The 72089-nt window shown below is 41.1% G+C and overlaps 1 protein-coding gene across 2 annotated transcripts; it reads left to right on the forward strand.

The window, feature by feature from the left end:
* Positions 1 to 5253: 5253 nt before the first annotated feature.
* On the forward strand, positions 5254 to 43082 carry moxd1.S (monooxygenase, DBH-like 1 S homeolog). Of its 2 annotated transcripts, XM_018241460.2 has the most exons (8): positions 5254 to 5900; positions 6453 to 6555; positions 9579 to 9745; positions 10837 to 11028; positions 14580 to 14639; positions 16048 to 16190; positions 17477 to 17645; positions 42631 to 43082. In XM_018241460.2, the coding sequence occupies exons 1-8, from the start codon at positions 5841 to 5843 to the stop codon at positions 42772 to 42774; spliced, it is 1038 nt and encodes a 345-aa protein (XP_018096949.1). In that variant the 5' UTR covers positions 5254 to 5840; the 3' UTR covers positions 42775 to 43082. The 2 variants fall into 2 exon arrangements, with proteins under 2 accessions (XP_018096949.1, XP_041420556.1); XM_041564622.1 differs by lacking the exon at positions 9579 to 9745 and having other exon boundaries at positions 10904 to 11028.
* Positions 43083 to 72089: the final 29007 nt, after the last annotated feature.

Consider the following 72089-nt stretch of genomic DNA (forward strand, 5'->3'; position numbering starts at 1 on the left):
GCTGAGGTAACTTCAACAGAAAGCCGCAACAGAAACAACGTGCTTCCAAGCATCAGCAAGCAGCCTCTCCTCTCCCACTTAACCAGTAAGGACAAATTTCGGGGGGAAACAGGTATTATATGCCGATTCTGGACCCCAACTAGCTGGAGCTCTAACTCTGCATCTCCATCCCTGCAGGCACCAAACTGGAAGCCGCCAGTTCTCTATAAAGGTTTCTGGGTGTTGGCCTTCCGATTTCTCTGGTAGACCCACGATACGCACATTGTTTCTGCGCAGCCTATTCTCTAGGTCAGTGCTGTCCAACTTCTATGGTACAGAGGGACGGAATTTTTGTAATCTACATGGTGGAGGGCCGATAATGGAAGCCACTGTTAGCCACTCCCTGTTTTTAGACCACAGTTTTTTTAATTTTTTTCAATCATTTATTTAATAATTTGTTTCAGTATTCATGGTCACTCAGTCGGGTGGAATCCCCCTCGTTCACCTTATCCCTCTTGTCAGCAAGTAATAGCTCCTTCTGTGCGGTGCGGCAGTGCGTATACGCATCAATGATGTCACTGATGAGGTTGGGTGGCAGAGAGCTGGCGGCCTGCTTGGTGTGGTTCGCGCTTGCTGCTCTCAGCCTTGCACAGTTGCACTGAACTGAAGACATTCTTTCTATTACTGTGAAAGTGTGAAGCTTCCTGCTGGCCCAGCCGGGTACAGATTTGGGCCGGGGGCCATATGTTTGCTGTTGCTGCTGGGCTTGGCGCTGGCACAGGTACATAAATACTTGGGGGCAATATGATTTGATCAGATTTATTTTTGGCTGCTGCTGGCACAGGTAAAGATTGGGGGCAATATGATGGCTGCTGGAGGGCTGTTTGATGGATGGCTGCTGAGCTTGCTGGTACAGGTATGGGGGGCAGTATAATGGATGGCTAGTGGCACAGGTACAGGGGGGCTGTATTATGGATGGCTGCTGGGCTTGCTGGTACAGGTACAGGGGCAGTAATATAAATGAAAAAGTGTTATACATTTTCTTGCTTTATTTAAAAACCATCATGGTAAGGAGGTAAATGGTAATGCAGGACAGTGGGGGCACTGATTGAACCTCTTGCCTGGGGTGCTGAACTACCTTGGCCCGGCACTGGCAGGGATGCCACTCATATGTGAAAAAAGTTAAGTCATATTAAGACCTACCCTTAAATCCACATGCCTCCTCCTCCCCTGTGTATAATACAGTACCCCAGCACATGATTAAACACCTTGGGGACCCCTAACAATAATTTTCAAATGCTAACAAACCCCCAGAACAAATACAGTGCTGGTGCCCCATGAGCATTTTGTATAAAGTGTGAACGGATTAAAAATGAGGGCAGTTTCAGTCTGGTTCTCAGGTGTGAACAGTACAGGGCTTTAGGGGTGTGAACAATAGAGGTGTTACAAGTGTGAACAATGCAGGGGGGATTACATGTGTGAACAATATAGGGGATTACAGTCTGAATTTTAGGTTTAAACAATGCAGGGGCCAGTTAATATCAGTACTGATACCTTTTAAAGTTTACATATGGTAAGAAGACACAGCAGGCAGACTTTGATATGGAGGGCCACACAACGGTCGCGGACCGCCAGTTGGACAGCCCTGCTCTAGGTCATCTGACTTGTCTAAAGCTGTTTTGAGCTGTTGCTTGATTGCGGCAATGTCATTTGGGAGTGTGGTTACGGTGTCCTCCAGGGTGGAGACTCTGGTCTCTATTTCAGTAGTGCACTCACAGATATTTTGGAGATCATGTCGAAGCAGTGAAAGATCTACCTTTATCTCCTCCAGTTGTGTATTGGTTGCTATACAACTCTCCACTATTGCGGCAAGCAGTTCTGAGGGTGCAGATTATCCAAGTCCAAGTCTAGCTGGGGGGAGTTTGGAGATATTGGAGGCAAATTACTGTCAGAGTCCAGCGGGGGGCCTTGAGTTGCGGTTCGTGCAAAGTGTTCCAGTTTGGTTGCAGCATCCGAATTCTGCTTTTGTGAGTGCTTCCCCATAACTATAGCCTAACAGTCCAGGGAGTTTGCCGCCAAGGATTTTATCTTAAAGGGAGGAATTTTCAGCTGACAAGATTGGATACAGGATGACTGATGGTGCATGGGGTAACTGCATATATTGTCAGCTTAGTGTATCGTCCAAATCCACAGTAATTACTAAAGGTGGCACTCATATCCAGCCAAAGCAAATGGCATGCGCTGCAGCCCTTTAGCTACTTTGCGAATTCTGTCAACCAGGAGCAGCAGAGGGTGTCCTGAAACAAGCTTTTATCCTTCAGCCAATGCTCACTGTTGGTTAGTATATTTCAAACCCAGTGCACAAGGGGGGGCACTGCTCCAGTTATTGTGAGGGCCAATGCAGAAGTGCCAATAGATGTGTGACAGGGTATAGGCCAGTCCAGCTATGTGACCAATTAATGGCACCCCCTGGGTTCCAGTGGCAGTGCTCCTCCCTGCCCAGAGGTATTTCCTGCTGCTCCTTGGGTCCCCTCTTTATCGGGAAAAGCTGGGATGAGCAGGTGGTGTACCACAGCAGAGGGTCAGACTGTGCTGGTGTAAAGCTGTCTTAAAGCACCTGTGCTGCCACTAAATGAGGATTGGGGAGCACCCCCGGGGTCCCCAGGAACTTCCACCCCCAGCCGTACCTTCATGTGCAGTCAGTTCGCAGTTCACAGTCACGCAAGTCCCAAGCTTTGGAGCGCAGCTAGGTCGCAGTTGGAACTTCTACGTGAATGCGGCTGGAGGGCTCATTTTTGCCCAGAATTGCAGCGGAGCCAGTTCCTCACTGCCCTGTGCATAATGGTAGGTGCGGGGTCCACTATTTTAGATGGATATGGGGAGATTTCGCTAGGGCCCTGGGAGTGCCTGAGATGTGCGTCTGCTCTCGTGTCCAGTCGGCCACGCCCTCCAACTTTTCTTTTTCAAATGTTTTCATGGTCACTGTATCATACCTCCCAACTCACCCGTTTTTAGAGGGACAGTCCCTCTTTTTACAGCTCAACCCGCAGTCCCTCATTTGTACTGGAGAGTCCAGTTTTTCTCTGCACTGAACAGCCACAAAAAGAAACAAAGTTTCTAACTTAATTGAGCCCAGAGCAGCCAGAGCAGCAGATACGATAAGTTTGTAACAATTTCAAGATAAGCAAATAAGTAATTGTAACAATATAAGATAACAGGTCCCTTGGAAAAGGTTATACCCACAACTTAAGGGGCAATTAACCTTCATTAGCAAAACTAAAAAACACAGAAATATGTTCAAACTTTTATAACCTGCCAAATTTTGTAAAATGAACATGGTAATTATGGGGTGGCCACAAAAGTGGGCATGGTCTAAACATTTTTGACACGCTACGCGAGCCAACTTTTTTGTTGGGAGGTATGCTGTATTAACACCCATGCAGAAAACCATGATGCAGCCTAGTTGATTCATGTCACTGGGGCTACATAATGCCAAAAATTGCTGTCATGGCTAAGCAGCTGCTCGTTCTCATCACATATTTCTCACTGAAACTTCTGAGAAATGTTTAAAACTCTTTAAACAGAAAAATCAGTCTTTATCATTTTCCCCACAATGAAATGTCTACTGTATGTTTGTACATCTGTTGGATGTTATTGTACAGTTATTGCCTACCACCGTGTGGACAACCTACTGAACCAACTCACACCCTACCCAGCGATTCTGCTGCTAATGTACTTTAATAGAATGCAAAAGGAAGCGCACACATAGAGTAGTATTGTCTCAATTAAGATAAGCAATTAAGCCCCTAGAGCCACAGAGTGTTTAAAAATGGTGCCTGGAGAGCTATATTGCAGAAGATCCACCAGTGTGATATTCTTCAAGGTTCCCCCTTTCGGGTATATACTCACAAGGTTTCTTGGATTTTTGATGCATGTAGTAATGTTCCTTCTTCACCTTATAAGTTTTCTCCAGTCATCCACCAAGTAATATAATGAAGATATAAGCAAAATATAGTATAATATTGCTTTAATAAATATTAAAAATCACCATAAAACAAACGATTTTCTACTCACAAGGATCACCAGATCAAATCAAATAATTTTGTCTGGTTTAGACCATACCAATTAAAAATGCTAATTTATGCATATTTATTAAATTAAAATATGTAGTACTAGAACAAATAAGCCACAAACATAAGGGTGGTGATAGACTTATCAAGCTGCGACAGAGGGAGACATATTGGATTTACAGGTTGAATTCTCTAATTTCAAGAGGTCTTAACATAGACTTGGATTTAGCAGCTTTTTAATTCAACAAGTTTACTCAGACTTATCTTAATTTATTGTTACTAACTATTTATGAGAGTTTTTAGCCCATCAGTCTCAAGAGAACACATTTGAATAAATATGCATAAATTAGCATTTTTAATTGGTATGGTCTAAACCAGACAAAATTATTTGATTAATTGTCATAATCACAATACACTGTGAATTTCTTGGAATATGTTTATATGTTTATTGGGTATTTGCTGCTAATGTTAAAATTTGAACATCAAGTTGCGGGTAATTATGTCACAATAAATATAAACGGGTAAGTCTGCAACAGGGAGGAAGCAGCACCGACATGATTAACAAGGACTTGTGTGATCATCACACCTTCCCTGAGGAAGCGGTCAAGAGAGACTGCGAAACGCGTTGGATATTGGAGCAGTTTGATTTATTCATTGATCACGGATATTGGAGCAGTTTGATTTATTCATCGATCACAGACGCAACAGGAGAAACCTTCCTGGACCCAGAGAACTCTGGACTTTTATTTTGCTTTGGGTACTACGTGCTTTATGATCTGGTGATCCTTGTGAGTAGAAAATCGTTTGTTTTATGGTGATTTTTAATATTTATTAAAGCAATATTATACTATATTTTGCTTATATCTTCATTATATTACTTGGTGGATGACTGGAGAAAACTTATAAGGTGAAGAAGGAACATTACTACATGCATCAAAAATCCAAGAAATCTTGTGAGTATATACCCGAAAGGGGAAACCTTGAAGAATATCACACTGGTGGATCTTCTGCAATATAGCTCTCCAGGCACCATTTTTAAACACTCTGTGGCTCTAGGGGCTTAATTGCTTATCTTAATTGAGACAATACTACTCTATGTGTGCGCTTCCTTTTGCATTCTATTTCAGATTTCCTGTGTCGTTTTAACCTGGTGTGAACGGTGATATTCAAGGAAGCAGCCCCCCCCTTTTTTGTCAATAGTGCAGTGGCGCGGTATTGGTATAAATTAATTATACCTCTTTCTAGCTAATGTACTTTAGTCTGGTAAACAGGAAATGTTTGTTTTTTTCTGCACATATCCTGCTGGAATTAACCGAATCAAATCTGGAATGTGTACATTTATGTTACATTTTTTATAATATATAATGTAAAAGCCGCAAGGAAGAAATCTTTTAACAAATGTTTCTTCTTATAAATTGAAAAAAAAACCTACAAAATAAAATGAATGTGGTAACGATTACCTTCTGGGGACTAAAATCAGATCATGCGATCATTAATCGGTTTCTGATATAATTTTGTGAAAGGTTCTCGTGTCAAACAAATTGCTTACTTAAAACAGAAGACAATATGGAAATGCAGGCCATGAGGATGCCTTAACCATTTGTTTGTGTAGTAAAGTACAAATATCATGTGTATTTTCAACTGTGCTAATCAATGGAATTATATTGACAGATTGAACCATTCATTCAAAAAGGTAATGAAAACTTGGTCCATCATATTTTACTATATGAATGTGACAGAAATGTCAATGACAGTGTGTTGGATCTTGGCCATGAATGCTACCATCCTAACATGCCGGATGTTTTTCATACATGTGAAACAGTTGTCTTTGCCTGGGCCATTGGTGGAGAGGTAGGTGCCAGGTTATTTATTTTTATTCTTACCAAGCATAATAGTAGGGCAAAGGAACCTAGCCTTTTGTCTCTGTCGCTCCTTGCATAGCGCTGCTTCTCATTTTGATCATAGTTGGCTTATGATGCACTGCATTATTGTAATGATATACATGCCACTGTTGGGACGAAAATTGTAATAATTTTTACTTAAAGGGACAACATAATCCATTATTCAGCATGAGTTTAATGGCTAAGGCTTGTGGTGAACATACTTTATGCTTAAATTGCCAAAACCTATGGTATATTTTTATGAAAATGGTTTATTTAGACAAGACATTGTTCTGGGATAAGGTTTTCCTTTAAGATAATGCTCATATTAAGTACACAGAGGCTCAAACAGGCCTAATAAATAGTGACTGTCTATGGCAGCCCCTCTGGAACTTGCCAGAACAAAGAGATTGTCAGTCTGGGACTGGGTGTAACTGTTTGCATACAACACCTTATATAATTATAGATGCACTCAAGGTAGGTTCGGAGTGTCTCTAATAACATTTATGCATTTGTGTTACAGGGCTTCACGTTCCCACCACACGTTGGTTTATCAATTGGAATGCCAACAGATCCTAAATATGTTCTTATGGAAATACATTATGATAATCCATCACAACAAGAAGGTTCGTAATTTTCACAGGGTATGGTAACAAGTGACTTTTACTTCTCATAAATACAATATAGGGATTATTTCTAAATAGTGAATTATCTGTAATATTCCAGTCATGACCCTGCTAAATCGAAGATTATGTTTTATTCCATAATAAGATCAATCAGTGGCTAAAGCTAGTAGGTTTGTAAATATGCTGAATGACAACTTTTTATTTCAGCTTGTTCAAGAACCTACTAGGAATAACTCTCTTTTGGACCTTTTAATAACTAACAATACTGAACTCATCTCTAACATTTGTGTGGGTGAGCATTTAGGGAATAGTGATCATAACATGGTCTCCTTTGAGATTCTGTTGCAGAAGCAATTCTATAAGGGAGTAACTAAAACACTAAATTTCATGCAAACTTAAGGGCATCTCTGCAACATATTGAGTGGGAAATGCTTTTCACAGGGTTAAACACAGAACAAAAATGGGAAGTCTTTAAAATGCTGCTTAATAAATATACTTGTCAGTATATTCCACTTGTAAGCAAGGAGCATCGTTGCAAAGCAAAACATTTTTTGGTTCAAGCGTTTTTTGGTTCAAGCGTTTGTGTTGAGGTGGGTAAGAAAAGACGTGCTTTTAAGGCTTTCAAGTTAGCTGGTACAGCCAAAACATTTATAAGGTACAAGGAGGCCAATAAATCATGCAAAGAAGCTATAAGGCAAGCTAAAATTGATATAGAAAAGGATATAGCAGCAAGCAGTAAAAAAAAATCCAAAATTATTTTTTAAACATGTTAATAGTAAAAAAAATGAAGCAGGAAGGGGTGGGACCCATACTATCAGAGGGGGGTCAGCTGGTTGATGAAAACAAAATAAAAGCGAAGATTCTGAACTCATATTTTTCATCTGTCTACACAAATGAGGAACCGGTAAGTGAAGGTTTCCTTCTTAATAGTACCAATTCTAGTAATACACCTAATGATGCATCGTTCACACATGAAGAAATTCAAAAGAGACTAGAACAAGTTAAGATTAACAAAGGTCCGGGGCCAGATGGTATTCATCCCAGGGTAATTAGCGAGCTTAGCTCTGTGATTGCCAAACCTCTTTACTTAATTTTTCAGGATTCATTGAGATCTGGCATAGTGCTGAGAGACTGGCGAATTGCTAATGTGGTGCCTCTATTCAAAAAAGGATCCCGTTCTCAGACTCAAAACTATAGGCCAGTTAGTCTGACTTCAGTGGTAGGAAAGCTTTTCGAAGAGTTAATAAAGGATAAGATACTGGACTTCATAGCAAATCATAATACTATGAGTTTGTGCCAGCATGGTTTTATGCGTAATAGATCTTGCCAGACTAACTTAATTTCTTTTTATGAGATGTGATTTACTTAGACTTTGCTAAAGCATTTGATACAATGCCACACAAAAGGTTACTGGTTAAATTAAGGAATGTTGGCCTGGAACATAGTATTTGTGCCTGGATAGAGAACTGGCTAAATGATAGACTACAAAGAGTGGTTGTAAATGGAACATTTTCTAATTGGACCAGTGTTGTTAGTGGAGTACCGCAGGGCTCTGTACTAGGTCCCTTGCTTTTCAACTTGTTTATTAATGACCTGGAGGTGGGCATTGAAAGTACTGTTTCTATTTTTGCAGATGATACTAAATTGTGCAGAACTATAGGTTCCATGCAGGATGCTGCCACTTTGCAGAGTAATTTGTCTAAATTGGAAAACTTGGCAGCAAACTGGAAAATGAGGTTCAATGTTGATAAATGCAAGGTTATGCACTTTGGCAAAAATAATATAAATGCAAGTTATACACTAAATGGCAGTGTGTTGGGAGTTTCCTTAAATGAGAAGGATCTATGGGTCTTTGTAGATAACATGTTGTCTAATTCTGGGCAGTGTCATTCTGTGTCTACTAAAGCAAATAAAGTACTGTCGCATAAAAAAGGGCATTAACTCAAGGGATGAAAACATAATTATGCCTCTTTATAGGTCCCTGGTAAGGCCTCATCTGGAGTATGCAGTGCAGTTTTGGACTCCAGTCCTTAAGAGGGATATAAATGAGCTGGAGAGAGTACAGAGATGTGCAACTAAATTGGTTAGAGGGATGGAAGACTTAAATTATGAGGGTAGACTGTCAAGGTTGGGGTTGTTTTCTCTGGAAAAAAGGTGCTTGTGAGGAGACATGATTACACTTTACAAGTACATTAGAGGACATTATAGACAAATAGCAGGGGACCTTTTTACCCATAAAGTGGATCACCGTACCAGAGGCCACCCCTTTAGACTAGAAGAAAAGAACTTTCATTTGAAGCAACGTAGGGGGTTCTTCACAGTCAGGATAGTGAGGTTGTGGAATACACTGCCAGGAGATGTTGTGATGGCTGATTCAGTTAATGCCTTTAAGAATGGCTTGGATGATTTTTTGGACAGACATAATATCAAAGGCTATTGTGATACTACGCTAAATAGTTAGTATAGGTATGGGTATATAGAATTTAATTAAAAGTAGGGAGGGGTGTGTGTGTGGATGCTGGATTTTCATTTGGAGGGGTTGAACTTGATGGACTTTGTCTTTTTTCAACCCAATTTAACTATGTAACTATGTAACTATGTAAACAAACTTAAGGTGGCCATACACTGAGAGATCCGCTCGTTTGGCGATGTCGCCAAACGAGCGGATCTCTCCCTGATATGCCCACCTTGAGGTGGGCCATATCGTGCTGATCCGATCGTGCTCCCGAGGGCCCAACGATCGGATCCTAACGTATGGGAAACGGGGGTTGGATCGCGGGACCGCATCAACGAACAGATGCGGCCGCGATCCGACGGGATTTTTCGTCCCATCCGATCAAGATCTGGCCGACTTTCGGCCAGATCTCGATCGGTGAAGCCCGTCGGGGGCCCCATACATGGGCCAAAAAGCTGCCGACACGGTCTGTCGGCAGCTTTTATTGGCCCGTGTATGGCCACCTTTAGAGGATATCAGGTCAATACCGAGTTACCAAAAAGTTTAAATAAGTTTGCTTATTTTTCAGGATTAACAGATAATTCTGGCATTCGTCTGTACTACACTCACCATGTAAGAAAATATGATGCTGGTGTTTTAGAGACCGGCATTTGGGTCAGTCTATATCACATGATACCACCAGGTATGGGTCAATTCACCTCAGAAGGACACTGCACTATGGAATGCTTGGAAGAGGTGTGTCAATCCTTTGCCATTTAATACAGTGCAAATAATACATATGATTGTTGTTCATTTTATTATCAGCCAAATTACCATTGCAGTAGAGTAAAGTGTGCTCTAAGGGCGAAACTGTTTACAAAGGACTGAAACATATTTTATTACTTTCCAGCAATACTGAAAATGTTATGCATGTCATAAAAAGTGTAGGAGTTTTTAAACACTGGGCAAGTTTGCACTTTGGCAGTAACCAAAAAAACCAACCAGTGATTAGCTTTCTTGAAGACAATCAAAGGAAACAACTGCCCAGGTACAAATGTGTGTTTCTAAATGACCTCGGTTGCAGTTGTGTTCACCAACGAGAATGTAGTGTGGCATAGTTCCCCAGGCAAATCCCACAAGGGATTCCAGTGTGTAACATGTCTTTGAGGAATGCTGGTATTCCGGGGGCAGACATCTGGTAGTGTGAGTAATACCCATTTGAAACAACTGTGATCCTATGATCCGCCATGAATATATCTACTAAGTGAAGTACTCGCTTTAATTACTTGTCATTTAATTAATCTAAAGTTCCTTTTTTAAATTGCTCTAAGCAAGTTTTTTACAGTGTGCATATTAGTTATAGTTCTATTAGAAGGCTTTTTACCTCAACAATTTTGAGAGGGTCTAGCTGAGAGAGAAGGGGGGAGGAGGAGAGAGAAATAGAAAGAGTGCTACACCTGGATAGCAATAGAAGTTAAAATACACCCTTGTCCATAGTGTTGCAATTCTTGATGTGGTTTAGACAGTGGTACAACCTTGTAATTTATTGTTTTAAACAGTGGCACAACTAGATGTTAATGGGCCCCACAGCAAATTCAATTTGGTAAATTGACCTATTCTACCAAAATATATTGAAATTGCTCCTTAATTATTGCCTTACTGGGCCCTCTACACTCCTGGGCCTGCATCCTCTGTAATTACATACCTAGTTTTAAAATTGTAACCCAATGTATATGTGCAGTTTGCATTTTCATAAACGAAACATTGAGCTTTCAGTCATGAATGTGAGACAGAATCATGATAACATAATCGACAGTAGTAACACTTCAGTATTTTCACATCCACAGGCTCTAAGTGCAGAAAATCCAGAAGGGATTAATGTGTTTGCTGTTCTTCTACATTCACACTTGGCAGGCAAAGCCATCTGGGCCAGACATTACAGAAAAGGAGAAGAACTGAAGCCGCTTGCCTATGACACAGAATTTGATTTCAACTTTCAGGAGTATAAATACTTAGAAGAAGAAAGGACCATTGTACCAGTAGGACTCTAAACTATCTTCTCCTTTTGGGCTAACATAAATCAGGCATGATGCCAGCTAATCTTTCTGCTACAGTTAGCAAGACAAAACAAGAACTATTATTGGTTGTTTCATAGTTACGGGACACTTTTAATTTTGATTATACATTGTATTTCTTTTACTAATTACTGTTACTTTTATCTGTCTTTACTTTAACCCAATCTAACTTACAAATATGTATTAATAGATTCTGCATTCAGATTGTGAGAGTTACTCACCCTGGTGGTCTAGTGGGCCGGCGGGGACGTCCAACGCGCTCTCTGCGGGGACGCCCGCCACGCTGGTCTTTCTCCCCTCAGGCGTCAGTTCCTTAGGGCGCGCGACGCGTCTCTGTGTGATTTAAAGGTGCAGTCATCACGCCAATGCACATTGGTGCAAAATTCAAGCAGTATTTAAGGGCATCCCTGTGTGTTAATCCTTGCCCGTTATAGGATCTTGTTCCTGGTGCTGTTTAGCTGTTTGTTTCTGATTGTGACCCCTGCCCGTTTTTAACTATCCCGACTTCTGGAATCCTGACCCTGCCTGGTAATTGACTCTCCTGTATCCATAACCCCTCTGATTGATCTCCTGGTTTGACCCTTGTCTGCCTGACTCCGTTTGTACTCTGCCTACCCCGACCAAGCCTGATCTGACTATTCTTTCTGTCTACGCCTTGTACCGAGACCTTCTGCCCATAAGACTTTGCATTACCGTTGTGCCCCTGTGCTTGTTCAGAACCCCTCGCTTTGCACCTCTCTTAATAAGACCTGGCAGCATTCGATTAGCCGAGGGCTCCTCCTGAGGTGAAAGGTGGCTGTTAAAGGCGGAAGCAAGAGCCGAGAACAGGGTGCTAAGCATTGGTTCTGAATTTAGGGTGCCAACTGTGACATTATAACGTTCCCCAATGGAAGACGAAGGTCACGCTGCCACTGCTCCTTCTACTACCAAAGCGCTTCTCACTACTCTGCTACAGCGCATGGAGGATCAAGAGCGGAAACAAGACTATTTGATGCAAGGCTTTCATAACCTGACTCACAGACTGGACACTCCGCAACAGACGCCAAGTCCAGTAGTTTCACCTCTAGTTTCACCTCCTGTTGCCGTCCAAGTGGGTTCTCATGCCGTGATAGGTAATGTTCATAAACCCCATGAACCCAAAATTTCTTTCCCCCAAAAATTTAGTGGGGATAGAACCAAATTTTTTGTCTTCCAGGAGGCATGCAAATTACACCTTAGCTTTTTTCCTCAATCCTTCGCTCCTGGAGAGGAAAAAGTGAGGTTTGTAATGACCCTGTTACAGGGTGACCACCAAATTTGGGCTCTAAGATTACCCTCCACTGATCCTGCCCGTTTTTTCCCTTGAAACCTTCTTTAGCAACCTTCTTTGGCGATACTTTACGATGACCCGGATTGTGCATCATCTGCCGATACTGCGATTCGTAAATTACTCCAGGGAAAACGGGATGCTGAGGTGTATTGCACTGAGTTCCACTGGTGGGCTGTAGAAACTGGTTGGAACGACATGGCTCTTCGTAGCCAGTTCCGGATAGGGCTCTCTGATTCTGTCAAAGACAGCCTAGTAAACTACCCTCTATCTACTAATTTGGATGATCTAATGTCTCTTGCCATCCAAGTAGATAGAAGACGGTGAGAAGGGTACTTCCTTTCCTACTGGGTTTATTAATGTTAAGTCATCTACCCCCTCTGTTCCTCTTCCTCAGGAGGAACCCATGCAATTGGGAATTACTCATCTAACTCCTGAGGAAAATGCCCGCAGGCGGACACAGGGTCTATGTATTTACTGTGGGGAAAAGGGTAATTTTCTTAATTAGTGTCCTAAGAGGCCGGGAGACTTCAAAGCCTAAATGGAGAAGGGGAGCTCCATTTGGGTCGAGAAGTTTCCTCTCCCCAATTTTACTCTAGGATCAAGGTACCTGTTAAGTTAACCTGCCCTACGGGCTCTGTTAAGGTTTTCGCCTTTGTGGATTCTGGGGTGGCAGGGAATTTTTTGGATGCTGCCTTCGCAGCAAGGTTTAATATTCCTCTAACTCTTTTAAGTCCTCCCATGAGAATCTTAGCCGTTGGACAAAAAACCTTTGGGGTCAGGTTTGGTAACCAAAAAGACTGCGGTCTTGTCCATGTGCACTAACAACTTGCACTCTGAGGAGTTATCCTTCTATGTTATCGAGGGTTCTTCTTCTTATCCTCTCATTTTAGGTTTACCTTGGTTACGGGTACATAACCCACATATTGATTGGGTAACTGGGAAGATTCTTCACTGGGGTCAAAAATGTAAGGGCTCTTGCAAACATGCTATAATGGTCTTTACTGACCACAAGAATCTGTTATACATCGAGTCTGCCAAATGGTTGAATCCTAGGCAGGCTAGATGGGCTTTATTTTTTACCCGGTTTAATTTCTCTCTCACTTACAGGCCTGGTTCCAAAAACACTAAGGCCGATGCACTCTCTGGGAGTTTTGAGTCAGCAGTATTTAAGGGCATCCTTGTGTGTTAATCCTTGCCCATTATAGGATCTTGTTCCTGGTGCTTCTGTGATTCTGATTATGTGTTGTGACACCTGCCCGTTTTTGACTATTCTGACTTCTGGAATCCTGACTCTCCTGTATCCATAACCCCTCTAATTGATCTCCTGGTTTGACCCTTGCCTGCCTGACTCCATTTGTACTCTGCCTGCCCCGACCCGGGCTAATCTGACTATTCTTTCTGTCTACGCCTTGTACTGCGACCTTCTGCCCATAAGACTTTGCATTACCGTTGTGCTTGTTCAGAACCCCTCGCTTTGCACCTCTATTAATAAGACCTGGCGGCATCTGATTAGCCAAGGGCTCCTCCCGAGGTTGAGGCTGTTAAAGGTCGGAAGCAAGAGCCGAGAACAGGGTGCTGAGCATTGGTTCTGAATTTAGGGTGCCAAACATGACACAGATGCTTTAAGTGCAAAGTTTTTAAGAAGTGCAAATTGATGTGTGTTCCCAGTCAACTATAGTAGAGGAACAGAAAATATAGGGCTAGTGATTGTCTCAGAGGCGGGCCAAACAGGCCGGGCGCCCTAGGCAGCCCAGCCCGCCTGCTCGCCCCTTCCTTTCTCCCGTTCCCGGCACGCAAGCGCAGTAAGCAGGTTCCCGGCGCGCATGCGCAGTAAGCACGTTCCTGGCGCATGCGCAGTAAAGGCGGCCCGGCGCGCATGCGCAGTAAATGCATTCACGTTCGCTTCAGCGTGCGGCGCTTACTGCAAACAGATTTCCAGGTGGGTTCATTCTAGGGGTAGGCAGAAGAAGTAGCTGCCCAGCGCCCCCCAATCATTGTGCCCTAGGCAGCTGCCTCTTCTGCCTACCCCTAGTTCCAGCCCTGTTACCCATGTAGCTGAGCCCCAGCAGTCTAAAATTCAGCTTCAGCCTAAACTAGTAGCAATCCAAAATAGACAAATATTGTAGTTAGACAGTGGCATGTACACTATGCAGACTATATAAAGTACATAATATTTTCAATGCTCTTGTATTTTTTTTCTTCTTAGGGAGACAATATAGTTACTCAGTGTCAATACAACACAAAAGGCCGAACAACAATGACTTGGGTAAGAGACAGACAACATGCACATAATCCAAATTAAGATGCATAATGAGACTATTTGTTTGGGGTTATTTACTTATCCCAGGGTGTTCACTAAAGAAACACTTGTACACTGGGGATAGTTATGCTCTGATTAGTGCTCACTAAAGAAGCATTTGAGCCCTGGGTTGAGCTGAGCTTTGTTTTTAAGCAAAAGGCGTGAGGAGCAAAGTGCAGCTTCAGAAGGTAAAGCTACTCCTGTCCAATGCAGTTGTGCACCCTGAGCTCCCTAACTTCCCTAGGGTCAGGTGGGGGGTGCCTATGTGTCTCCTCCAGGTTTTTGCTTAAAAGGAGTTCAGAGACCCATGGCCTTTCTTCAAATGCCATCAAGTGCACATAAATGTCTCCCTGCAGCCCTTTGCATACTACATGGAAATTTTACATGACCCCTATTATGATTGTTAGGTAAAGTATATGGGGCAAATTCACTAACCTCTGAAAATTCGCCAGCGACAGCTTCAGTCACAGAGCAACACTTTGCCAGGCGTAGATTCGCCAGGACAGCGCTAATTCACTAAAATCCAAAGTTGCGTCCAGGGCGCTGAACACTGGCAAAGTTGCGCTAGTGTTGCTGCACCAAGCGAAACAAAGTTGTGCTACTGTTGCTTAAAGTTCAATGGACGTATATGTTGCAGCAACACTACACAAGCCCGGGAAACCTTAATAAAAGAAAATAGAGTTGTTATATTGCCCTACACATGAGCCCAGTGTATGTGCCATATGTTAGGAAATGTAGGGGGAAGCCGTTACCCCAAAAAAATTCGCTCTTTTGCAGCCTATCACCCTGAAAAAAAGAAAAGACGCTAGGGTTTTTTTGGGACTTAGAACATTTTTCAACAATTTTTTTAGGAACTCCAATCGACTCTATTGCACTTCGCCTGGTCTGAGGTGGCGAAGGTCTGGCTCAAGAGGTAACATTCAGTAAAATCCGCATCTTAGTGAATTTGCGTAGTTATGTCCATTCGCCAGAGTGCAAATTTGCCCGGCGTTAGGGAGTTCCGCAAATCAGTGAAGTTCCGAAATGACGTCACGCTGGCGAATTTTCGCCAGCTTTAGTAAATTTGCCCCTACATGTTTCCATGACTGAATATTAAGTATTTTTTTTAAAAACTATGTACAATTGGAATGCAAAAAAAAATATTCTTCTTACTGCGCACAACATTTCCACTGATAATTTTACAAATGGAGCAAATGGAGCTGTCCTCAACGATCGATAATCAGTCAGTCTTGACATTTATTTATATAGTGAGGAAAATGGTAAACCTACCATAGGTATGTAAGATGCTTCCATTAGTCATCTCCATAATTCAGAAGTTAAATACTTTGAATGTGAGCTCAAAACTAACTTATTTCAATATAACTGTATCTAACAGGGTGGGCTGAGCACCAGAGATGAAATGTGCCTATCTTTCTTGCTTTATTACCCCAAAGTTGACCTTGCCCGATGTGAAAGCATTCCAGAGATTAAACAGCAGCTAGAGTTTATTGGGGTGAAGGAGATATACCTGCCTGTAAAGTGAGTAATTACAGGACTGTGTGGATATTAGAAAATTACAATTGAGACCTTGCAGTGATTATTCAAAATAGTTACTGTTAAATCCGGTTATTTCCTGAGGACTTTTGAGCCTAGCTAGAACAGCATTATTTTTACTATATTTTTGTGAGCTGCTGCCAAGAAAGCTTGTTTATAAAAAGCGAAGTGCTAAAGGAAAGTATCTCTGAAATATAAGGATAAGTGCATGTTGCCTCCACATGTGTCATTTGAAAAAATAACAATTGGACACAGAATGTGTGCAACATAGTCTACAGTGGTTTAACTGACAGTTTTCATTACCATGTGAATGCAAAATCACCAGAAAAGTCAACAAACAAAAAACTTGCAGCAAAAATAATGATGACAAATGATTTCACAAGGTGTGTGTTTTGCAAGTCACTGTTTTTTTAAATTTATTTGGCACATGTAATGAATTGTCATGTTGCTTTACTGCTTTTCTAGAATAGGACTGAATTCACACTTGCCAACATCACCATTATAAAGTTACTATAGGGAAACACTTAATAGTAAACAAACTGCAGGTCAACACCGGTCTTGCTAATATCTTTAGGAACACTTATGTACAGTCAATTCATTAATGGCTTCACCATATCTCCCTGATGTTCACCCAGCCTTAGCATTATGGTTACTACAGGGGATAGTTACACAGTACGCAAAGCATTCCTGCAGCTTGTTGCCCTGAGATGCTTATTACATCAGAGGCCTTTTGTGCCTTATCGTGGTTGCCTAGATATGGCACAAGTTTATAGGAAACTTACTAGCCTTGACCCTGTCCCTTGGTACTAACTGAGTGAAATGCCAATTGGGTGCTGGTTCCTCGGAGACCAAACTGCTTTTTTAGCCATCCTACTCCTAACTAAAGATAGTTTAGCTCCAAAGAACCTACCCTAACAGTTGCTCCCTTAACTAAATTCTACAGGTATCTTAACTTTCCATAATTTGAAGTACCATACCCCAAGTCTTAGCTTTGAAATTGCTTTGAAGTTCTCATGCAAAATCTTTCAGAGAATTGTTGTCTAGAAAAGTAGACTTTTCATTTCCAAATAACGGGGGGTTCCGTGCAATTTAGGGCCAGTGCCAGCCCTGAAAACTTGTGCTGATGAATTTAACCAATATGTACTACAGATTAAAATAATGATTCTGTTTTTATGCCATGATTTTTTAAATTGTTTTAATTTATTTGCACTTGAATTCAGTTCTGACTATAATTTACATCTGTGTGCTTTTTTTACTCTTTTGTCTATAAGTTCTTGGCCATTTATAATCAAGAGCCCAAAGAAGTACAATAACCTCTCATTTACGGAAGCCATGAACACATATCAATGGTCCAGAAAAAAAGGAAACTCCTTCAATCAACGGGCCCTTCAAATTCCAATAAATGTTAGATGTTCTAAACATGAAAGCAATGAATGGATGGTAAGTAACAAAATATTTTTAAAATCATTTCACTTAGCTGAATTTGGACTTGTTTTTCCTGTTAGAAATACATTACAAATACAATTTAAATTTCAAAACATCAGCATATATTGGGTAGGGATGTCGCGGACTGTTCGCCGACGAACTTGTTCGCGCGAACATCGGCTGTTCGCGCTCGCCGAATGTTCGCGAACGTCGCGCGACGTTCGCCATTTTGGGTTCGCCTTACCTGGCGCTTTTTTTTGACCTCTCACCCCAGACCAGCAGATACATGGCAGCCAATCAGGAAGCTCTCCCTCCTGGACCACCCCCACACCCCCTGGACCACTCCCCTTCCATATATAAACTGAAGCCCTGCAGCGTTTTTTCATTCTGCCTGTGTGTGCTTGGAAGAGCTAGTGTAGGGAGAGAGCTGCTAGTGATTTCACTGATTTGAGGGACAGTTGATAGTAAGTTTGCTGGCTAGTAATCTACTTGATACTGCTCTGTATTGGAGGGACAGAAGTCTGCAGGGATTTGAGGTACATTTTAGGGTAGCTTTGCTGGCTAGTAATCTACCTTCTACTGCAGTGCTCTGTATGTAGCTGCCTGCTGTGGGCACTGATCTCTTCTGATCTCATCTGCTGACTGCTGTAATAACCCAATAGTCCTTGTAAGGACTGCTTTTATTTTCTTTTTTGTTGTTTTACTTTGCTACTTTAACAGCCAAGTGCTATTAGTCTAGCTGTGTTGGGGAGTGGGACTGGTGTGCTACTGTGCTGCTCCTAGTAGTTCAGCAGCACCAACCCGAGAATATTTTTTTTTTTTAATATACATATAATTTTTTTTTTTATTTTACTTATCTTACTGTTCTTTAAGGTGTCCAGTGCTGTTTGCTGTTCTTCATAGTAGTGCACCAATAGTAGTGCACTTGCAGGCATTATTTGCCCAGTGGCCATCTAGCTGTGTGAGCTTGTTCACATTCTGTCTAAATATCAATAATAATACCGTCTCCAGAAACACCACCTGAGTGACGTTTTTCAAGCAGCAATAATATATTTCGTATCCACCACTGCTGTAGTGTATACGTTGACCTTGTAGACATTATTTGCCCAGTGTGTTCTTCTTTTTCAAACCACTGCCACTTAGCTGTGTGAGCTTGTTCACATTCTGTCTTTTTCAAACCACTGCCACTTAGCTGTGTGAGCTTGTTCACATTCTGTCTAAATATCAATAATAATACCGTCTCCAGAAACACCACCTGAGTGACGTTTTTCAAGCAGCAATAATATATTCCGTATCCACCACTGCTGTAGTGTATACGTTGACCTTGTAGGCATTATTTGCCCAGTGTGTTCTTCTTTTTCAAACCACTGCCACTTAGCTGTGTGAGCTTGTTCACATTCTGTCTAAATATCAATAATAATACCGTCTCCAGAAACACCACCTGAGTGACGTTTTTCAAGCAGCAATAATATATTCCGTATCCACCACTGCTGTAGTGTATACGTTGACCTTGTAGGCATTATTTGCCCAGTGTGTTCTTCTTTTTCAAACCACTGCCACTTCGCTGTGTGAGCTTGTTCACATTCTGTCTAAATATCAATAATAATACCGTCTCCAGAAACACCACCTGAGTGACGTTTTTCAAGCAGCAATAATATATTCCGTATCCACCACTGCTGTAGTGTATACGTTGACCTTGTAGGCATTATTTGCCCAGTGTGTTCTTCTTTTTCAAACCACTGCCACTTAGCTGTGTGAGCTTGTTCACATTCTGTCTAAATATCAATAATAATACCGTCTCCAGAAACACCACCTGAGTGACGTTTTTCAAGCAGCAATAATATATTCCGTATCCACCACTGCTGTAGTGTATACGTTGACCTTGTAGGCATTATTTGCCCAGTGTGTTCTTCTTTTTCAAACCACTGCCACTTAGCTGTGTGAGCTTGTTCACATTCTGTCTAAATATCAATAATAATACCGTCTCCAGAAACACCACCTGAGTGACGTTTTTCAAGCAGCAATAATATATTCCGTATCCACCACTGCTGTAGTGTATACGTTAACCTTGTAGGCATTATTTGCCCAGTGTGTTCTTCATTTTCAAACCACTGCCACTTAGCTGTGTGAGCTTGTTCACATTCTGTCTAAATATCAATAATAATACCGTCTCCAGAAACACCACCTGAGTGACGTTTTTCAAGCAGCAATAATATATTCCGTATCCACCACTGCTGTAGTGTATACGTTGACCTTGTAGGCATTATTTGCCCAGTGTGTTCTTCTTTTTCAAACCACTGCCACTTAGCTGTGTGAGCTTGTTCACATTCTGTCTAAATATCAATAATAATACCGTCTCCAGAAACACCACCTGAGTGACGTTTTTCAAGCAGCAATAATATATTCCGTATCCACCACTGCTGTAGTGTATACGTTGACCTTGTAGGCATTATTTGCCCAGTGTGTTCTTCATTTTCAAACCACTGCCACTTAGCTGTGTGAGCTTGTTCACATTCTGTCTAAATATCAATAATAATACCGTCTCCAGAAACACCACCTGAGTGACGTTTTTCAAGCAGCAATAATATATTCCGTATCCACCACTGCTGTAGTGTATACGTTGATCTTGTAGGCATTATTTGCCCAGTGTGTTCTTCATTTTCAAACCACTGCCATCTAGCTGTGTGAGCTTGTTCACATTCTGTCTAAATATCAATAATAATACCGTCTCCAGAAACACCACCTGAGTTGTTGTTGTTTTTGTTTTAAAAATAATGCCAGGCAAAGGCAGGCCGCCACGCAGAGGCACTAGGGGCCGTGCTGCTATGCTATCCTGTGGCCCTAGGAAATTGCTCAGTTTTAAAAAGGCAATGCCCCTGAACTCCCAAAATGCTGAAGAGGTAGTTGACTCGCTTACACAGCACACCCCATCCTCTACCGTTTCTAACTTTACCACAACATCCTCATCCTCCACTGCTATGGGCACCCCACGTAACACTTCCTCCACCACCGGCGCCCCTTCTTCACTGGAGTCAGAGGAGTTATTTTCACATGAGTTTCTTGAACTGAGTGATGCGCAACCATTATTGGCAGAAGAAGATGAAGGAGATGAGGACGTTACACCAGATTTAATTCTGGCAGAGAACACAACAGAGATGGACATAATGAGTGATGACGAGGAGGTCCCCGCTGCTGCTTCCTTCTGTGAGCTGTTATAAGAAATTGATGCATCTGAGGAGAATGATGATGAGGAGATTGATGTTTTGTGGGTGCCCAGTAGAAGAGAGCAAGAGGAGGATAGTTCAGATGGAGAGACGGAGAGTCAGAGAGGCAGGAGGAGAATAAGACTTAGAAGAAGCAGGGAGGACAGCTCGCAGGGAACAGTAGGGCAACAACATGTATCGGCACCTGTGGTCAGCCGGCCAACGCACCCGCCATTGCCACCAACGCCGCCGACTTCTACTTTTACCGCCAGATTGCCAGCCTCAAAAAGGTCAGCAGTGTGGGATTTTTTTAATGTGTGTGCCTCTGACAAAAGCGTTGTAATTTGCAATGAGTGCAGTCAGAAACTGAGTCTTGGGAAGCCCAACAGCCACATAGGTACAACTTCTATGCGAAGGCACATGAACGGCAAGCACAAAGCACTTTGGGAGCAACACCTCAAAGGCAACAGGCAAACTAAAAGCCACCCTCCTTCTGGTCCAGCATCTTACTGCTCTACCTCTGCTGTCCTTGACCCGTCTGAACCACCCTCCACTCCGCCTTCCACCTTGACCACCAGTTCCCATTCCCAGTCATCTGCCCCCAGCCAAGTTTCTGTGAGGGCCATGTTTGAGCGTAAGAAGCCAATGTCTGCGAGTCACCCCCTTGCCCGGCGTCTGACAGCTGGCTTGTCCGCACTCTTAGCCCGCCAGCTTTTACCATACCAGCTGGTGGACTCTGAGGCCTTCCGCAAATTTGTAGCAATTGGGACACCGCAGTGGAAGGTACCCAGCCGCAATTTTTTTTCAAAAAAGGGAATACCACACCTGTACCACCATGTGCAGAGCCAAGTCACCGCATCTCTGTCACTTAGTGTTGGGCCAAAGGTCCATATGACTACTGATGCATGGTCCTCCAAGCATGGTCAGGGCAGGTATGTCACCTACACTGCCCACTGGGTGAACTTGGTCATGGCTGGGAAGCAGGAAATGTGTGGCTCAACAACGACAGTGGAGTTTGTGTCACCGCCACGGATTGCACGCGGTTCTGCCACCACCTCTACTCCTCCTTCGCTCTCTACCTCGTCTTCTTCCTCTTCTTCGTCCTCTGCTGCTGGGTCCTCCTCCTCCACACCTGTGCACCCCCAGCTCCCCCTAGGCTATTCGACGTGCCAGGTACGCCGTTGTCATGCTGTCTTGGGGATGACGTGCCTGGAAAGCAAAAACCATACCGGATCTGTACTCCTGTCATCTCTGCAGTCACAGGCCGATCGGTGGCTGACCCCACACCAACTGAAGATCGGAAAAGTGGTGTGTGACAATGGAAGCAATCTGTTGGCAGCACTGAGACTGGGCAATTTAACACATGTGCCCTGCATGGCACATGTTCTGAATTTAATAGTACAACGTTTTGTCTCAAAGTACCCAGGATTCCAGGACGTTCTCAGGCAGTCCAGGAAGGTGTCGGCCCATTTCAGACGTTCCTATACAGCCATGGCACGCCTTGCTGACATTCAGCAGCGGTACAACATGCCAGTCAGGCGTTTGATTTGCGACAGCCAGACTCGCTGGAATTCAACGCTCCTCATGTTGGAACGTCTGCTGCAACAACAAAGAGCCGTCAACGAATACCTGTTTGAACTGGGTGGTAGGACCTGGATCTGCAGAGCTGGGGATTTTTTTCCCCCGTTACTGGGTGCTTATGCGCGATGCCTGCAGGCTCATGCGCCCTTTTGAAGAGGTTACAAATATGGTCAGTCGCACCGAAGGCACCATCAGCGACCTAATACCCTTTGCTTTCTTCCTGGAGCGTGCCGTGCGACGAGTGACAGATGAGGCTGTAGACCAGCGTGACGAGGAGCAGGAAGCGCACGATTTCTGGTCGGAATCACCAGAACGAACCCAGGCACCTGCTGCAACGCAGGGAGAGGTGTCAGAAGTGGAGTCAGAGGAGGAAGGTGGCTTTGTGGAGGAGGAGGACCAACAGGAGCAGGCTTCCCAGGGGGCTAGTGGTGACCTTTTGGGGACCCCTGGTCTTGTACGTGGCTGGGGGGAGGAGACCGTGGATGATGCAGTCCTTGATAACGAGGAAGCGGAGATGGATACCTCTGCATCCAACCTTGTGAGAATGGGGTCTTTCATGCTGTCATGCCTGTTGAAGGACCCCCGTATCAAGAGGCTTAAGGAGAAGGACCTGTACTGGGTCGCGACTCTACTAGACCCTCGGTACAAGCATAAAGTGGCAGAAATGTTACCAACATACCACAAGTCTGAAAGGATGCTGCATTTACAAACCAGCCTGCAAAACATGTTGTACAATGCTTTTAAGGGTGATGTCACTTCAGGAACTCATCAACATTCCAGGGGCAGAGGTGCCAGTAATCCTGCCACGAGCGCACCTGCAAGGACAAAGCACTTTGGCCACTCTGTAACATCAGACATGCAAATGTTTTTTTGTCCAAGGCAGCGGCAGAACCCTTCTGGATCCACCCTCAAAGAACGCCTCGACCGGCAGGTAGCGGACTACCTGGCATTAACTGCAGATATCGACACTCTGAGGAGCGATGAACCCCTGGACTACTGGGTGCGCAGGCTTGATCTGTGGCCAGAGCTGTCACAATTTGCCATGAACCTCTTGTCTTGCCCCGCCTCAAGTGTCCTCTCAGAAAGGACCTTCAGTGCAGCAGGAGGGATTGTAACTGAGAAGAGAACTCGCCTAGGTCACAAAAGTGTGGATTACCTGACCTTTATTAAAATGAATGAGGGGTGGATCTCGGAGGGTTACTGCACGCCGGAAGACTTGTTCTGAGTTTCTGATTCTGACTCCCCATGCAGCTGTCCTTCTCTGCACGCCTCATGACTCCACATACAGCTGTCCTTTAGCGTCCTCCTCCCTCCACCACCATTACAAACTAGGGTGCAAACCCTACTGGTTTAATTTGAATCCAGGTAAATCCTGAGTTTTTCTGGCCTCTGTGCTTCAGTGGCTGCGACCAAAAAAAACTGAATATTTTCAGCATTTATATGGCATATTTTTTCTGGCCTCTGTGCTTCAGTGGCTGTGACAAAAAAAATGAATATTTTCAGCATTTATATGGCATATTGTTTCGGCCTCTGTGCTTCAGTGGCTGTGACAAAAAAATGAATATTTTCAGCATTTATATGGCATATTTTTTCTGGCCTCTGTGCTTCAGTGGCTGCGACCAAAAAAAACAGAATATTTTCAGCATTTATATGGCATATTTTTCCTGGCCTCTGTGCTTCAGTGGCTGCGACAAAAATAAATGAATATTTTCAGCATTTATATGGCATATTTTTTCTGGCCTCTGTGCTTCAGTGGCTGTGACAAAAAAATGAATATTTTCAGCATTTATATGGCATATTTTTTCTGGCCTCTGTGCTTCAGTGGCTGCGACCAAAAAAAACAGAATATTTTCAGCATTTATATGGCATATTTTTCCTGGCCTCTGTGCTTCAGTGGCTGCGACCAAAAAAATTTAATATTTTCAGCATTTATATGGCATATTTTTTCTGGCCTCTGTGCTTCAGTGGCTGCGACAAAAATAAATGAATATTTTCAGCATTTATAAGGCATATTTTTTTCTGGCCTCTGTGCTTCAGTGGCTGCGACCAAAAAAACCAGAATATTTTCAGCATTTATATGGCATATTTTTTCTGGCCTCTGTGCTTCAGTGGCTGTGACAAAAAAATGAATATTTTCAGCATTTATATGGCATATTTTTTCTGGCCTCTGTGCTTCAGTGGCTGCGACAAAAAAATGAATATTTTCAGCATTTATATGGCATATTGTTTCGGCCTCTGTGCTTCAGTGGCTGCGACCAAAAAAATTGAATATTTTCAGCATTTATATGGCATATTTTTTCTGGCCTCTGTGCTTCAGTGTCTGCGACAAAAAATTTTTATATTGTTAGCATTTATATGGCATATTTTTCCTGGCCTCTGTGCTTCAGTGGCTGCGACAAAAAAAAAATTTATATTGTTTGCATTTATATGGCATATTTTTTCTGGCCTCTGTGCTGCAGTGGCTGCGACAAAAAAAATTAATATTGTTTGCATTTATATGGCATATTTTTTCTGGCCTCTGTGCTGCAGTGGCTGCCACAACAAAAAAATAATATTTTCAGCATTTATATGGCATATTGTTTCTGGACTTCTGGTTCAGTGGCTGCGACAAAAAAAACATAATTTTTCAGGAAAGTACACATGCCTAATTTTTCAGGGTTCTGCAACAGTGGCAAAATCGCATCTTTTATGGTCACCGCAGGTGATCAATAAAGTAGACCAAAACTGGGCCCACACTTCAGAATCAGTGTTTTTTGGTTCACTTCACTGTACATTGAATTACCTCTGCCTGACCGTGCACGTGCGCACAAGCACGGTGACTGCTAAACACACCACTACAGAAATATTGCCACCAACAGGACGAACATCCTGGAGGTGACAAGCCACTAGTAATTAAAAACTATTATTTGCTCACTTGACGGTATCATTCATTAAAGCTCTTTGCGTCTTTTAGCGTTGCAGTAAGCACCGCGTTTCGTCTTTGCGTGTGAACAGGCTGTAACTTTTACACGACTTGATTGGCATGTAGACGCCGTACGTTTTAAAGCATTTTATTACACAGGTTTAGAAATGTAGTGTGATTTCTGCCCTTTACAGCACAAAACGCAGCGCTGTGTCAACAATGGATTTTTCAGATACATTTTTGCCCTTGATCCCCCTCTGGTATGCCACTGTCCAGGTCGTTGCACCCTTTAAACAACTTTAAAATCATTTTTCTGGCCAGAAATGTCTTTTCTAGCTTTTAAAATTCGCCTTCCCATTGAAGTCTATGGGGTTCGCGACGTTCGCGAACCATTCGCATTTTTTACGCAAGTTCGCGAACTTTTTTTCCGACGTTCGCTACATCCCTAATATTGGGTACATTTGTGATTGAACTAAAGTTTTCACAAATATTAACAGTAGTTCCCTCTCAAAATTATTCACAAATCACCCACATTGTTGAAATAATTGCAATACTCCTCTTTTTTGGGAGGTTTGAAGGGTATAATAGTTTAGTATTGCCAGTGAAATCTGATGATTTCCAGTTTAAACATTTATCAATCTGCCCATAAATTAAGTCTTCAAGCCTCAATTATACATTTCCACATTTTAAGTTTGCCCACATTTTACACATTTTTTTGTGACCCCGCCAATTTATAATGCATTTCAATGGGTGCTTTTCCCCAGATTGTACACCATGTTTTCCTGCTGTTTGCATTAAAATTCTGGCCTGGTGTTTACTGTACAGGATTTTAATCCATCGATCAAACGAAATTCCTTCGATCCCAAATTGGTAGGAAAGCCTATGGGGACCTTCCCCATAGGCTAACATCGATGTTCAGTAGGTTTTAGTTGGCAAAATAGGGGGTCGAAGTTTTTTTTAAAGAGACAGTACTTCGACTATTGAATGGTCGAATAGTCAAACGATTTTTAGTTAGAATCGTTCGATTCGTAGATGAAGTCGTAGTCGAAGGTTGAAGTAGCCAATTCGATGGTCGAAGTAGCCAAAAAACCTTTCAAAATTCTAAGTATTTTTTATTCTATTCATTCACTCGAGCTAAGTAAATGTGCCCCCAAGAGTAAGAAAATGTCCTTTATCAAATGGAGCTTCTCCAAAGTCATATCTAACAGGAGCAAGATGACTTGCATACCATATGCGTCCTTCAGACGTGTTTCATTCAAGTGGTGTAGTAAATTGAGATTGTCCTTGTTTCAGTATTCCTGGTTTCTTAATTCTGACTAAAGATCCAGGCTGAAAGTGTACTTCTCTGGGACCCGGTTTTCTGTCAGTATAAGCCTTGCATTTGGCTTGTTGACATTTCACAATGTCAGCAGTAGATGATTTTGTAGGCACAGTATTTTGTGGAAGTTTGATGTCTGTAACATAGAGATGATTGGGTTATTGTTGTAAATACTTTCCAAGATTTCCCAGTAAGATTTGCTGTCTGTAGTGCTTCTTTCAGACTTCTGTTGAATCTCTCAATTTCTCCATTTGCTTGTGGGTAATACACTGAAGATTTCCTGTGCACAGTATTTCTCTCTCTCAGAAAGAATTCAAACTCAGATAAGACAAACTGTAGGTCGCTGTCTGATATTAACTCCTTCTCTGCGGAATTACCTTCTCTGCGGAAGACTGTAGACAGAAATGTTATTATTGTAGCTGATGTTATATGAGAAACAAATGCAATTTCAGGCCATTTTCTGTAATAGTCTATCAAGGTTATAGCAAATATACAGTCTATAGGAGCATCTGTAAAAGGACCGACAATATCAATAGCACGTTTTTCCCATGCTGAATCAGGGAATGGTACTGGCTGAAGTGGTGGTGTATGTATGGTAGTTGTTTTATCATAGGGGCAATCTCCTCCATTGCTGGCATACTGGTTTTACTTCTGGTCTCAACTTAACTTTGTGTACAAAGTTCTTTGAAAAGCCCAGTGAAGTGTTGCTTTGTGGTGAAATTTTAAACACAGCCTGTGTGGCAAGCACTGGTGCTGTATAATGAGACCATCAACTAATTGTAGGTTTAATGCAGCAAAGAGATCCCTTCCAAGTATAGCCGTACCCTTATTCCATATGTAAAAGTCATATTTTGCAGTATTTGATTCAAATTGTACAGTCACTGGCAAGCAATCAAGCACAGGGATTGGATCCTTTAAGTAACTGACCAGTTTCAGGGCAGGTGCAACAAGCGGATTTTTTGCAAAGTATTTCAAGAAAATATCCTTTGGTAGAATAGAAACAGCAGAACCCCTATCAAGCATCAGGTTAATGGAGTGTCCCTTGTCAGCAGAAGCAGTATTGACAGTGCATATGAACTTGTGTCAGCTTTATAAGTTTCATAAGTCTCATCAGGTAATGGTAATGTATAGAATATACAAAGTCCCTCTGCTCCCAGGCAGTGAATAAGTAAAGCACGCTTTCTAGCAGCACAAATCTCCCCTTGGTCAGCAGCAGTAATTTTCAAACATATGTAGCCAAGCAGTATGGTAGGCTCACCAGGGGTTGGAAGAAAAGGTGCAGACTGCTGCAGAGGTAGAAGAGACATCTTGTCGCCAATTTGTTATGTTTTGGTAGCCGAGGATGAGTAGAGTATAACAGTGCTTTATTATCAGGTTCATGCAGCCATTACACAACAGTACAACTCTAACACCACAAGCTGTATAGAAAGTATGCACAGTATATCTCTTGAGCACAATGACATCTACAGGACATTTGTATAAACACCACAACCAGGGCCCCCCATGAAAGTGAAAAAACAAACATTGGTGGCCAGGTTCCCTCATAAAAGTTTAAAAAAAACAAACATTGGTGGCCAGGGGTTGTAAAAAAAAGAAAAAAAGGCCATTGGTGTTCAGTGGCTTTTAGCTCCATTCAACAGCTGTGGATCCATTTTCAGCTCCTTTTGTAGCTTTCAATGACTTAAGTGGGTCCGGCTAATCTGGGAAGTACAGCACTACTGGGCCCCCCTTTAAATTAACTATAACACTCTTCAATTTTCCTTAGTAAGAACACATAATAGGGGGGCAAATAGACATCTTTTAAATATTGTTACCTAATATAAATATCAAAAAAAAACTAGATGGTGTCGTTTCTGAAGAAACCACAAGATGTTGGCTTTGAAACGCAAGAGGTGTTGGGGCCAGTCGCCCCTGGTGCATAGAGAGTACACAAAGTTGGTAGAATCTGGTTTAAAACGGTGAAAATTGAAGCAGATCAAATTGTACCATTAAAATCAATCCAAAAACCTGATTGGCTGTTTTTGGCTCCACCCACTTTTAAAATTTGAATCCCAGTCCCCCTGTGACCGACTGTGCCAAGTTTGATGTCCCTGCCATTAACTGCGAAAAAATGGCAGCAACTTATATATTGACATTGATTAGGAATAGGTAACATTTGATTTTGACCACAGTCACCCAGTGAGTAATTGTGCTGAGTTTGGGACACTTGGCATGGACGCCGTAATAATAGCAGCAATTTGTCGTTTTTCATTAAGGTCAATGGCTGAAATCCGATTGGCTGTTGTTGCCCCGCCCCCTTTTTTTCCTAATTCTGAACCAGAGTCACCAAGTGACTAACACTTTAAGGTTTCGGAATCATGACATTTAACATGTAAAACTGGCAGCAATTTTATGTTTTTCTATTGAAAATCAATGAATGACATTTGATTGGTTGTTGGTGGCTCCACCCACTTTTCCTAACTTTGAAATGCGAACACCCAGTGACCACATTTGTGATATTCGAGGTCCATGACATTAATAACGTGGAAATGGCAGCAATTTTAATTTTTCCCATTGAAATCATCAAAGAAATCTGATTGGTTGTTTTTGGCTCCACCCACTTTTCCAGATTTTGATCCCAGTCCTCCAGTGACCAACTGTGCCAAGTTTGAGGACCCTCCCATGAACAATCTAAGAGCGGCGACAGTTTTAACTTTTCCCATTGAAACAAATGGCTAATATTTGATTGGCTGTGGTAGACTCCGCCCACTTTTCAAAATTTTAACCCCAGTGACCCATGGTGCCAAGTTTTGGGTCTCTGGCTTTAACACTGTGGGAATGACAGTGTTTGACATTTTCTCGTTGAAGTCAATAGGGAAAATCTGATTGGCTGTTTGTTGCCCCGCCCACTTTTTGGAGTCCCTAAAATGTGACAGAACTTTTCAGGTTGACCCCATGACTAAGTGACCCAAGTTTGGTGAGTGTAACTTTAATGCTGTACGAGTGGCAAAAGTTTCAAATTTTCCAATGAAAGTCTATGGGAAAAAATGGGGTCTTTGGGGGGCCGCCACAGGGCCACGGAGGGTGGGATTGCTTAACAGAGCACAAGCAACCTATTCGGGTATGAGCCCAACAAGTGTGCAAAGTTTCATAATTGTACTCCTAAAACTCTGGGAGGAGTAGCGTTTAGAAAATTGCTAAAATTTCATTGGCTGTTGGTAGCTCCGCGCACTGTGGGGTGCCCCCCAAAATACATATTTTTATTCGGGGTGGCACCAACAATATGCGGTCCGAGTTTGGGGAGTGTCGCTTCAAAACTGTACGAGTGGCAGCGATTTGAAAATTTTCCCTGTCAAAGTCAATACGAAAAACGGCGTCTTCGGTGGTCCGCCGCACGGGCGCAGTGGGTGGGATCGCTTACTAAAGCACAAGCAACGTACTTTGCTATAAGGTGAATATGTGTGGAAAGTTTGGCGCTTGTACCCCTAAAACTGTAGGAGGAGTAGCATTTAGAAAACCGGGGGGCGCTAATAATAAGAAGAAGAAGAAGAAGAAGAGAATAAGAACGAGCTGAACTAGTAGATCAAGATGTTGGCTTTTTCAAAGCCAACATAATAGGAAGAAGAATAAGAACGAGCTGAACTAGTAGAACAGTATGTTGGCTTCTTCAAAGCCAACATAATAATAATAATAAGAATAATAATAAGAATAAGAATGTGCTGAACTAGTAGAACAGTATGTTGGCTTCTTCAAAGCCAACATAATAATAAGAAGAATAATAATAAGAACTAGATTGTGTTGTTTCTGAAGAAACCACAAGATGTTGGCTTTGAAACGCAAGAGGTGTTGGGGCCAGTCGCCCCTGGTGCATAGAGAGTACACAAAGTTGGTAGAATCTGGTTTAAAACTGTGAAAATTGAAGCAGATCAAATTGTACCATTAAAATCAATCCAAAAAACCTGATTGCTGTTTTTGGCTCCACCCACTTTTAAAATTTGAATCCCAGTTCCCCTGTGACCGACTGTGCCAAGTTTGATGTCCCTGCCATTAACTGTGAAAGAATGGCAGCAACTTATATATTGACATTGATTAGCAATAGGTAACATTTGATTGGCTGTTTTAAGCTCCACCCAGTTTTCCGAATTTTAACCCCAGTCACCCAGTCATGGTCTGTACCAAGTTTGGGGCCTCTGGCTTTAAAACTGTGAGAATGGCAGTATTTGAAACTTTTACATTGAAGTCAATAGGTAAAATCTGATTGGCTGTTATTGGCTCCGCCCACTTTCCCTAAATATTGACCACAGTCACCCAGTGAGTAATTGTGCTGAGTTTGGGACACTTGGCATGGACGCCGTAATAATAGCAGCAATTTGGCATTTTTCATTAAGGTCAATGGCTGAAGTCCGATTGGCTGTTGTTGCCCCGCCCCCTTTTTTTCCTAATTCTGAACCAGAGTCACCAAGTGACTAACACTTTAAGGTTTCGGAATCATGTCATTTAACCTGTAAAAATGGCAGCAGTTTTATGTTTTTCTCTTGAAAATCAATGAATGACATTTGATTGGTTGTTGGTGGCTCCACCCACTTTTCCTAACTTTGAAGTGCAAACACCCAGTGAGCACATTTGTGATATTCGAGGTCCATGACATCAATAACGTGCAAATGGCAGCAATTTTAATTTTTCCCATTGAAATCATCAAAGAAATCTGATTGGTTGTTTTTGGCTCCACCCACTTTTCCAGATTTTGATCCCGGTCCTCCAGGGACCAACTGTGCCAAGTTTGAGGACCCTCCCATGAACAATCTAAGAGCGGCGACAGTTTTAACTTTTCCCATTGAAACAAATGGCTAATATTTGATTGGCTGTGGTAGACTCCGCCCACTTTTCAAAATTTTAACCCCAGTGACCCATGGTGCCAAGTTTTGGGTCTCTGGCTTTAACACTGTGGGAATGACAGTGTTTGACATTTTCTCATTGAAGTCAATAGGGAAAATCTGATTGGCTGTTTGTTGCTCCGCCCACTTTTTGGAGTCCCCAAAATGTGACAGAACTTTTCAGGTTGACCCCATGACTAAGTGACCCAAGTTTGGTGAGTGTAACTTTAATGCTGTACGAGTGGCAAAAGTTTCAAATTTCCCAATGAAAGTCTATGGGAAAAAATGGGGTCTTTGGGGGGCCGCCACAGGGCCACGGAGGGTGGGATTGCTTAACAGAGCACAAGCAACCTATTCGGGTATGAGCCCAACAAGTGTGCAAAGTTTCATAATTGTACTCCTAAAACTCTGGGAGGAGTAGTGTTTAGAAAATTGCTAAAATTTCATTGGCTGTTGGTAGCTCCGCCCACTTTGGGGTGCCCCCCAAAAATACATATTTTTATTCGGGGTGGCACCAACAATATGCGGTCCGAGTTTGGGGAGTGTAGCTTCAAAACTGTACGAGCGGCATCGATTTGAAAATTTTCCCTGTCAAAGTCAATACGAAAAAAGGCGTCTTCGGTGGTCCGCCGCACGGGCGCAGTGGGTGGGATCGCTTACTAAAGCACAAGCAACGTACTTTGCTATAAGGCGAATATGTGTGGAAAGTTTGGCGCTTGTACCCCGAAAACTGTAGGAGGAGTAGCGTTTAGAAAACCGGGGGGCGCTAATAATAATAAGAACTAGAGGGTGTCGTTTCTGAAGAAACCACGGGATGTTGGCTATGAAACGCTATAGGTGTCTTGCCCAGTCGCCCCCGGTGCCTAGAGAGTACACAAAGTTGGTAGAATCTGGTTTAAAACTGTGAAATTTAAAGCCAATCCAATTTTACCATTGAAATCCATTCAAACAAACTGGCTATTTTTGGCTCCGCCCACTTTTAAAAATTTGCATCCCAGTCACCCCTTCACCAAATGGACCAAGTTTGAGCACTCTTACATTAACAGTGTAAGATTGACAGGAATTTAAATATTCCCATTGAATAGCGTTTGGTAAAATGTGATTGGCTGTCTTAAGCTCCGCCCAGTTTTCTGAATTTTAACCCCAGTTACCTAGTCATGGTCAGTGCCAAGTTTGGGGCCTCCGGTTTTAAAACTGTGAGAACGGCGGTAATACAAAATTTTACATTAAAGTCAAGAGGTGAAAACTGATTGGCTGTTTTTGGCTCCACCCACTTTTCCTAAATTTTGACCGCAGTCACCCAGTGAGTAATTGAGTCAAGTTTGGTACACCTAGCATTTAAACTGTGATAATAGCAGCAGTTTATCATTTTTCTTTAAGGTCAATGGCTGAAATCTGATTGGTTATTGTTGCCCCGCCCCTTTTTTTCCTAATTATGAACCACAGTCACTCAGTGACTAACATTTCAAAGTTTGTGAATGCTGTGATTTAATGTGTAAAAATGGCAGCATTTTTATTTTTTTCTAGTAAAAATCAATGAATGAAATTCGATTGGTTGTTGGTGGCTCCGCCCACTTTTTCTAAACTTGAAGTGGAAACCCCCAGCGGCCACATTTGTGATATTCAAGGTCCCTGACATCAATACTGTGAGAATGGCAGCCTTCTTAATTGTTCCCATTAAAATCAATCAAAGAAATCTGATTGGCTGTCTTAAGCTCCGCCCAGTTTTCTGAATTTTAACCCCAGTTACCTAGTCATGGTCAGTGCTAAATTTGGGACCTCTGGTTTTAAAACTGTGAGAACGGCAGTAATCAAAAATTTTACATTGAAGTCAATAGGTGAAAACTGATTGGCCGTTTTTGGCTCCACCCACTTTTCCTAAATTTTGACCGCAGTCACCCAGTGAGTAATTGAGCCAAGTTTGGTACACCTAGCATTTAAACCGTGATAATAGCAGCAGTTTATCATTTTTAAATAAGGTCAATGGCTGAAATCTGATTGGCTGTTGTTGCCCCGCCCCTTTTTTTTCCTAATTGTGAACCACAGTCACTCAGTGACTAACATTCCAAAGTTTGGGAATGCTGTCATTTATTGTGTAAAAATGGCAGCATTTTTATTTTTTTCTATTGAAAATCAATGAATGAAATTCGATTGGTTGTTGGTGGCTCCGCCCACTTTTTCTAAACTTGAAGTGGAAACCCCCAGCGACCACATTTGTGATATTCAAGGTCCCTGACATCAATACTGAGAGAATGGCAGCCTTCTTAATTGTTCTCATTAAAATCAATCAAAGAAATCTGATTGGTTGGTTTTGGCTCCACCCACTTTTCTTAATTTTAATCCCAGTCCCCCAGTGACCAACTGTGCCAAGTTTGAGGACCCTGCCATTAACCGTCTAAGAGCGGCAGCAGTTTAACATTTTCCTATTTATTTGAATGGCTGAAATTTGATTGGCTGTTGTAGACTCCGCCCACTTTAGGTAAATTTTAGCTGAGTCACCCAGTGACCCACGGTGCCAAGTTTGGGAGAGCTCTAGCTTTAATACTGTGAGAATTACAGCTGTTTACATTTTCTCATTGAAGTCAATAGGGAAAATCTGATTGGTTGTTTGCGGCTCCGCCCACTTTTTTGGGTCCCCAAAATAGGACAGAATTTTTCAGTTTCACCCCATGACTAAATGAGCCAAGTTTGGTGAGTGTAACTTCAAAGCTGTACAAGTGGCAAAAGTTTCAAGTTTTCCAATGAAAGTCTATGGGGAAAAAAGGGGTCGTCGGGGGGTCGCCACAGGGGCACGGAGGTTGGGATCGCTTAACAAAGCACAAGCAACCTATTCGAGTATGAGTCGAACAAGTGTGCAAAGTTTCATAATTGTACTCCTAAAACTCTGGGAGGAGTAGCGTTTAGAAAATTGCTCAATTTTCATTGGGCGTTGGTAGCTCCGCCCACTTTGGGGTGCCCCCCCAAAATACTTATTTTTATTCGGGGTGACATCAACTATATGTGGTCCGAGTTTGGGGACTGTATCTTCAAAACTGTACAAGTGGCAGCGATTTGAAATTTTTCCCTGTCAATCTCAATGGGAAAAAAGGGGTCGTCGGGGGGTCGCCACAGGGGTGGGGTGGGTCCCCAAAATAGGACAGAATTTTTCAGCTTCACCTCATGACTAAATGACCCAAGTTTGGTGAGTGTAACTTCAAAGCTGTACAAGTGGCAAAAGTTTCAAGTTTTCCAATGAAAGTCTATGGGGAAAAATGGGGTCGTCGGGGGGTCGCCACAGGGGCACGGAGGGTGGGATCGCTTAACAAAGCACAAGCAACCTATTCGGGTATGAGCCGAACAAGTGTGCAAAGTATCATAATTGTACTCCTAAACCTCTGGGAGGAGTAGCGTATAGAAAATTGCTAAATTTTCATTGGGCGTTGGTAACTCCGCCCACTTTGGGGTGCCCCCCAAAATACTTATTTTTATTCGGGGTGACATCAACAATATGTGGTCCGAGTTTGGGGACTGTATCTTCAAAACTGTACAAGTGGCAGCGATTTGAAATTTTTCCCTGTCAATCTCAATGGGAAAAAAGGGGTCGTCGGGGGGTCGCCACAGGGGTGGGGTGGGTCCCCAAAATAGGACAGAATTTTTCAGCTTCACCTCATGACTAAATGACCCAAGTTTGGTGAGTGTAACTTCAAAGCTGTACAAGTGGCAAAAGTTTCAAGTTTTCCAATGAAAGTCTATGGGGAAAAATGGGGTCGTCGGGGGGTCGCCACAGCGGCACGGAGGGTGGGATCGCTTAACAAAGCACAAGCAACCTATTCGGGTATGAGCCGAACAAGTGTGCAAAGTATCATAATTGTACTCCTAAACCTCTGGGAGGAGTAGCGTATAGAAAATTGCTAAATTTTCATTGGGCGTTGGTAACTCCGCCCACTTTGGGGTGCCCCCCAAAATACTTATTTTTATTCGGGGTGACATCAACAATATGTGGTCCGAGTTTGGGGACTGTATCTTCAAAACTGTACGAGTGGCGGCGATTTGAAATTTTTCCCTGTCAAAGTCAATGGGAAAAAAGGGGTCGTCGGGGGGTCGCCACAGGGGCGGGGTGGGTGGGATCGCTTATTAAAGCACAAGCAACGTACTTTGCTATAAGAGGAACAAGTGTGGAAAGTTTGGCGCTTGCACCCCTAAAACTGTAGGAGGAGTAGCGTTTAGAAAATGGGGTTCGCCAATAATAATAATAATTTTAATAATAATAATAAGAAGAACGAGCTGAACTCGAAGAACAGTATGTTGGCTATTACATTGCCAACATAATAAGAAGAACGAGCTGAACTAGTAGAACAGTATGTTGGCTTCTTCAAAGCCAACATAATAAGAAGAAGAATAAGAACGAGCTGAACTAGTAGATCAAGATGTTGGCTTTTTCAAAGCCAACATAATAAGAACGAGCTGAACTAGTAGAACAGTATGTTGGCTTCTTCAAAGCCAACATAATAAGAAGAATAATAATAAGAATAAGAACGAGCTGAACTAGTAGAACAGTATGTTGGCTTCTTCAAAGCCAACATAAATATATACATTACATTTTTGGCTAACTAACTATATTAGAAACATTTTTTATTTTGCACAGTCTATTTACCCAGTTTTTATTTTTACACTGAACAATTCCTTTAAGGAAAAGAGTTGCAAAAGGATCGAACCCTCCCTTCAATTTTAAAAACCCTCCTCATTTGGCTTATAAGAGAGGACGCAATTTGAGTGCTACTTGCAGGCAAATACTTACTGGTTCACATTTTAACCATCAACATTGATGCAAAACTATTCCTATAAAACACAGAGTCACTTGTACTTGTTTGTTATTTATATTATCAAATGCCCCTGTGGACTTGTTTAAGATCGAATGGCAATTCACCACTCAGCGATTCAGATGGCTTTGGCATCAGGCAAGGGTGACGCTCAAGTGGCAAAACACTTTCTCGAACTTAAACATACTCTTTTTTGTTTAAAATGTATGATCATAGACTTTGTTCCTGTGCCAGTGAGGGGTGGTGACGGTGAAAAGTTACTATTGCAAACAGAACTCAAATGGACTTATTTCTTATGCCTCTTTTTATTTAGCTTTACAACCATTTACTGTATATGATTTGTGATATGCGGGTTACAATTTGCCATGGCTATAGTTTTTTTGGGTTTTGCACATTCCTCTTGGTAGTGGTGGTTGCTTTATAGTTGGCTCTAACACTGAAAGATATGAATTTGATTATATTTATTTTCCTATTTATATAGGTCCTGTTAATAAAGTAGGTGGCAGACCCCATGTAAAATCTTATGCTATTTTCTCTTTTTAGTTGGTGCCCTCTATTATGATTACAAACACTTTAAATGTATTGCCTTTCCACAAGATCTGGAGAGCAAGATACAAAATAAGTGTTGCACCAAATAAGTATTATAATTTTATGTCTCTTGAAGTTGATGCTATAAAAAAAAATGTTTTTCTTTTTTTGCACAGTTCTAATTCTGCTCGGTGTTGTTAAATCTGTTTTGTCTGCACTGATGTATGGTTGTTTACTTATTTAAATGGTGGTAGTTCTTATTGTAAAGTCAGTGTATTAACTTTGAACATTGCACAAGTGGTTATTTTATTTTTTATGCACTTTTTCTATCTTTATGTAACTAATTTGGTCTCTATTTTAAATATTGATATGTGAGACTAACAACTTTAGTTTAGTTGGGTTTAGTATTTTCTGTCAAATGTGTAAGAGAGAACAAGGTGCTCCAGAATTAAATGTAAAGTAACTCACCATACAGTGAAAGTGATCCGGCTGCACCAGCCCCAGACCCCCAGCTTTAGGGAGCGGTACAGCAGAAGATAAGGAATTAGAGCTGTCCGGCACTCAAATGGCCCATGACTAAGTACCCCAAAAGGTGCGATGGAGATGCGTAGGGTGGATGGAGATGCAAATATATTTTTAATTTTTCTACTAATAAAAATATCTTTTAACTGAATATCTCTGGTCCTGTGGATCCGTTTGAGTGCCGGACAGCTATGCTTCCTTATCTTTAGTATTTTCTGGCCTGGCATTTTGAAAAAGTGGGGATTTGGTACCACTAGTAGTCCATACAACTGCTTCAGATGATTCTCCTTCCTTTAATGATATATGAATTAAATTAACAAAGAGTAATCATAGAAAATAACTCTGAAATTTCAGAGAGTCGACCTTAAGGAAAAAAGTTGCAAAGGGATCGAACCCTGCCTTCAATTTGTAGAAACCCTCCTCGTATGGTTTATAAGAGAGAATGCAATTTGAGTAAATTGGGGAATTTATTGGTTAAAACAGACCCTACACATTGCTATTAGAATGCAGGTGGTCAGACTTGGCTATCTAGTGCTAAACCGGGTTGCTATTGATGTATACACTGTACTACTTGCATGCAAACTGGTTCACATTTTTTTAACCATCCACATTCATGCAAAACTATTCCTATAAAACACAGAGTCACTTGTACTTCCCAGTTTGTTTAGTTTTGGGGGGGGGGCAAAGGTATAAAAAAAAAGTGCCTAATATGTGTAAGTTTACCTAAGCACGTGGCATATAGGGGCCCCAAAATGAAGACCCCCATATAGTCTGTCATTTCAGGTACTGCAAAATCAACACATTTACATAGTTTTGGGGGGCAAAGGTAGAAAAAAGTACGTTCACCCCAGAAAACCATATATTTTCAGAAAATACACATTTCCCCGAATCCAAATTGTGTATGCATGTCTTTCTACTCCATAGCAGCAAGCTGCTGACCTTTGGTAAATTTGGCAATTTTGGTGACATTTCAAATAATCACCTCAAAACTTCCACCCTGCAGCATCGTATTTCCCACATACTTTTAGGTGTCAAGAAAAATCACCCAAAATATGAAAGCCTGGGGTCCTCTGAACAGTTTTATGCCCAATATGTATAGGGTTACCTAAGCACGTGGCATATAGGGGCCCCAACATGTAGACACCTCATTTGAGCTATCAGTTCTGTAATTCCAGATACTGCAAAATCAACACATTTTCAAATTTGGGGGAGGGGCAAAGGTATAAAAAGTACGTTCACCCCAGAAAACCATATATTTTCGGAAAGTACATATCCCCCCGAATCCAAATTGGGTATGCATGTCTTTCTACTCCAAAGCAGCAAGCTACAAACCTTTCCTAAATTTGGCGATTTTGGTGACATTTCCAAAAATCACCTCAAAATTTCCAACCTGCAGCATCGTATTTCCCACATACTTTTAGGTATCAAGGCAAATCACCCCAAATATGAAAGCCTAGGGTCCTCTGAACAGTTTTATGCCCAATATGTATAGGTTTACCTAAGCATGTGACATATAGGGTCCCCATAATGTAGACACCCCCCAACACATTTACTTCATTTTGGGGGGGGGGCAAAGGTAGAAAAATGTGCATTTACCCCAGAAAACCATATGTTTTCAGAAAGCAAACATTCCCCCGAATCCAAAATGGGTTTGCATGTCTTTCTACTCCAAAGCACCAAGCCGCAAACCCTTCCTAAATTTGGCGATTTTGGTGACATTTCCAAAAATCACCTCAAAATATTCCACCTTGCAGCATCTTATTTCCCACATACTTTTAGGTATCAAGACAAATCACCCCAAATATGAAAGCATGGGGTCCTCTGAACAGTTTGATTCCCAATATGTGTAGGTTTACCTAAGCACGTGGCATAGAGAGGCCCCAAAATGAATACCCCCATATGGTCTGTCATTTCAGGTACTGCAAAATCAGCATATTTACTTAGTTTTGGGGGGGGGGAGGTAGAAAAAAGTACATTCATCCCAGAAAACCATATATTTTCAGAAAGTACACATTCCCTGGATCCGGCGATTTTGGTGACATTTCCAAAAATCACCTCAAAATTTCCAACCTGCAGCATTGTATTTCCCACATGCTTTTAGGTATCCATACAAATCACCCCAAATATGAAAGCCTGGGGTCCTCTGAACAGGTTGATGCCTAAAATGTATAGGTTTACCTAAGCACATGGCATATACGGTCCCCATAATGTAGACCCCCCATATGGTCTGTCATTTCAGGTACTGCAAAATCAACACATTTAAACAGTTTTGGGGGGCAAAGGTAGAGAAAAGTACGTTCACCCCAGGAAACTATATATTTTCGGAAAGTACACAATCCCCGAATCCAAATTGGTTATGCATGTCTTTCTACTCCAAACCACCAAGCCACAAACCTTTCCTAAATTTGGCAATTTTGGTGACATTTCCAAAAATCATCTAAAAATTTCCAACCTGCAGCATTGTATTTTCCATATACCTTTAGTTATCAAGACAAATCACCCCAAATATGAAAGCCTGGGGTCCGCTGAACAGGTTGATGCCTAAAATGTATAGGTTTACCCAAGGACGTGGCACATAAGGTCCCCATAATATAGACCCCCCATATGGTCTGTCATTTCAGGTACTGCAAAATCATCACATTTACATAGTTTTGTGGGGACAAAGGTATAAAAAAATTACGTTCACCCCAGAAAACCATATATTTTCAGAAAATACACATTTTCCCTAATCCAAATTGTGTATGCATGTCTTTCTACTCCAAAGCAGCAAGCCACAAACCTTTCCTAAATTTGGCGATTTTGGTGACATTTCCAAAAATCACCTCAAAATTTCAACCCTGCAGCATCGTATTTCCCACATACTTTTAGGTGTCAAGACAAATCACCCCAAATATGAAAGCATGGGGTCCTCTGAACAGTTTGATTCCTAATATGTATAGGTTTACCTAAGCATAGAGAGGCACCAAAATGAATACCCCCATATGGTCTGTCATTTCAGTTACTGCAAAATCAGCATATTTACTTAGTTTGGGGGGGAAGGTAGAAAAAAAGTACATTCACCCCAGAAAACCATATATTTCCAGAAAGTACACATTCCCTGAATCCAAATTGGGTATGCATGTCTTTCTACTCCAAAGCACCAAGCCGCAACCCTTTCCTAAATTTGGTGATTTTGGTGAAATTTCCAAAAGTCACCTCAAAATTTTCCAACCTGCAGCATCACATTTCCCACATACTTTTAGGTGTCAAGACATATCACCCCAAATATGAAAGCCTGGGGTCCTCTGAACATGCCTAATATGTGTAAGTTTACCTAAGCACGTGGCATATAGGGGCCCCAAAATGAAGACCCCCATATAGTCTGTCATTTCAGGTACTGCAAAATCAACACATTTACATAGTTTTGGGGGGCAAAGGTAGAAAAAAGTACGTTCACCCCAGAAAACCATATATTTTCGGAAAGTACACATTCCCCCGAATCCAAATTGGGTATGCATGTTTTTCTACTCCAAAGCACCAAGCCGCAACCCTTTCCTAAATTTGGTGATTTTTGTCATATTTCCAAAAATCACCTCACAATTTCCACCCTGCAGCATCACATTTCCCACATACTTTTAGGTGTCAAGACAAATCACCCCAAACATGAAAGCCTAGGGTCCTCTGAACAGTTTTATGCCTAATATGTGTAGGTTTACCTAAGCACGTGGCATATAGGGCCCCAAAATAAAGACTCCCCCATATGGTCTGTCATTTCAAGTACTGCAAAATCATAGTTTTGGGGGGGCAAAGGTAGAAAGAAGTACGTTCACCCAAGGAAACCATATATTTTCAGAATGTGTAATCAGTGGCCAAAATAGATTATCCAATAGTCACAGTGCCAAAATAAACAGTTGTTATGGGTAAAAAAACACAAAATGGTAAAATGAAAAAGTGAAGAAAAAAAAACTCTCTTTGTGAGTTTTTTGTGTATACATGTGTGTATATAAGTCTTTATAACTGTATATTAGTGTATATAAGTATGAAAAAAAATGCAAAATAAAAGGATCTTTACTAAAATGATTCTAGAGCAGGAGGGATGATCTGATGGCTGGAGGAGTCCTGGAGCATCGTTTCTGCAAGCCTCGGTAAACAGGAAGTGTGTGGATGGGCCCAGATGAAGAAGGAAGCCAGGCAGTGTGGCAGATGCGTGATCAGTGCAATTGTCACAATCTGCTGCTTCTAAGTCGGTACTGCGACTATCCTGATGCAGAACCGACATGACAGCCCCCCCCCCCGCCTCGTTGGCCAGGGGGCTGTCAGTGTTGCCCACTCTCTGCAGAGGCGGCTAAAGATGCTGATGCAGAGAGAACTTTGGATTTCTGCAAGAACGTACATTGTACTCCCTTGGCAGTTAAAGCCCCTGCCTGTAAGCATGTACGCCGTACGTGCTTGGCAGGCAAAGGGTTAATTGTTACCGATGTGGCAGTAACCCCTGCATTACTTGTAAATATCTGCAAATCTCGCAAGAATTTATATCCACAGTTACGGGAAAGACCTACAGCATAAAACAATTTGTAAACTGTAACAGCATAGGAGTAATCTATTTAATAACTTGTAAAAAGTGCACTAAACAATACATAGGCGGTACGATGAGGTTTGCAAAAGAGCGAATTAGGGAACATGTTAACCAAATTAGCAATGTTAAATACTGCAACAAAACCAATGTCACTAGGCACTTCACAGAATGCAGTGACATAAATTTAAAATACTTTTCAGTACAGGTAATAGAACAGATAAAAATAGGTATTAGATGAGGGGATATGCTTACTTTGTTACATAAAAGAGAAGTTTACTGGATATTCTATTTGGAGACACGTTTACCTCTGATCTTGAATTATACATTCAATGTGATTTGTTTAATTTAACAGGAATTGGTATTTACTGTAAATAAGTAATGAAGATATTTTTATACCATATTGTCTTAACTTTATCCCTGAACATATGGATTATTTATATCTGATTAAGACAAATGTTTTTATAGCACAGCACTCTTAGACATATTACCTTAGGCGCCCAGGCATTTAACATGGCTATCTCAGGAACTAGGAAACTACTACAAATACTTGTTTGGATTGTTAGTAAAGATTACATCAGACTCCCTACTAGGAAAAAAAATGAAAAATCGTTATTTATTTTTTGAAGCTGCAAATAGATAACTGCCTGCTAGTCATGTAATTGTAGTCTTTTATTATTTTATTATGTATAGCTTTATGTTCAGAACTAAGCTTTACATCACTGAGCCATTTTTTTTCTAGGTTCAAGGCATGATTGTATCACCGCCTCAAGTGAAACAGATATATCAGTCGGAAGAATTTGTCTGTCTTTCACTGTCATCTTGTCTGAACTCCAGTGGATTCATATGCTTAGCTGTAATTATTTGTAATGTGCTGTGCATATAACAACACATCATTCATTCATAAAACTGCCTCATCTTTTAAGCATTGTATGGAATATAAGATACATTTGCACTTTTATAACTGATTTTTTTTTACAATAATAAAATCATTTTATTAAATCATTTTTTCATGATACATTTGGAAATTGTAAGGGCTATGCAAATAACTGGGAATTTAGAATTTACCCTTTAAACTGTTTGTAAATATGGTAAATATATGGTATAATATTTTTGTCTATATAGCATACTGTATAACCTGGGCATCTGAATTTCAGTTTAGTTGCTTTCAGATTGTTCACATGAAATAAAGACTTTTTTCAATTGCTTTCCATTTTTTATTTTTATTGTTTTTTTAAACTTAAAGTTTAAAGTTTAATGTTCATGTCTCTGGTATGTTTTAGTTGATATATTTAGTTGATACATTTCTCAGCAGTATCTGTGGAATATTAGCAACTATTGTATCAATTCTAACAGCTGCTTATAGGGGTCTGTCACCCTAAAAAATATTCAAAATTGATTTGAATAAGATACTGGAATATGATTAGGAGAGGGCCTGAATAGATGGGGTCAGTGATCCTCATTTAAAAGGGCAGGGCAATTAAAAAGTTGCTTAGAGTTATCCATTCTGTAACATACTAAAAGTTAACATAAAGGTGAACCACCCCTTTAAAGTGGCGTAAAAGAAAATGCATCAGTATCACAACTAGTTCTTTATAAATGGATGATTTCCACGATAGACTGTATCAAATCACATTTGAGAAGAAATACACAGGTTCTAAATATGCCATTTATTTTACATGATTTTAATATGTCACAATTAGAATTGGTCAGGCTTAGCTGGTAATGGCCTTGTTACTTAGTAAATGAACTTAATATAGATACAAATATGGATATAAATTTAGATCAGTGACCTGTGGGTTGCAACCCAAGAATTCAAAAATTCTTAGGATGGGATTCTATTATCCCCTATAACAGTGGATGTCTGGGTGAGATCTGGGGAGAATAAGCATATGCTGTTAGATACACCTGGAAGGTTGAAGAAAGAAGAACAGACTGGAATTTCAAGGTGAGCTTGTGTGCTGCTCTGTATATTGTTGAAGCAATGGTTATACTGTATATCAATGGAATGGCATATATATCAATGTGTGCATATATTGTATCTATAACCACACTACAAATAAAGGCCCTTACCAAAGGTTTGACCTGAAAGGGTGGCTTGAAGAAAAAAGGCAGACAACCACTGTTCTAAAGTCAAGTTTTGCTTCTAACTGCATGTTCCAATATAATGAAACTTTACCCACTTCACTGGTCAGTAGTATCTACAGACCAGCAACGGGTCCTGTAATTATTGCCTTCTCCCACAGAAACAGTAGATAACCTAAAGGCACACCAGTAGATTTGTCTGATGTATAATTAAAAGAAAATGTATCTGCAGAATGGAAAATGTATTGTTTTCTCAGTTCCAGTTGCCAACCTAAACATTGAAGTTCCCCTTCAAACCAGACTTGAGTATGAATGAAAATCATTACATCTGTCTGTGTTTACCCTGACTCAGTTTATACATCTGATTAAAGTAAGAAATGATCTACAGTCATTTAAGAAACTTTCTTTTACTAGTCGAATAGGTAGTGTTATAATTTAGGATAGAGAAAATTTTGAGATTCTTAGTGGCAGAGTCTCAATCTCATTTGATATTAATTATAGGTAAATAACATGAAAAGGATGCAAAGAGGTGGTAGAGGTTGTGGCAGTAATAGTATGTGTTTTAATACATTTATTCCTCTTTGGAACAAAAATCACAAACTAAACCTATAGTATTAGTCATTGCAATTCAGTTGCAAGTTAAAGTCGTCTTGTTTGAATTAATCCATGTGTTTTATTAGCGGACAGTCCCATTTTATGTGTGACAATATGCGTTGGCTCCAACAGTCACCTTCAAGAGGTGAAGGTTTTTTAAAATTTTGTCTTGGGTGGTGTACCATTAATTAATTAGTTTGTGATTTGTTTTTTAATGGTTTAAGCGTCCTGCCCCCTCTGCTGCCTAAGGCAGCTTGCTGTTGCTGCCGCCCCCTCCCCTGTGCGCTCACCTTTTTCACGCCAGAGGGAGTCCAGGGGGTCCACGGTGGAGGCAGAGATGTCCAAAATGCTAGCACAGAGAGCATACTTGCACCTTCTGCGATAGAAGAGCTGCATTTCCAGTTGAAGAGCCGAATCTCCAGTTTGAAAACTGGAAATTTGGCTCTTAACCTTTTTCGCTGCCAGACAATTTGGCTGATTTGGTACTTTTATTGCCAGACCATTTTTGAACATTTTGTTCTCTTTCACTTTAAGGGCCTTTCCTGGAGGGAGGTTTAACCAGGAAAACAATATATGTTTTTTTTTCAGGACAACCTGAGCTTTCAAAATATGCTAGAATTGTTGTGTAATTCCACTTCTGGAAAAAAATATAGGCTTCAAAGTGACTAATAAAATTAAAAAAATCATGTTTCACATAGTACAATTACATATATCAGAAACATCATTATGTATGAGAACACAGCAGATTTGGAAGGGTCTATGTCTCCTGAACGCGGCAATACCAAATATATATCGTTTTATGTAGATTTCTCACTTATATAGATCAAAATCTACAAGCAGTACACTAGCAAATTTCCAAAGCACCGCTCCACAAAATGGCATACTTCTGATTTCAAGGCCAAACATTCCACTAACAGTAGGTTCACCCCAGAAAACCATATATTTTCAGAAAGTACACATTCCCCCAAATCTAAATTGGTTATGCATGTCTTTCTACCCTAAAGAACCAAGCCGCAAATCTTTTCTAAATTTGGCAATTTTGGGGACATTTCCAAAAATCACCTCAAAACTTCCAACCTGCAGCATCTTATATTGAACATACCATTAGTTATCAATAAAAATGACCCCAAATATGAAAGCCTGGGGTCTGCTGAACAGTTTGATGTCCAATATGTATAGGTGTACCTAAGCACGTGGCATATAGGGGCCTCAAAAGGAAGACCCCCCCCATTTGGTCTATCATTTCAGGTCCTGCAAAAACAACACATTTACATGATTTTGGGGTGGGCAAAGTTAGATAAACGTACGTTCACCCCAGAAAACTATATATTTTCAGAAACTACACATTCCCCTGAATCTAAATTGGGTATGCATGTCTTTCTGCCCCAAAGCACCAAGCCACAAATCTTTCCTAAATTTGCCGATGTTAGTGACATTTCCAAAAATCACCTCAAAACTTCCAACCTGCAGCATCTTATATCGAACATACCATTAGTTATCAATACAAAATGACCCCAAATATGAAAGCCTGGTATCTGCTGAACAGTTTGATGTCCAATATGTATAAGTGTACCTAAGCAGGTGGCATATAGGGGCCTCAAAAGTAAGACCCCCCATATGGTCTATCATTTCAGGTACTGCAAAAACAACACATTTACATCATTTTGGGGTGGGCAAAGGTAGAAAAAAGTACGTTCACCCCAGAAAACCATATATTTTCAGAAACTACACATTCCCCCGAATCTAAATTGGGTATGCAAGTCTTTCTACCCCAAAGAACCAAGCCGCAAATCTTTCCTAAATTTAGCAATTTTGGAGACATTTCCAAAAATCACCTCAAAACTTCCAACCTGCAGCATTTTATATCGAACATACCATTAGTTATCAATACAAATGACCCCAAATATGAAAGCCTGGGGTCTGCTGATTGGACATCAAACTGTTCAGCAGACCCCAGGCTTTCATATTTTTAGGTGTACCTAAGCACGTGGCATATAAGGGCCTCAAAAGGAAGACCCCCCATTTGGTCTATCATTTCAGGTACTGCAAAAACAACACATTTACATAATTTTGGGGTGGCCAAAGGTATATAAAAGTACGTTCACCCCAGAAAACCATATATTTTCAGAAACTACACATTCCCCCGAATCTAAATTGGGTATGGATGTCTTTCTACCCCAAAGAACCAAGCCGCAAATCTTTCCTAAATTTGGCAATTTTGGGGTCATTTTTAAAAATCACCTCAAAACTTCCAACCTGCAGCATCTTATATCAAACATACCATTAGTTATCAATACAAATGGCCCCAAATATGAAAGCCTGGGGTCTGCTGAACAGTTTGATGTCCAATATGTATAGGTGTACCTAAGCACATGGCATATAGGGGCCTCAAAAGGAAGACCCCCCCATTTGGTCTATCATTTCAGGTACTGCAAAAACAACACATTTACATCATTTTGGGGTGGGCAAAGGTAGATAAAAGTATGTTCACCCCAGAAAACCATATATTTTCAGAAACTACACATTCCCCCGAATCTAAATTAGGTATGCATGTCTTTCTGCCCAAAGCACCAAACCGCAAATCTTTCCTAAATTTGGCGATGTTAGTGACATTTCCAAAAATCACCTCAAAACTTCCACCTGCAGCACCTTATTTTATACATACTATTAGGCATCAAGATAAATCACCCCAAATATGAAAGCCTGGGGTCCTCTGAACAGTTTGATGCCCAATGTACATAGAATTATCGAAGTATATGCCATGTATCTACCTTGTGCATACTTATTTGATGTCTTACATTTACACTAATTTCCAAACATTACCAGTTTTATATGAGATAAAAGCTACAAAAAGTTATGGTGACCCCTAAAAGCCATATATTTTTGGAAAGTACACATTCTGACGAATCTAAAATGGGTAATTATGTCTTTCTACTCCAAACTACCTTACTGCAAAGCTACGCAAAAGGCAGTGGTTCTCACCCATTTATCTCACCAAATTTGTTACATACAATTGTAAAACACCCTAAATATTGACAACAATGGTCTACTGAACAGTTTGATGCCCAATGTACATAGATATACCAAAGCAGCTGGCATGTGTGGACCCCCCAAATTGTGTATTTTGTCCACTGTCTTTTCGCCTTCTGTGAACATAGACCAGTGACCGTGTATTTTGCCCCCATAACAGCACATAGAACCCCAAGATCATATATTTTTGTAAAGTACACATAAAATTTAAAAAAAAAGCCTGAAAAGAAAAAGAATCTTTGTAAAATGTGTATTGTGTACATGGATGTGTATGTAAATGAGTGTATAAGTGTTACATAAAGGCCACCATTCTGAAGTCCAAGAGGGTCCTGGGCAGCCAAGGGGGTCCTACAGCAGAGTCCACATAGCAGGAAGTCCTGATCGCGCTGGAGCAGGCAGGTAGAAGACGCAGCGAAGATCGCGTTGCAGGACCCACGTGACCTCCCCCTCCAGTGTCCCTGCTCATTGCCTAGGGGGTTGGGAGACACTGGAACCCTCTGCTGAAGCAGCAATCACCTCAGATGCAGAGAGGAGCAGAGAGGAGCCCTTTACAGCCAAGAACGTAGGTACTATGTGCTTGGCAGTTAGGGCTTTCCCCTGCAAGAACGTAGTACCTAGGTTCTTGGCAGGTAAAAGGTTAAAGGGCAAAAAAATAAAATCACATTTTTACTTTTTTTAATGAAAAAGAAACCTATCTTCAATATACTTTAATTAAAAATATAAGAAACCTGACTGTATGCAGTAAAATTCTCCCTTCATTCACTTCTGTGGATAGGAATTGTCAGACGGTCCCTAACTGCTGGGCAGGGAAACAATCATACTTATGAACAGCAGGGGGAGCCCCAGCCTTACTTCCTAGCCGTGCAGAACTCAAGCAGCTTTGTTTCCTGGCCACTTCATGTCAGCAATACAACAGGTATTTGCCCTGCCAACACACCCCGGTTAGCTCTGTCCCTCCTCCAAAGAAAACAATAAAGGACACAGCCCCCCCTCACTTACTTGTCTTTTTTTGCTTAGTCTTCATTCAGGTTAGCATGGGACATCTTGGTGGCTGATTATTATCAATCTAACTCTTCAGAAGGTTGGCAATTTTCTGAGGGCTATTCATTCAGGGAAACTGTCGCATGAAGCCCCCTCAGCAAGAATCCAATTCCTTGTCAGAGGCTGCTCCAGGTTAGGGTAGGACTACATGGACATTTTTGGTGCGATCCAATGCACTGCGATAAAAGCATGCAACAAATCACATGCAACGGAAATAAGGCAGCGTTGATATGACACGACTGTCGGATGCAGACGCTGCATGCTGCAACTTCATCCGACATTTCTATCTCTTACCTTATTTCCGTCACATGCGTTTTGTCGCATCGCGTTGGATCGAGCCAAAAACGTCCATGTAGTCCTAAGTGATTTTAAAAGTCGCTACTGGGGTGTAGGATCGCCAGGTGGATGCAATTTCAAACAAGCTTTCACAGTGCATACAATCCTGGGAGTGGAGGATTCCGTTTTTGATTCAGTCAGGTAATTAAATGCCTGTTTTACAGAAATGTTTGGTTTTTCACACAATGCTTATTGTTCTCCTGTATTGCTCATAAGCACACCAAGGAAATACTGAAGTGTACTGGTGATCTTACAGCCTCAGTTACAGCTGCCCTTGTTGTTTGGTATGCCCCTCTTTGATTTCTCTCTGTGTTTTTACACCTTAAAAATGTTTTTATTGTTTGCTCTATTCTATGAGTGCGTTTTTTGTGGGGTCGTTTTAGAGGTACACATTTTGACACACGTACGTTTTGTTGCGCACAAGTTTTTTTTAAAGTGCAAGTTTTGTCATGCGCAGGTTTTGACACACACACACATTCAAGGTGCGTCAGAGTGTTTTAAGCGTTTTAAAGAGCTTGCTCACCATTTTTGTAAGTTGTTGTTGAGAAGGACTCAAGTTGTGCAGGCTGCTTTGATGCTCTATTGCCGGAAAAAAAAGTAGTTCATGCTTTAGCATTTTGTTACAGCGTACGGCTGATAGTGGAGTCCCCTTTGATCCAGGATCTTCAGTGTCCAGAGAGGATTCTGATATCTCAGAGGATGAAAATCTTGAGAGATCGGTATCTGAATTTTTTCTGAAGAGGAAGAAGAAGAAACAGAATCTTCATACTTGATTTACACTTAATTCCTCCCTTTGATTAATGCGATTAATTTGATCAGAGGAGAGCAGAATCCCAGAAGTCTAAGGTACTCCCTTCTTCTTCTAAGCTGAACCATTATGTTCCTCTTTTTCCGAAAGTGGCTGAATTATTAATTCTACAGAATGGGGATGAACGGAAAAAACTGGGAATCAGTCCCTGCTGTGGATTCTCCTGCAATTCATTTGGCAAGGAAATCAAATTAGCCGATTGACGATTCATCAGTCCTAAGAGATCCCATGGATAGAAGAGTGGAGATGGAGCTTAGCAAAGCATATAAAGTGGTAAGAGCCTCATGTAAACATGCAGTTTCAGCTCTAGTTGCTCTGTCCGCAAAGTCCCCAAATGTGAGGTTATTACACAGAGAAATGGCTATTTCTTTCTTCAATCATGGTTGGCTAGTCAACCGGAGAAAAAGTCAGTTGCAGCCATCTCAATCTCTAATTTACATGGGGGTTCTTTTTAGCATGCTGGACAATGTAGTCAAGTTCCCACAGCAGAAAGTGGAGCGCTTTGTGAAGGAATTATAAGACTTTGTTGCCAAAGTTCAGATGGGCCAGATTTCATATGCAGGAGGCACAACATTATTTCCTAAATCATTGGAATGGTTAGGAAATCAATTGGGATCAGTTGATTCTGTTTTCTCCCCAACTCAAGGTCAACCTTTAGTGGTGAATGAGTCCTGTAAATTTGTCCAAGGGTTTTCCCCTAAATCCAATCGATTGGAAGATGAGGTCAAGGGATGCCTCCTCCCATGGTCGGGGAGCTCTCCTGGAAAGCAATGTGGCCCAGGGAGTGTAAAATTCTCCATTGAAAGTGCAGGTGAATATGTTGGAGTTACAAGCAGTGTTTTAAACACTGAAAAACCTTTGCTCCAGACAAAAAAGGAATGGTGGTAAAAGCCAAAATGGACAATGCCTCAGCAGTGTCCTATATAAGTAAACAAGTAGGAACCAGGAGTTGGCCTCTATGGTAGGCAGTGTCCCCAATCCTGAGCTGGGCAGAACAGATCTGGATCATCTGAAGGCAATTTATGTTCCTTGGGTTCATAATCAGAAGCAGAATTTCTCAGTCATACGATCTTGTCAAAGCACGAGTGGAAGCTGATCCAGAGGTTTTCCACCTACTGATGGAGAAGTGGGATCTTCCGGAAGTGGACCTCATGGCCTCTCCAGACAATGATCAACTGCCAATTTTCTTTTCAAGAGTTTTCAGCCCTCTAGCTCAGGGGACAGATGCACTCCTTCAATAGGAAGAGGAGGTCATTCTCTTATTGGCCTCTTCACCCATGGTTTCCCCTGCTCAGAAGACTGGCAGTAGTGGACCCATGGCTCACTACAGGACCCATACGACAGGGCTAAAAGCTCATTCAACAAGGGCTGTAGCTACCTCCTGGGCAGCAGAGGCAGAGGTTTTAGAGTCAACAATTTGTGAGAAGGCAGCATAGTCGCCGGCTCGAACTTTCTTTAAGTTCTATTGATGGAATGTTAAAAAAACCTTGTCAACATAATTTCACTTCTGCAGTTCTGCAGTCTTTTCTGTTGATTAAAACAGTTTTGTGCCCTCCCTCTTGTTGGTTGTCATTGCTTCTTTATAACCGTAATATTGCTGACATGAAGTGGCCAGGAAAAAGGAAAATTTGCTATCATACTTACCGTAAATTTATTTTCCTGGCCACTTATCATGTCAGCAAACCCACCCTCTATGGACTAAATTATGAGACAAGTAAGTGAGGAAGGGCTGGGTCCTTTATCGTTTTCTTTGGGGGAGGGACAGAAATAACCGGGGTATGGGGGCATGGCAAATACCATAGTATTGCTGACATGATAAGTGGCCAGGAAAAGAAATATATGGTAAGTATGATAGCAAATTTTCCTTTTTGTTTCCCTGTAGAGCAGGTGTGTAGAGATTTGTATTGGATTTTATTTTTGCCTTTACATCCCTGTTACTGTTTCCAACTCCATCTGCAGGGACAAAGATCATGGAGCCAGATTTAAACAGATAAACTGGGATTCTATTTGGAGGATTATTTTGCTGCAGCCACTGCTTCTAGAGAGTTGGAGATAGTTTGTATTAAACAATACAAAAACTATAAAATCCACATAAGATTACATGACAACACAGGGCCCAGTGCAGTCTACATATTCTTATTATTAATAAGCTTCTGGCAGATATTTTTTGGCTTGTGCTGTTTTGATAATTTATGATGATCCCTAAGCAGCCCAGACCACACTGAGCATGTGTCTTGGTCTTGCAATGATGTTTAACAAAGTTACAAGATGGTGACCCCCTGTGGCCAACCTTCAAAGCTTAAGGGCTATTCCACACGAGGAGATAGCCACGCGTTTGCGGTCGCGGCGACAAAGCGCCGCGCCAGTCGCCGCGACCGGCGCAGGCGACAGTTTTGTATGGGCGCCTATGTAAAAACGCCTGTGCTAACTACACGAGGCGATGCGCTTTTCAACAGTCGCCTGAAAATGCCTCGCCAGGCTTTTTCAGGCGACTGTTGAAAAGCGCATCGCCTCGTGTGGTTAGCACAGGCGTTTTTACATAGGCGCCCATACAAAACTGTCGCCTGCGCCGGTCGCGGCGACTGGCGCGGCGCTTTGTCGCCGCGACCGCAAACGCGTGGCTATCTCCCCGTGTGGACTAGCCCTAAATCATTTGTTTGTGTGGTGCAGTAAGTACATGTTTATGTTTAGTATACAAAATACAGCATTTCTAGCCTTATTCTACTTTAGACTTTATTTCCCCTTTAAAGTACCAGGAGCAGCATTTTTGCCACCCCCTGGAACCTAGAGAGGGGGGGGCGCTGCCGCCTGAGTCGAGTTTCCCAACTTGCCTCATTGGCACAGCGTCTCTGTGGATAGTACAATTAGGATTTGAATATGAAGTCCCATTATTGAGGGAAGGGGGTTATTGTAGAGATTAGTATTGCATCCATTTATAAAAATGAAACTGAACTAAGATTCCAGTGCACAGAGCATAACAAAGTATTCAGTGTAGGCCTGTATTTAATGCCAGCCTTGAGCAAATAATAAAGAGGAACTGATATTGATATAAACATACACTAAGACACTATCGGATGTTTAATAATCTTTTTTCACAAATATATTTTACAGTATACAAAGTTTTTTTCTAGCAGGAGACTCAAGTGTGATCTCATATACAGCCCTTTGAAAGGGAAAATCTGTGCTTCCAAAGATGCCCCAGTAGCTCGCCATCTTCAACATGCTTTGTGCAGCTGTCAGTTACTGAGCTTAGGGACCGACTCAAAATATAGAGTACACATAGAATATAAATGTCACAATATAAGATTGATTAGTTATTAATACAGATAATTATTACATGGCAGCACAAAACCAGTGCAATTAGCACCAGAATTTAATAATCAGTCTTGTAGCATCAGTTTATATTACAGACCAACCTCATTTTCTGCTTGATAATTTGGATGACCCCTAAGCTTAGCTTCTCAGCAGCTGAGCATGTGAATGTCGCAGACACTTTCCAAGATGGTGACCCCCTGTCAAGTTTGAAGCCCTGGATCATTGCTGCTATTGAGATGCTGAAACTTTAAGCTGGCGCAAGTTCAATATATAAAATGTTAAATTTTTGGCTATATTCATGTTTAGGGTTTAGTTCTCCTTTAAAAATCTTAAGTGAAAAGGGGGAGGGGGATTGGTGTATATTCAAGGAGCCTTCGCCAATTAGCAGAAATTCCTACTTACAGACCAATCGTTATAATTATTGCATGGAATAATTTTTCAGATGGTCTCTCTTCCTCTCTCCTTTCTTCCAATGTCTCTGATACTCCAAATAGGAATTGATAATAGAAAAGGTCAGTAGTGTAAAACTGTTTTATCATTAAAAAGTTTAAAAAGCATTGTATTGCACTCACATTTGCTAAAATAGGATGAGGCACATGGTACATACTGTCGCAGGAAGTTTGCTGGCATAAAATCACTCCCTCATGATGCTGCTCCTAGTCCAATGTGACCTCCCTTGCCAATGTGACCTCTTTTCCCTCAAAAGTCAGCTAGGGTTGCCTTTGTGTGGCTCACAATCCACGAAGGGGGAGGGGCCATGACATTGCCAGCGTGGGTCAGTTACATTGTGAGTGGGGTGTGCTATGTCACGTGGGTGAGGTTATGATATGGTGATCAGCAATTGGCGCAGTGCACAGGCACCAAATTCTGTATTTTTTGTCTTTTGCCAACACAGAGCTTTTTAGTGCATGTACAGTACTAGTCTGGAATTAGCTTCAACTGAGCATGCTCCTGCAGACTTAACCCATCAATGATGCAGAAGATGGTGTCTGTGGACTCCACTGCACTACTCTGCATGTTCACAAACAGAGGCTCAGTAGGGAGCATTTTTTTTTTAAAGGTTATGTTTTATTTGCTTTTAATAAACATTACAAACAAGAAAAAATAAAAGTAATATATCCACAAACATGTGCATAGTTAAGACATGTGTCACTGGTCCATAATTATTTGCTTTCAATTGGTACAGCGTAGATTGAGGGTAAGTTAGCATCAGAAGACATTACAGGTATAGTGTAAGTATATATATATTATCCGCTTGCATGATAAATTCTCGGTTGCACGCCCGGTCCCATTTCCCACCAAGGACTCCATATCTTTTGAAATTTATCTGCGGTGCCTCTCGCTTCATGGGTAAGCTTTATTTTGGGTATAGTTGAATCAACAAGGTTAATCCAGGAGTCCTTTGTGGGAGGGGTAGGTCACATCCAGTGCATAATCACACATTTTTTAGCATAGAATAATAACGCTCTAAACCTTAATCTCGCACAGACAGTGGGTACAAGGTGTTCCACTACACCCAGGAGACACACAATGGGGGAGAGTATATTTGGAAATTCGAGCGTGTTCGCTAACGAGGCCATTACTTGCGACCAGTAAGTATTTATCACTGGGCAAGACCAGATCATGTGTAGAAAATTGGCTACTGGAGTTCCACATCTGGGGCAGGAGTCAGTGTCCATCTTACCCATTGCCTTTAGTTTAAGCGGGGTGATATAGAGTTGATGAAACACCTTGTATTGAATCAGCCTATCCCTTATTGCTATTAAGCTTTTATACATAGTTTCTGTTGCCTCGTCCCAGTCATCCTGGGTCAGCTCTGGAATGTTAGTCTTCCACCGTACCTGAGCTGTGTGGAAAGGAGGGGGGACACTGGCTAGCAGGTTTTTGTATAGCCTGGACACCAACTTAACTGTTTGTTCAGCTATGAGGGTTTCTTCAATTGTCATTGTGGCAAGGACAGGAGAAAGAGTACCAAACTGGGCCTTAAAAGTGTGTCGAATTTGGAAATATCGAAAAAGTGGGAGGGTCTGAGAGGTGCATTTGGCTTGTAGTTCAGTATGTTAAGGGAAGGTACTGTTTTGCAGAAGATCGCCCAGGTATTTAATGCCCTGCCTTGGCCAGAAGAGGAAGTCCTCTAGGTTACGGAAGTGAAGTAGGTTGGAGTTGCCCCATAATGGTAATAGTGGATTCAGCCGAATTGGTCCTTTCTTAAATAATTTCAATACTTGGGTCCAGGCTCTATGAGGAGTGGAGATGGTGGATGGCAGACTGCCGGCATCCGAGATTTTCCGATGGGGAAGATTTTTAAGTTCTTCCAGTGACCCTATTATATTTGCATGTAGCGCCATATTTGGGTTATATGGGTCCGGATGATACCACCAGTGCAGGTAATACACTTGGGCCGCTATGTAATACAACTGGAAGTTGGGTAAGGCGAGTCCACCATCCTCCCTCTCCGCTGTCAATTTCTCCCAGGCAATTCTCGGTACCTTACGGTTCCATATAAAGGGAAGTATCAATTGGTTGATTTTTTTAAATACTGATTTGGGAATGTATACGGGGGCATTATGGAGGTGGTATAGAAATTTCGGTAGATAGATCATCTTGATCAGGTTTATTCTCCCCCACAAAGATAGGGGGAGATTAGCCCAGCCCAGTAGATCAGATTCAAGTTTTGAAATTATGGGATCAAGGTTCTCTTGTATGTAGTTTGATAGATTTGTTTGTATGTGGAGGCCAAGGTATTTAAATTTCTGGACCCACTTAAGGGGAGCATTGGGGGGGAGATCGTTAGGGGGGTCCTGATTGTCAATTGGGAAGAGAATGGATTTATCCCAGTTTATTTTGAGGCCAGAGAAACCTCCGAATTGCTCCACTACTTTGAGCAGCGATGCTAGCGAGTTCTGGGTGTCTGCCAAGTAGATCAAAAGATCGTCTGCGTAAGTGGGCCAAGTTTGAGACCTACAATTTGTTCAGATTCGCGTATGGCTATGGCTAAAGGTTCTATGGCTAAGGTAAAGAGAAATGGGGATAACGGGCATCCCTGTCGCGTACCTCTTTCCAGTAGGAATGGATCTGATATCATGCCGTTAACCCTGACCCGTGCAGTTGGTCTATAATAAAGCATCTGTATCCATTTAATGAATTGGTCACCCAGGTTAAACCTGCGAAGGGTCTCCCATAGGTAGGGCCATTCTATCGAGTCGAAGGCCTTAGCTGAGTCTAGGGAGGCTATTGCTCTTGTCCCCACATTGGCATGTTGCGTTTCAATGTTAGTATACAATCTCCTAATGTTAATATTTGTGGCCCTACCTGGCATAAATCCCGATTGATCGGGATGAATCAGGTCTATTATATAGCGTTGGAGTCTTGTGGCCAAGATTTTGGCGAGAATTTTGGCATCAGTGTTTATAAGGGAGATTGGCCGATATGAACTGCACTGGTCAGGGTCTTTACCGGATTTAGGGACCACAACTATAAGTGCTTCACTAAATGAAGGGGGCAGGGAGCCAAGATCAAAGGAGGCGTGAAGGGTAGCCAGCAACTGGGGAGCCAGCTGTTCTGAGAGGGCCTTGTACCAGTTGGAGGGAAGACCGTCTATGCCCGGTGTTTTGTTTGTCGGGAGGGAGGCAATGGCTTCTTTTACTTCTTCTATTGTAATAGGTCGATTTAGGTTGTCCTTGTCATAGGAATGTAGGGTTGGGATTGAGATGTTGTCTAGGAAGGGTAGGTGGGTGGTGCTGGATTGGGACACTGTGGATCTGTACAGCCCATGATAATAGTTTGCAAATTCCTCTACTATGAGCTTGGGATCGTTAACCATGTCACCCCCGTTCGACTTGATGTTCGGTATAGCTGTAGAAGGGCATTGTGTCTTTGCAAAGTATGCTAAAAGCCGTCCGTTCTTGTCCCCCTGTTCAAAGTATCCCATGAGGCCCTTCTAGAAACTGTTTGAAGGTTATGTGTAACATCTGCTGAGTTGGTTCTTATCAGTATCCTGTATTGTTTTTGTATACTGTGCCTAGGAGAATCATCCTTGAAGCTCACCCACTGTTACTCCTGTCTTTTTCCCATATGAGTTAATTGGACACTGAAATCACTCCCTTGTGCTCCCTTACCTCCCTTCCTATGATCAGAGGGTATATAATGTCTGGTCAATCCTTTGTTCTGCATTCTGTCTCATATGAGTACAGGATCCACGTAGCTCGTGTACGTTTATTATAAACTTGGTTAACCCTTTCACTTCAAGTGATCTCTGGTCTTTGGATTTTTCCCCAACAGTCTTGAATGTGAATTTCTCTTATGAGCCACAGGAGGCTTACTCTGACACTGGTTGCTTCCTAATTTTACAATTTTACAAGCGTAAATGTGGATATATAACATGGCAAAAGGTGTTGGAATTTTGCACACTGCATTTTTTTTTTGTTCTCCAAAACCAAAGAGCTAATGACATTAATCAAAGATTATTTAGCCTACCACTAATAATCCATAAAGACGGTACTTAAGGAAGGTTCACTGCACTAATAACAACCAAGTCAAGAGTCAAGAGTGAGTTTAGCATAATTTTATCCATATACGTTTGTACAGTCAGGGCAGCCATCAGGGGGGGACAGGGGGGAGAGTTGTAGGGGGCCCGAGGGTAAGGGGGGCCCTGCCACGCCACACTTACTTGATTAGCCGGGCCCCCCATCTTTCTGAGAGCTGCTGACTTTGGGAAGGCATGGACGTATAAGGGGTCCTGGCCACCAATTTTGGGCACCAATATTTTTTTTCTCATTGGGGGCCCTGGCCACAAATGTTTTTTTATGGGGGGCCCTGACCACCAATATCTTTTTATTTTTTATTAACATGTGGGAACCCTAGCCACCAATATTTTTTTTGTTTTTTTACTGTGTGGTGGGGGGCGGACCTGTAGGTGGGGCTTGCAGTGGGTGCAGCCCGGGGGCCCAGGAAATTTTGTCGTATGGGGCCCTGTGATTTCTGATGGCGGTCCTGTGTACAGTACACAGTGTAATGAAACAACGTTCCTCTAAGTAAATGTGATCTGTATTATCCCTGAGTGATTCACAAGTAAATCCTCTCCCAAGTCTCTGTGCTGAATGTTCCCTGCGCGATCCTCATAAAGACCACCTCTGCCAACAGGTTATGGGCCCAGGCACAATCCAGGTACTGTGAACTACAAAGCACAAGTAAGAATCACAGCTTTATATAGTCAAGGAAGTGAGACAGACATGGCTAGCAGCTCAGAACTTAATCTAGCAGTGGCTAAACTGAATAATGAGAATTATAAACTGTGGAAGTTTAAAGTAGAAATGCTGCTATCCAGAGATGACTTGTGGGAAGTTATAACTACAGATAGACCAGAAGTTAATCACCAGGAATGGGATAATAAAAACAGACAGGCACGGGCAACAATAAGTCTGTTAGTGGAAGATGAGCAGCTTATTCATATAAGGCATCAGAATACTACTAAAGGCATGTGGAATGCATTGCAAAAACTGCATGAAAGATCCAGCCTGAATAGCAAATTATTCCTGCTAAGGAAACTATACCAGATGAGACTAGGTTCGGGAAAAGACATGCAGGAGCATATAAATGAAATGTTGCCAGTTGTGGCACAACTCCAGGCAATTGGAGAGGATTATAAAAGACAGCCACATATCAGCCATACTTCTGTGCAGTGTACCCTGGAAACAAGGCCTGAAGCTGAATTAACATTAGCATTTGTCAAAACCAGGCTCATAGATGAATACAGGCACAGAAAGGAGCAAGCTTTTGACAATACAGAAAGTAATACTGAGGCAGTTCATAAAGCCACAGACACAAAACTACATAAAAAAGAGAGCAAAGTATCTTCAGATGCAAGAAACCAGGACACTTTAAGAAAGAATGTTCAATATGGAAGGCAGAGCAAAGGGCCAAATTTCCAAGAAGTTCTAAAAAAACAGTCAGAACTACAGTTGATGACAATGACAGAGATCAGTGGCATGGAACTTTTAAAGTAACGAACACCCTTTCAAACCAAAACTGGTATATAGATTCAGTAGCAACAAGTCATATGACAAGCAACAGAAACTTCTTTACAGAGTTTGATCCAAATAAAAAAGAAACTATGTACCTTGCAGATGGAAGTAGCACTACAGCTGAAGGAATTGGGCATGGAATTATTTTATTATTATCACAAGGTGGCACTGTGAATATGAATTCTTATATGTCACAATGCTGACAGACAAAGATTGCCTACACCAATAAAGGATGTGCTATATGTTCCAAAACTAGAAGGTGGGCTCTTATCTGTAAGGCAACTGGGGTCCAAAGGACTTATTACAAAATTCCAAGGTAACAAGTGTACAATCCAGAATGGAGAAAAGGTAATCACAACAGCCATAGTGGATAAGCATCTATATCGACTGTACACAGTGAAGGAGCAGGCAAGACTCTGCACACAGGGGCACAACAACTGCACATGTGGCATAGACGTCTAGGTCACAGACATCCAGATGGCATACAGTACCAGTATTAAATGTATGTTTGCAAATGCAAGGAGTCTGACTGGTAAAATGGGAGAGCTGGAGGTGCTGGTGCTGGAAGGAAAATATGATGTGATTGGTGTGGTCGAAACATGGCTGAATGAGTCACGTGACTGGTCAGTTAATATCAGCGGCTATACTAGCGGACAGAGGCAATAGAAAAGGAGGAGGGGTATGTCTGTTTGTTATGCAGGATTTAAAAGCGTATATAAAGGAGGAGGTTATGTTAGAAAATGACGGGGCAGAAATCTTATGGGTCGAGTTCTTCACCAATGGTAAAGAGTCCAGCAAATTAATTGTAGGTGTATGCTATAGACCCCCTAATGTAAGCGACGAAGAGGAGGCTAAGCCCCTGATGCAAATAGAAAAGGCTGCTAGTTTGGGTAAAGTAATGATAATGGGGGATTTTAATTATCCAGATATTGACTGGAGCAACAGTACTGCCAGATCAGTTAATGGGAACAAGTTTATAAACTTGTTGCATGACAATTTTATGGCACAGGTTGTTGACGAGCCTACCAGAAAAAATGCTATTCTGGATCTAGTGATCTCTAATGACCCAGAACTTATATCAAATGTGCAAGTCATTGAACCCCTGGGTAATAGTGACCATAATGTTATATCATTTAATGTCTGGTGCAAAGAAATATATATATACCGGGGCAACAAAAACCATTCATTTTGGAAAAGCTAATTTTAGTGCCTTGAGGGCTGCCCTACAGAGCATTGATTGGGGCATTATGTTTTCAGATAAAAACACAGAACAGAAATGGTTGTCATTTAAAATGATATTAAATAATTACTGTTCTCAATTTATTCCCTTGAGGAGTAAATGTAGAAGCTCTAAGAATCATCCTATGTGGCTTAATACAGAAGTAAAGAAGTTAATAGGAAAGAAGAGAAAGGCATTTAAAAACTACAAATCTGTTGGGACAGAAGCTGCATTTAATGAATATAAACACTGTAATAAATGTTGTAAATCAGCAATCCGGAAGGCAAAGAAAGGAAATGAAGAGTTAATTGTGATGGAGGTGAAAACTAACTCTAAAAAGTTTTTTAAATATATTAATAGTAAAAAGATGCAGGCTGAGAGTGTTGCTCCATTAAATAACGGTACCAATATGGTTGTAACAGATACAGAAAAGGCAAATGTGCTAAATCAGTTCTTTTCATCAGTGTATACAATAGAGGAGTCTGAGTTCCCAGGCTCACTTTATAGCTGCACTAATGGCTCAACTCACTCTAGTCAGTGGATAAATAAATATGTGGATTGCACACTCAGACTTAAGTAAAAGATCAAAATTTATTATATCAAACAACTTACATCATAGCAGAAAACCCGACGCGTTTCGACCACCATAGTGGTCTTCATCAGGGGAAAATCACTTATAGTCCAAAAATAGTAAAAAAAGGCATAAAGATTGCATGTACTGTGCAGTTTCAATACCTTCAGAAGCATCAAACTAGCTCACAAACAATTGATTCTTGGCGTGTGATGTCATTTCCGCCTAGCTACAGGCAATGACAGGAAGTATGCGCTGATCATTGGAACGCATATGCGTTCCAAACACTCATGCGCATGCACACTCGTATTAACCACAGAACTTCGCTAAGGGATGAAAGGAAATGTGCGCTTAAACATACTGTGGAACGCACATGCGTTCCAATCACTTGTAAGCATGCGCACCTTTTGTAGACACGGAATTTGCACAGAAATTATATCAGACTATTGTGTCTCACATTTAAAGCCCCTATTATGTGCACCAAAGACACTATATCCCATCCCCCCAAGAGTTCAGACCCCATAAATCTTATTATCTATAGGAAATACTATACGATCTGTTAAAGCATAACCAGTCAAGGATTATTGAACAATAATAATATTATATCATATATCTTATACATCAGTCGAGTAGCGCAATCTCTTGTTTGTGAGCCAAAAAACATATACATCCTGTCCCATGAGTTATATGTAGTCTAGAAAAAAACAAAAAGAGCAAATAAGTATACAAAATTACAAATATATATACAATTTTTTTATAATATACCAAAAAGTACAAAAATTAAAAACAAAAAGGCAAAAAACATTAAACTTTACTAGTCCCTTCAATTTAGTTCATCAAAGTCATTTTCATATTATGGCCATATGGCTACACCATTTAAGGGCGTAAATACATTAAAGGAGTGAGCAGAACATACCTGTCAGGATTATAGAAAAGGAGCATTCGTAGTATCCAGGAGCTGGGCAAGATATTATTATCAAAATAATTATCTTTTCTGTAAAAAGCAGGACAAATTTAAAATACTTAGCCGAAAAATCCACTCTGCTTCCTTTCTTAGAAGTGTGCAAAAGGTATATCTCATGGAACAAATCCAGGCCTTAACTAAGGATATTACTAATAGAGCGGAAACGCTGTCGTTTACAGATAATCAGGTAAATCTAATTCTATTTAAAAGCAGCCCCTTAGAAGCCTTTGGCCCTGATAGGCCACAGGATTTAATAAGGGACTTGGAACGTCTAAAAAAAAAGAATTGGAACTTAATTTACATGGAGTAATGTTAAGTGAATACTATAAACAAAGATTGAGCCCACAGGGATTTAGGATCTCTAACATACCAACCACCGGTCGTGATAATAAAGAATTTTGCCAGAAGTGGTGCACCATTTTGAATAAGGCATCACTTGATCTTATGGTATTGGTAGTAGACCATACCAGTCAGAATCTTGCTAAAGTTAGGACTGATATCTTAAAGGGATCCTGTCATCGGAAAACATGTTTTTTTCAAAATGCATCAGTTAATAGTGCTGCTCCAGTAGAATTCGGCACTGAAATCCATTTCTCAAAAGAGCAAACAGATTTTTTTATATTCAATTTCAAATCTGACATGGGGCTAGACATTTTGTCAATTTCCCAGCTGCCCCCAGTCATGTGACTTGTGCCTGCACTTTAGGAGAGAAATGCTTTCTGGCAGGCTGCTGTTTTTCCTTCGCAATGTAACTGAATGTGTCTCAGTGGGTTTTTACTATTGAGTGCTGTTTTTAGATCTACCAGGCAGCTGTTATCTTGTGTTAGGGAGCTGCTATCTGGTTACCTTCCCATTGTTCTTTTGTTTGGCTGCTGGGGGGGGGGGGAGGGTAGATATCACTCTAACTTGCAGTACAGCAGTAAAGAGTGATTGAAGTTTATCAGAGCACAAGTCACATGACTTGGGGCAGCTGGGAAATTGACAATATGTTTAGCCCCATGTCAGATTTCAAAATTGAATATAAAAAAACCTGTTTGCTTTTTTGAGAAATGGATTTCAGTGCAGAATTCTGCACCATTAACTGATTCATTTTGAAAAACATTTTTTTTCCCATGACAGTATCCCTTTAAAGATAGAGTTAGAGCTTGATAAGGTCTCGTCTAGGGAAGAGAGAGCTATGTTTTGCACACAATTAGCAGAGAAAATTGAAACCTGGAGGAACGACTTACTTGCCTTTAAAAAGAAAAAACTGCTTAAGGTTGTGCAGGACTATAAAACAGATAATGTGTATTGAGGTTAAAAGGGGATACATTTATTAGGAGGCCCCATAAATTTGTATCAAGACAACAAGGAAAGGGGTTGTCTTCCTCCAATAGTAGCACTGATTTTTAGGACAGTGATTCCCAGCGTGAACCAAGACAAATATAGCCCGTTTTTTTATAAAAGGGCAACAAAGGCCCGTTCAAGAAAAAAACCAGAAGAGGAATCGCAAAATACAAGGGGGAGCGGATACATACCCAAGGACAATACTGCTCCGACCCCCATGAGTCCAGTAAAGACTTGGAGCAAAAAGGACAGATAGTCTTCAATTTGTCCTCCATACCTTTGACTGAGTTACAAGTGTGTGTATTGGGAAAGGGTTTTAGTTTTGTACCTACCACAAACTTTGATCCCTTTAATTTTGAGATCGAATTGTTTAAATTTTGCCGGACTCTTAATTTAAATTCTTTTTTTGCTTCTAAATTATTAGAGGATTTGTGAGGGTCAGGAGCTGAGCAATGGACTACCAATATGTCACAACAACTTAGACTTAAGTCGACATACATGCCACCTACAGTACGTGTAACAGATCAGTAAGTACATTTGCCAATAATGTCAAACGAGATGTGAGTCAATATAGTAAACATAGATATTCCAGAAAATTACAGAATAAAGAAAGGAGGGCTATTCTGGAATTGTCTAAGGATACCTCCAGAATAGTTAAACCGGCTGATAAGGGCGGGGGGGATAGTTATTACGGATTATACACAATACAAAACTGAAGCAATTCGTCAACTTTCAGACGAATTGTGTTATTAGCAATTACCCCATGACCCAACTATATCTTATTCGAAGGAAATTAGTCTTAAAGTGAAAGAGGCCCTAGACAAACAGATTATTGATGTTATAAGATGTCCTTATTTATACTTACTACTAAAGATTCATAAATCCCTGGTGAATCCCCCAGGAAGACCAATTATTTCGCCTCTGTCTCAATTTGTCAACCATTGGCACAATACGTGGACTCTTTTCTGCAACCATATGTGATCAAAATTCCATCTTTTAGCAAGGATTCCTTTGATTTTCTCACCAAATTGAAAGCCGCGAATATATCCAGATATAGAGTCCCAAATAATGTTAGTGACCATGGATATCTCTAGCCTATATACTAATATTCCCCATGATTTAGGCAAAAAACCATCTATAATTTAATTATGGAAAATTATACTAATGATGTAAGAGCTCAGTTTCTGTTTGATCTCCTTTGCTTTGTCCTGGATCACAATTACTTTGGCTTTGAGAACAGATTCTACAGACAAAAACAGGACACCACAATGGGGAGCAGTGTTGCTCCATCATATGCAAATGTATTTATGGCCCAGTATGAAGATCAGTACATCTACAAATCAGAGTTCTGGAAGTATATAGTGTGTTATTATTGCTACATAGATGACCTCTTCTTTCTTTGGCAGGGGACTGAATCTGAACTGACTGCCATCGTTAATTATCTCAACTTAGTTCCGTCAACCATACGTTTCACAGCAGCATGGCGCAAAACTGCAGTAGCTTTTCTTGATGTCTTGGTTCAGTGAATCAGTTAAAAGTGCTGCTCCAGCAGAATTCTGCACCGAAATCCATTTCTCAAAAGTGCAAATAGATTTTTTTATATTCAATTTTGAAATCTGACATGGGGCTAGACATTTTGTCAATTTCCCAGCTGCCCCAAGTCATGTGACTTCTGCTCTGATAAACTTCAATCACTCTTTACTGCTGTACTGCAAGTTGGAGTGATATCAACCCCCTCCCTTTCCCCCACCCCAGCAGCCAAACAAAAGAACAATGGGAAGGTAACCAGATAGCAGCTCCCTAACACAAGATAACAGCTGCCTGGTAGATGTAAGAACAACACTCAATAGTAAAAACCTATGTCTCACTGAGACACATTCAGTTACATTGAGAAGGAAAAACAGCAGTCTGCCAGAAAACATTTCTCTCCTAAAGTGCAGGCACAAGTCACATGACCAGGGGCAGCTGGGAAATTGACAAAATATCTAGCCCCATGTCAGATTTCAAAATTGAATATAAAAAAATCGGTTTGCTCTTTTGAGAAATGGATTTCAGTGCAGAATTCTGCTGGAGTAGCACTATTAACTGATGCGAAAAAAACATGTTTTCCGATGACAGGATCCCTTTAAGACCAGTATTTATCGAAAACCCACTGATAGAAATACAATTTTACATGCGGATAGTTTCCATCCACCTTCACTGATTAAAGCACTTCCATATTCCCAAATGACTAGGGTTAAACGGATAACCTCAAAACCCCTTGAATTGGAGAATTCTTTGGAGTCTACGGCAGAAAGATTCCGCAAACGTGGATATGGCGAAGACATGCTTACTCATGCAATTACGAAGGTAAAGACCAATTCAGTCACAGAGAAAAAAGAGAGAATTAGAAAGGTTTTTGCTTCTAAATATACAACAGCAAGCCGGTTTGTTGCACATACGATTAAAAAACATTGGCACCATCTTCAAACTGACACCATTATTGGCGCAGAATGCCAAGAACCTCCAAAGTTGGCTTACAAAAGGGGCAAAAACATGAAGGATATGCTTGTTAGGGCGAATAATAAAGCACATTATTCGATCCCACACTTTTTACAAAAACCCCAACCGGGTAATTATAAGTGTTATAAGCTGTTCTATTTGTAATTGCATGATTCAAACTAACTCTTTTGCCCATCCCAGGACTTTGCAAAGATTCCAGATAAAGAATAGGATTACTTGCCAATCAACATATGTGGTATATGCGCTGGTCTGTCCTTGTGGCCTATATTATATAGGCAAGACAATACAAAAACTGAAAGATAGATTTATCAAACATAAAAGTGTGATTAAAATAGGCAAGGAAACCACTCCGTTAGTACAACATTGTATAGAAAACAACCACAATGTATCGTATTTACGCATTATGGGAATTGATCAAATTACATGTTCGAGTGGTGGGCTGAATAAAAACACTCTGCTTCTAAGAAAGGAAGCAGAGTGGATTTTTCGGCTAAATACGGTGACCCCCTTAGGTCTCAATGTTTCATTAAATTTATCCTGCTTTTTACAGAAAAGATAATTATTTCAATAATAATATCTTGCTCAGCTCCTGGATACTACGAATCCTCCTTTTCTATGCTCCTGACAGTTATGCTCACTTCTCTAATGTATTTACGCCATCCAATGGTGTAGCCATAAGGCCGTTAATATGAAAATGACTTTGATGAGCTAGTAATGTTTAATGTTTTTTGTCTTTAATTTTTGTACGTTTTGGTAAAGTATAAAAAAATTTTTGTATATATATATTTGTAATTTTGTATACTTATTTGCTCTTTTTGTTTTTTTTCTAGACTACATATGACAGGATATCATGGGACAGGATGTATATGTTTTTTGGCTCACAAACAAGAGATTGCTCTACCCTCTAAAGAATCGGCTGATGTATAACATATATGATGTATTATTATTATTGTTCAATAATCCTTGACTGGTTATGCTTTAACAGATATGGTGTTTACTATTGCAGATTTTTTTCTGATATATTTGTAAATTCATTTAATTATCCGATTTATTTTTCCTAGGTAATTACTCAGTATAATATTTCCTATAGATAATAAGATTTATGGGGTCTGAACCCTTGGGGGGATAGGATATAGTGTCCTTGGTGCACATAATAGGGGCCTTAAATGTGAGACACAATAGTCTGATATAATTTCTGTCCAAAAGGTGCGCATGCTTACAAGTGATTGGAACACATTTCCTTTTATTCCTTAGCAAAGTTCTGTGGTTAATACGAGTGTGCATGTGCATGAGTGTTTGGAACGCATATGCTTTCCAATGGTCAGCGCATACTTCCTGCCATTGCCTGTGGCTAGGCAGAAATGACGTCACACGCCGAGAATCAATTGTTTGTGAGCTAATTTGATGCTACTGGAGGTATTTAAACTGCACAGTACATGCAATCTTTCTGCCTTATTTACTATTTTTGGACTATAAGTGATTTGCCCTTGATGAAGACCACTATGGTGGTCGAAACGCATCAGGTTTTCTGCTATGATGTAAGCTGTTTAATAAAATAAATTTTGATCTTTTACTTAAGTCTGAGTGTGCAATCCACATATTTATTTATTTATATGATATTTATCAGGAGGCTTTGATTGGGCGGCCCCCATTGGATTGGCACCTCAGCAAATTTGTATGCCTGATGGCATACACCCCCGGGTTCTAAGAGAGCTTAGTTCAGTTTTAGACCAGCCCCTCGTTTGCACATGGATAGGAAACTGGCTACAATATCGAGTACAGAGGGTGGTTGTTATTGGTACATTCTCTACTTGGAGTAAGGTTCTTAGTGGGGTCCCTCAGGGCTCGGTATGGGTCCACTTTTGTTTAAATTGTTCATTAATGACTTAGGGGAGGGTATTGTAAGTAATGTATCAGTGTTTTCAGATGACACAATACTATCCAGCCCAATTAATTCCATCCAGGATGTGGCATCCTTGCAACACGATCTTGACAAACTGGCAATCTGGGCTAGAGTCCTGCAGCGGGTCGGGTACCAGCGGGTACCCTCAAAAACCTGCGGTACCCTGCGGGTTGCGGATATAAGTTCCGGGTGTGGGTATAGACACGGGTCGCGGTTCTGCGGGTCTGCGGGTCGCAGGTCGGGCCACGGGTCTTCTCAATAGCGATATTTACTCCTTTTTTCCAGTTTACAATGACAGCACTTCCCGTTTTACTCCTTTTTTCCTGATCACGGCTACTTCTGATGATGTCACTTCCGGTTTACAATGACAGCACTTCCTGATTTTTGATGGTCAGCGGGTCTCGGCCCGGGTTGTGGATAAGGTACTTGCGCGTTGGGTTGGGTAGCGGGTCCAAGTGGGTAAGAATGCGGGTTGCCGGTCTGGATTGCAGGTTGCGGGTACGGGTCCCAAAAAATGGACCAGTGCAGGACTCTAATCTGAGCAGCTGGCAAATGAGATTCAATGTTGATAAATGTAAAGTCATGCACCTGGGATGTAAGAATATCCAAGACACTTATACCCTTAATGGGACTGCACTAGGCAAATCCATTATGGAAAAGGACCTTGGAGTCCTTGTAGATGATAAACTTGACTGTAGCAAGCAATGCCAGTCAGCAGCATCAAGGGCAAATAAGGTCTTGAGCTGTATTAAAAGGGGCATAGAGTCACGGGAGGAGGAAAATCTTAGCTATGAGGAAAGACTGGCCAAATTGGGGATGTTCACGCTGGAGAAGAGGCGCTTAAGGGATGATATGATAGCTATGTATAAATATATAAGGGGATCGTATAATAATCTCTCTAATGCTTTATTTACCAGTAGGTCTTTCCAGCTGATTCTGCCTAAATATTCGGAAGGGGTTTTTTACAGTTAGAGCTGTGAAGATGTGGAATTCTCTCCCTGAATCAGTTGTACAGGCTGATACATTAGATAGCTTTAAGAAGGGGTTGGATTGCTTTTTAGTAAGTGAGGGAATACAGGGTTATGTGAGTGCTGTATCAAAGCCAAAGCTACAAGAGCAACTCCTCCAAAAGGAAAGCCAGGAGGTAATAGATACATAGTGACTTTTACCGATGACCATTCAAGATACACAGTCACATATCTAATGAAAAACAAATCAGAAGTGTTTGGAAAACTGCAAGATTATGTGACAAAGGCAAGAAACAAATTTCAGAGAAAACCACTTGTGTTCAGAAGTGACAATGGAGGAGAATTCACTAGACACAAAATAGAGAATTTATTAAAACAGCTTAGGATAGAGCATCAAAATATGGTCCCATATACACCAGAACGGAATGGGGTAGCTGAAAGGAAAAATAGAACTCTAATAGAAATGATCAGATGCATATTGACTGATTCCAGACTATCTGAAAAATACTGGGGTGAAGCAGCAATGATAGCTACTTACCTGCAAAACAGATTGTACTCCAAATCTGTCATGAAAACACCATATGAACTGTGGCATGGTGAAAACCCCAGTGTTAAACACATCAGAGTTTTTGGGTGCAAAGCATTTGCTTACATTCCAGAAGAGAAACACAGCAAAATGCAAAATCGGTATGGAAGGTATCCTTGTTGGATATGCAGAAAATTCCAAAGTATACAGAATTCTGAATCCAAAGATTGACAAGGTGGTGATCAGTAACAGTGTAACATTTATTGAAGACCTAAGAGATGGTGTAATGACTTCACTAGAACAAAGACCAGAAAAGGTGAACAATACTGAAGTAACATGTATTGTACAGTATTATGCAGGCCACAACTGATTTCATAATATAGTATATAGCTAAATTGGATTCCACAACTCAAACTTCATCACATAGGGAACCTTGTGAAAGAACTGCCCTAACTCCCAACCTGAGTTTTTTTTAACAACTAGTGATGGGCGAAACTATTCGCCAAGCATGAATTCGCAGCGAATTTTTGCATTTTACCACCTGCGAATTTTTTCGCGAAACCTCTACAAAAATTTGCTGTGTGTGTGCGTCTTGCTGTCAGTGTGTCGGTGCAAGAGGGCTGTGACTTACAAGCAGGATGAATCTGGCACGGTGATCGGGACTTTTACAGAATATCTGCACCTGGAGGGCAAAGGAATTTTCCTATTGATGTAGCTGTTCAACAATTCCCTTACCCACGTCTGGTAGAGTTCGGCAGGTGAGCATCGGGTAGCGGATAGACCGGGAGCACATCTGCAGGCAGTAACCGTGTAACCTATGCATATGTAAATGTATTCTGACTTGGTGCTCCTGTGCATGTAATTGTGTGGGATAACCCCCCGGTCAACAGCATCACCCCCTCACCTCTATCAGCGTCAGGGTCACCTACATCACCGAGGCAACTGCCAGAGCAGTCTAAGCACTGAGGACTTTTAAGTTTAACAATGAGATCCTCAAGCAGCTGGAACTGAAAATCCCCACAAGCAGTGCGATCATGCAAGTAAAGATCGTGGAGATGTGGACCAGAACGATAACGTGCCTGTGATCATCCAGCCAACCCTGTCCAACGGATCCACTGAAGTCGGACTTTTGTGATCCGCCGAAATCCAGAGCCCTGCACAACTTTTTGTTCACCCAGATTAGAGCTAAATATGCAGATGAAGGGGTTAACACCGAGCTGACCTATTGCAGTGCAGATGAAGGCAGGCTTTCCTGGTCACCTCAGCCACCCCACTGAAGTGGAATCTGTTTGACACCAGTCCCTTCACTGGCCCAGTAATAACATCCCCTGAAGCTCCCACTATAGAGGAAACCTTCCGCACAGAAGCGACCGCACCATTAACAGTGAGTTGAGGGCCTCGGGCATTTGTTTGGGTTTTGGAGGGTGGTGTGGAAAATATCAGCGGGCATTTACAGCGTCTGATCACTTACACTGGTCTAACTGTAACAAGTATCTTGAAAGGGCACTTAGAAAAATTGTCGCGCGTTAAAATTTGTTTGCCGCACACTGACTTCAAAATTGGTTCGCGGATTTTTCACAGTTTTGGCGAATTTCTTCACCATTTTGCGAATTTCGAGGCGAAGCGAAATGTGAAAGATACGCCCATCACTATTAACAACTGATAAAATATAAGTCATTAAGAAAAGGCCAGACGGTACATGCATCGCACTATTCACTTCTATGGGAAAAGGGTGGCGTCCTGAGTGCTAAATGATTCCTTTAAGGCTGCTCAATATCTGATAATTTGCTTTGTCGGGAATGTATGCACAGCTCCAGTCTCACATTGTGTGTGTGCATTTCATTGTGCATAGATTCCTTCTACTGTGTGTGTGTATTTCTACTGTGTACAGATTCCACTGTTTACCTCTGCTTATGCTTGCTTCTGCAAACACAGTAAATACATCAAAAGTTCACCATAGTCTGCACTTTCCCAACCCCTTTCTATGCTTATATTTTGCCATTTGCATCACAGCCTTTTCTAGTTAATAAATTTACCCCGGTACATTTACAAATAAATTGCCCAGTCTGCAAATGGATCTTTAACTGGAAAACTTTAAATGCCTTTGAATAAATAATCATAGATAGATAAATTATATAATTTAGATACTTTTGACTATTTTTCACTGGATTTAACTTATATGCTTTTAAATATTTTTTTAATATGCTATATTTTGCAGTGATCATGCAGATAATGGGCTACCTTTATTAATAAGGTAACTTTGTTACTAATAGTAATAGAATCTTTTTAACTTATCATCTACCAGTATTTTTTTTTTACAGAATCCATAATAATTTTCCCACTGGGTGTCTCAGGATCAACATGACCCATAGGTAACTTTTAATGCAGATTAATATTTTGAAAAGAAAATTTATAGTGTCAGTATCACTTTAAGTTGGGGCTGGCAAGTATTTGTGATAGTATACCTGCTTCATTCATGCAATGTAACCATTCTTAATAACACACCCAGAATAATGTTCTTAACAACAAAATGACAGCCCTAGGGTAAGTTTGGCCAGTGTTAGTAGATGAGACACCTCCCTGAGGTTAGTTGATATTTCTATGAAACATGTATGGTAAGTACATTTTGCAGTTTTAATTACAGATTAACAATGCAGTAAGGACACAAAGTATTAAAGCATGTTCTTTAATGGGAAATTAAATTTGGGAATTTTTCATTCAACAAATAGAATTTGGGAAATTGCATTCAGCTGGCAATCATTATGGATTTCCTTACAGCTGCTATTTTAAACCAACAACATGCATGGAATGAAATCCAGTACTTTCCTGAATTTTGACACAAGACTGTTGTGTTACTTTTTTCTTTCTTATGCTAAAAACTACACATCATCAAGAAGGTATGTTTCACTGCCTTATTGTAAATATGTTAAACAAATTAAAGGGAAGGTTCACCTTCAGTGAAGACCTTCCATTTCTAAAATCATCATTTT

Source organism: Xenopus laevis, chromosome 5S (assembly GCF_017654675.1).
Source record: "Xenopus laevis strain J_2021 chromosome 5S, Xenopus_laevis_v10.1, whole genome shotgun sequence".
Classification (NCBI taxonomy): Eukaryota; Metazoa; Chordata; class Amphibia; order Anura; family Pipidae; genus Xenopus; species Xenopus laevis.

What these genes read in the sequence shown, in the direction of transcription:
- moxd1.S (XM_018241460.2), top strand. Translation starts at nt 5,841, where the DNA reads ATGCCGGATGTTTTTCATACATGTGAAACAGTTGTCTTTGCCTGGGCC. An exon ending in AAGAAAGGACCATTGTACCA is followed by an intron (nt 11,029 to 14,579) that starts GTAGGACTCTAA and finishes TTTTCTTCTTAG; the next exon opens with GGAGACAATATAGTTACTCA. An exon ending in GAGATATACCTGCCTGTAAA is followed by an intron (nt 16,191 to 17,476) that starts GTGAGTAATTAC and finishes TTTGTCTATAAG; the next exon opens with TTCTTGGCCATTTATAATCA.